The sequence below is a fragment of the Rutidosis leptorrhynchoides genome, chromosome 7, assembly GCF_046630445.1.
Source record: "Rutidosis leptorrhynchoides isolate AG116_Rl617_1_P2 chromosome 7, CSIRO_AGI_Rlap_v1, whole genome shotgun sequence".
NCBI classification, from domain to species: domain Eukaryota; kingdom Viridiplantae; phylum Streptophyta; class Magnoliopsida; order Asterales; family Asteraceae; genus Rutidosis; species Rutidosis leptorrhynchoides.
Genome location: NC_092339.1, coordinates 6,319,285 through 6,391,373, shown reverse-complemented (window position 1 = coordinate 6,391,373; position 72,089 = coordinate 6,319,285). Strand labels below are relative to the sequence as shown.

The 72,089-nt window shown below is 33.8% G+C and overlaps 3 protein-coding genes, 2 long non-coding RNA genes and 1 other non-coding gene across 7 annotated transcripts; 5 read left to right on the top strand and 1 right to left on the bottom strand.

Moving 5' to 3' along the window:
* Positions 1-40,382: 40,382 nt before the first annotated feature.
* On the top strand, positions 40,383-43,786 carry LOC139857085 (uncharacterized WD repeat-containing protein C2A9.03-like). The gene is made up of 9 exons (XM_071845805.1): positions 40,383-40,523; positions 40,618-40,785; positions 41,252-41,338; positions 41,693-41,827; positions 41,928-42,038; positions 42,133-42,224; positions 42,311-42,416; positions 42,501-42,587; positions 42,991-43,786. Exons 1-9 carry the CDS (start codon positions 40,386-40,388, stop codon positions 43,402-43,404), a joined length of 1,338 nt encoding a protein of 445 aa, XP_071701906.1. The 5' UTR covers positions 40,383-40,385; the 3' UTR covers positions 43,405-43,786.
* A 7,509-nt stretch (positions 43,787-51,295) lies between these two features.
* TRNAW-CCA (transfer RNA tryptophan (anticodon CCA)) lies at positions 51,296-51,367 on the bottom strand. Its single transcript has one exon. It is a non-coding gene; the product is annotated as a tRNA-Trp (tRNA).
* Positions 51,368-51,567: 200 nt separating this feature from the next.
* On the top strand, positions 51,568-52,214 carry LOC139857929 (photosystem I reaction center subunit V, chloroplastic-like). The gene has a single exon (XM_071846777.1). The coding sequence runs from the start codon at positions 51,642-51,644 to the stop codon at positions 52,080-52,082; it is 441 nt and encodes a 146-aa protein (XP_071702878.1). The 5' UTR covers positions 51,568-51,641; the 3' UTR covers positions 52,083-52,214.
* Positions 52,215-57,688: 5,474 nt separating this feature from the next.
* On the top strand, positions 57,689-59,310 carry LOC139858086 (uncharacterized). Its single transcript, XR_011762807.1, has 2 exons — positions 57,689-58,224; positions 58,970-59,310. It is a non-coding gene; the product is annotated as an uncharacterized lncRNA (long non-coding RNA).
* Positions 59,311-60,451: 1,141 nt separating this feature from the next.
* On the top strand, positions 60,452-64,224 carry LOC139858547 (putative F-box protein At1g32420). 2 transcript variants are annotated; one of them, XR_011762993.1, is made up of 3 exons: positions 60,452-61,905; positions 62,864-62,969; positions 64,055-64,224. XR_011762993.1 is itself a non-coding variant. In XM_071847382.1 (2 exons), exons 1-2 carry the CDS (start codon positions 60,495-60,497, stop codon positions 62,869-62,871), a joined length of 1,419 nt encoding a protein of 472 aa, XP_071703483.1. In that variant the 5' UTR covers positions 60,452-60,494; the 3' UTR covers positions 62,872-63,796. The 2 variants fall into 2 exon arrangements, 1 of the variants encoding a protein (XP_071703483.1); XM_071847382.1 differs by lacking the exon at positions 64,055-64,224 and having other exon boundaries at positions 62,864-63,796.
* A 2,207-nt stretch (positions 64,225-66,431) lies between these two features.
* Positions 66,432-67,497, top strand: LOC139856826 (uncharacterized). Its single transcript, XR_011762195.1, has 4 exons — positions 66,432-66,869; positions 67,108-67,184; positions 67,260-67,297; positions 67,400-67,497. It is a non-coding gene; the product is annotated as an uncharacterized lncRNA (long non-coding RNA).
* Positions 67,498-72,089: the final 4,592 nt, after the last annotated feature.

The following is a 72,089-nucleotide window of genomic DNA, read 5'->3' as shown; positions in this document are numbered from 1 at the left end:
TTCTTTGAGTAAATAAGTATGTCATCAATGAAAACAATGACAAACTTGTCAAGGTATGGTCCACACACTCGGTTCATAAGGTCCATGAACACAGCTGGTGCATTAGTTAAATCAAACGGCATGACCATAAACTCGTAATGACCGTAACGTGTTCTGAAAGCAGTCTTTGGAATATCATCTTCTTTCACCCGCATTTGATGATACCCGGAACGTAAGTCAATCTTTGAATAAATAGACGAGCCTTGTAGTTGATCAAATAAGTCGTCGATTCTCGGTAGTGGGAAGCGGTTCTTGATGGTAAGTTTGTTCAACTCTCGATAGTCAATACACAACCTGAATGTACCATCTTTCTTCTTGACAAACAAAACAGGAGCTCCCCACGGTGATGTGCTTGGTCGAATGAAACCACGCTCTAAAAGTTCTTGTAATTGGCTTTGTAGTTCTTTCATCTCGCTGGGTGCGAGTCTGTAAGGAGCACGAGCTATTGGTGCAGCTCCTGGTACAAGATCTATTTGAAATTCAACGGATCGATGTGGGGGTAATCCCGGTAATTCTTTCGGAAATACATCGGGAAATTCTTTTGCGACGGGAACATCATTGATGCTCTTTTCTTCAGTTTTTACTTTCTTGGCGTGTGCTAGAACAGCATAGCAACCTTTTCTTATTAGTTTTTGTGCCTTCAAATTACTAATAAGATGTAGCTTCGTATTGCCCTTTTCTCCGTACACCATTAAGGGTTTTCCTTTTTCTCGTATAATGCGAATTGCATTTTTGTAACAAACGATCTCTGCTTTCACTTCTTTCATCCAGTCCATACTGATTATCACATCAAAACTCCCAAACTCTACTGGTATCAAGTCAATCTTAAATATTTCGCTACCCAGTTTAATTTCTCGATTCCGGCATATATAATCTGCCGAAATTAATTTACCGTTTGCTAATTCGAGTAAAAATTTACTATCCAACGGCGTCAATGGACAACTTAATTTAACACAAAAATCTCTACTCATATAGCTTCTATCCGCACCCGAATCAAATAAAACGTAAGCAGATTTATTGTCAATAAGAAACGTACCCGTAACAAGCTCCGGGTCTTCCTGTGCCTCTGCCGCATTAATATTGAAAACTCTTCCACGGCCTTATCCATTCGTGTTCTCCTGGTTCGGGAAATTTCTAATAATGTGGCCCGGTTTTCCACATTTATAACAAACTACATTGGCATAACTTGCTCCGACACTACTTGCTCCGCCATTACTCGTTCCGACACCATTTGTTCCTTTCGTTCTGTTAACCCCTGGTCCGTAGACCTCACACTTCGCCGCTCTATGACCATTTCTTTTACACTTGTTGCAAAATTTGGTGCAAAACCCCGAGTGATACTTTTCACAGCTTTGGCATAGCTGCTTCTGATTATTGTTGTTGTTGCGGTTGTTATTGTTGTTGGGATGATTGTTGTAGTTGTTGTTGTTGTTGTTGTTGTTGTTGTTGTTGTTGTTGTTGTTGTTGTTGTTGTTGTTGTTGTTGTTGCTGTTGTTGCTGTTGTTGTTGTTGGGCCATTTGTTATAGTTGCGATTGATGTCGCGATTGTTGGGATAGTTGTTGCGATTATTGTTGTAATTGCTGTTGTTGTTGTATTGGTGATTCTTATCACCGTTTTCCTCCCACTTTCTTTTGACTTGCTTCACATTGGCCTCTTCAGCCGCATGTTCTTTAATTCTTTCCTCAATCTGGTTCACTAGTTTGTGAGCCATTCTACATGCCTGTTGTATGGGGGCGGGCTCGTGTGAACTTATATCTTCTTGGATTCTTTCCGGTAATCCTTTCACAAACGCGTCGATCTTCTCTTCCTCATCTTTGAACGCTCCCGGACACAATAGGCACAATTCTGTGAATCGTCTTTCATACGTGGTAATATCAAATCCTTGGGTTCGTAACCCTCTAAGTTCTGTCTTGAGCTTATTGACCTCAGTTCTGGGATGGTACTTCTCGTTCATCAAGTGCTTGAATGCTGACCACGGTAGTGCGTAAGCATCATCTTGTCCCACTTGCCCTAGATAGGTATTCCACCATGTTAACGCAGTACCTGTGAAGGTATGCGTAGCGTACTTCACTTTGTCCTCTTCAGTACACTTACTTATGGCAAACACCGATTCGACCTTCTCGGTCCACCGTTTCAATCCGATCGGTCCTTCGGTTCCATCAAATTCTAATGGTTTGCAGGCAGTGAATTCTTTGTAGGTGCATCCTACACGATTTCCTGTACTGCTAGATCCAAGGTTATTGTTGGTATGTAGCGCAGCCTGTACTGCGGCTATGTTTGAAGCAAGAAAGGCACGAAATTCCTCTTCGCTCATATTCAAGGTGTGTCGAGTAGTTGGTGCCATTTCCTTCAAAATAGTCAAATGAAACAAGTTAATCATACAGAATATTAAGAGTAGTCAATAGTATCTCGTAGTATAATATGAACTCATTTATAAAAGCTTTTTCTTCATATTAGCGTTTTATAAGTTTAAATTCGGGTAGTACCTACCCGTTAAGTTCATACTTAGTAGCTAATATACAATTCAACTACTACAATTCTATATGAAAAACTGATTATAATAATATTTCGCATTCAAACTTTTACACAATATTTTACAAACTTACCATACCGCTTATTTTACATATAGCATGAAATATAGCACACAATAAATTTGATACAAGATGGTTGTGAAGATTATTCTAGCTAGTACACAAGTCGTTCAGCAAAGGCAATAAGGACACGTAATTCATACGTCCAGAAACAAGTCATGCATTCTGGTTTTACTAGGACTATTTCCCATCCTTGGTCTTGTGGAACATAACCGTTATGGCCGTTGATAAGACAGCGTGTAGTAACGTCGTCAAAGGGACGAGGGTTACGTAATGTCCGACAATCCTGTAACAATCTAAAAACCTCATTTCTTATCCCAATTACCGACTCCGTCACTTGTGGGAACGTTTTGTTTAATAGTTGTAGCCCGATGTTCTTGTTCTCACTTTGGTGAGAAGCGAACATTACTAACCCGTAAGCATAACATGCTTCTTTATGTTGCATGTTAGCCACTTTTTCTAAATCACGAAGTCCTATATTCGGATATATTGAGTCAAAATAATTTCTTAACCCGTTGCGTAAAATAGCATTTGGGTTCCCCGCAATATATGTGTCAAAGTAAACACATCGTAACTAATGGATTTCCCAATGTGATATCCCCCATCTTTCGAACGAAAGCCTTTTATAAACCAAGGCATTCTTGGAACGTTCTTCGAATGTCTTACAAACTGATCTCGCCTTAAATAGTTGTGCCGAGGAATTCTGACCGACTCTAGACAAGATTTCATCAATCATGTCTCCGGGTAGGTCTCTTAAAATATTGGGTTGTCTATCCATTTTGTATTTTTATACTGTAAAATAGACAAGAGTTAGATTCATAAAAAAAATACTTATTAATACAAGCAATTTTTACATATATCATAAAGCATAAGCACACTATTTTACATATATTACACCACACTAATACAACTATCTTATTCCGACTCGATCGTTTCTTATTCTTCGGTTTTGGTTCGTTTTGCCAAGTTTCTAGGGATATATGATGTTCCCCTAATACGAGCCGTCGTTTTCCATATTGGTTTAGAAAAACCTGGTGGTTTAGAGGTTCCCGGGTTATTGTCACAACTTAAGAAATACGGGTGTTGACGATACATATAAAGTTCATCGGGTTTGGAATCAAATTTCTCTATTTTTATGCCCTTTCTCTTATTGTTCTCTTTTGCCTTATTAAATTGTGTTGGGGTAATTTCTATAACATCATCGGAATCCTTGTCGGGATCCGATTCATTGGAGAATTGGTAATCCTCCCAGTACTTTGCTTCCTTGGCGGAAACACCATTGACCATAATTAACTTTGGTCGGTTGGTTGAGGATTTTCTTCTACTTAACCGTATTATTATTTCCCCCACTGGTTCTATTTCTTCTTCCGGTTCCGATTCTTCTTCCAGTTCCGATTCTTCTTCCGGTTCCGACTCTTCTTCCGGTTCCTCTTCGGGAACTTGTGAATCAGTCCACGAATCATTCCAATTTACATTTGACTCTTCATTATTATTAGGTGAGTCAATGGGACTTGTTCTAGAGGTAGACATCTATCACATAATATCAAACACGTTAAGAGATTAATATATCACATAATATTCACATGTTAAAAATATATAGTTTCCAATAAAATTTGTTAAGCAATCATTTTTCAAGTAAACACGGTCGAAGTCCAGACTCACTAATGCATCCTAACAAACTCGATAAGACACACTAATGCAAAATTCTGGTTCTCTAAGACCAACGCTCGGATACTAACTGAAATGTCCCGTTCTTATTGATTAAAAACGTTCCATATTAATTGATTTCGTTGCGAGGTTTCGACCTCTATATGAGACGTTTTTCAAAGACTGCATTCATTTTAAAACAAACCATAACCTTTATTTCATCAATAAAGGTTTAAAAAGCTTTACGTAGATTATCAAATAATGATAATCTGAAATATCCTGTTTACACGCGACCATTACATAATGGTTTACAATACAAATATGTTACAACGAAATAAGTTTCTTGAATGCAGTTTTTACACAATATCATACAAGCATAGACTCCAAATCTCGTCCTTATTTAAGTATGTGATAGCGGAAGCTCTTAATAATCACCTGAGAATAAACATGATTAAAACGTCAACAAAAATGTTGGTAAGTTATAGGTTTAACCTATATATTATCAAATCATAATAATAGACCACAAGATTTCATATTTCAATACACATCCCATACATAGAGATAAAAATCATTCATATGGTGAACACCTGGTAACCGACATTAACAAGATGCATATTTAAGAATATCCCCATCATTCCGGGACACCCTTCGGATATGATATAAATTTCGAAGTACTAAAGCATCCGGTACTTTGGGTGGGGTTTGTTAGGCCCAATAGATCTATCTTTAGGATTCGCGTCAATTAGGGTGTCTGTTCCCTAATTCTTAGATTACCAGACTTAATAAAAAGGGGCATATCCGATTTCAATAATTCAACCATAGAATGTAGTTTCACGTACTTGTGTCTATTTTGTAAATCATTTATAAAACCTGCATGTATTCTCATCCCAAAAATATTAGATTTTAAAAGTGGGACTATAACTCACTTTCACAGATTTTTTTACTTCGTCGGGAAGTAAGATTTGACCACTGGTCGATTCACGAACCTATAACAAATATGTACATATATATCAAAGTATGTTCAAAATATATTTACAACACTTTTAATATATTTTGATGTTTTAAGTTCATTAAGTCAGCTGTCCTAGTTAGTAACCTACAACTAGTTGTCCAAAGTTAGATGTACAGAAAAAAATTGATATATATTATCTTGAATCAATCCACGACCTAGTGTATACACGTCTCAGGCTAGATCACAACTCAAAGTATATATATTTTTGGAATCAACCTCAACCCTGTATAGCTAACTCCCACATTACTGCATATAGAGTGTCTATGGTTGTTCCAAATAATATATACACATGGGTCGATATGATATGTCAAAACATTTGCATACGTGTCTATGGTATCCCAAGATTATATAATATATTAGAATACATGTATAATAAAATATAAGTTAGCTAGGATATGATTAATATAGATTTGTTACCAATTTTCACGTTGCTACAACAAGAAAAATTATCCAATCTTGTTTTACCCATAACTTCTTCATTTTAAATCCGTTTTGAGTGAATCAAATTGCTATGGTTTCATATTGAACTCTATTTTATGAATCTAAACAGAAAAAGTATAGGTTTATAGTCAGATATATAAGTTACAAGTCATTTTTGTAAAGGTAGTCATTTCAGTCGAAAGAACGACGTCTAAATGACCATTTTAGAAAACAAACTTCCACTTTGAGTTTAACCATGATTTTTGGATATAGTTTCATGTTCATAAGAAAAATCATTTTTCCAGAAGAGCAACTTTTAAATCAAAGTTTATCATAGTTTTTAATTAACTAACCCAAAACAGCCCGCGGTGTTACTACGACGGCGTATGTCCGGTTCTACAGTGTTCTTCGTGTTTCCAGATTTTAAATCATTAAGTTAGCATATCATATAGATATAGAACATGTGTTTAGTTGATTTTAAAAGTCAAGTTAGAAGGATTAACTTTTGTTTGCGAACAAGTTTAGAATTAACTAAACTATGTTCTAGTGATTACAAGTTTAAACCTTCGAATAAGATAGCTTTATATGTATGAATCGAATGATGTTATGAACATCATTACTACCTCAAGTTTTCTAGATAAAGCTACTGGAAATGAGAAAAATGAATCTAGCTTCAAAGGATCCTTGGATGGCTTGAAAGTTCTTGAAGCAGAATCATGACACGAAAAACATGTTCAAGTAAGATTTCCACTCGAAATAAGATTGTTATAGTTATAGAAATTGAATCAAAGTATGAATATGAGTATTACCTTGTATTAGAAAGATATCTTACTGTAAATAAGAAAGATTTCTTGAGGTTGGATGATCACTCTACAAGATTGGAAGTAAGCTAGCAAACTTGGAAGTATTCTTGATTTTATGAAACTAGAACTTGTAGAATTTATGAAGAACACTTAGAACTTGAAGATAGAACTTGAGAGAGATCAATTAGATGAAGAAAATTGAAGAATGAAAGTGTTTGTAGGTGTTTTTGGTCGTTGGTGTATGGATTAGATATAAAGGATATGTAATTTTATTTTCATGTAAATAAGTCATGAATGATTACTCATATTTTTGTAATTTTATGAGATATTTTATGCTAGTTGCCAAATGATGGCTCCCACATGTGTTAGGTGACTCACATGGGCTGCTAAGAGCTGATAATTGGAGTGTATATACCAATAGTACATACATCTAAAAGCTATGTATTGTACGAGTAGGAATACGGGTGCTTACGAGTAGAATTGTTGATGAAACTGAACGAGGATGTAATTGTAAGCATTTTTGTTAAGTAGAAGTATTTTGATAAGTGTCTTGAAGTCTTTCAAAAGTGTATGAATACATATTAAAACACTACATGTATAAACATTTTAACTGAGTCGTTAAGTCATCGTTAGTCGTTACATGTAAGTGTTGTTTTGGAACCTTTAGGTTAACGATCTTGTTAAATGTTGTTAACCCAATGTTTATAATATCAAATGAGATTTTAAATTATTATATTATCATGATAATATGATGTATGAATATCTCTTAATATGGTATATATACATTAAATGTCGTTACAACGATAATCGTTACATATATGTCTCGTTTCAAAATCATTAAGTTAGTAGTCTTGCTTTTACATATGTAGTTCATTGTTAATATACTTAATGATATGTTTACTTATCATAATATCATGTTAACTATATATATATATATATATATATATATATATATCCATATATATGTCATCATATAGTTTTTACAAGTTTTAACGTTCGTGAATCACCGGTCAACTTGGGTGGTCAATTGTCTATATGAAACCTATTTCAATTAATCAAGTCTTAACAAGTTTGATTGCTTAATATGTTGGAAACACTTAATCATGTAAATAACAATTTCATTTAATATATATAAACATGGAAAAGTTCGGGTCACTACACACGTCTTACTGCCTCTATTGCATAGACAATGTATAGATAAATTCATATCTTAGCGTATCTGCTACTGTAGACTTTGCCTGACAGCTTCCGTAGATTCCTCCGTAACTTATGGGATTTTAGTATTATATATTCATATGTAAATTATGTATTACAGGGTACTAATCTACATCCTATAATCTATTTCTTATCGAAAATCCTTCATCTGATCTTACGAGATGAATCCCTCAACCAGTTCGAATTCCTCGAATTCCGACAGCTATTCCGATATGGAGTTTCACCTAAGCTCCGAAGGCAGTGTCACCAGAATGAATCAACCAATCATCCATCCCCAATTCATCTGATGAGTTCGTAGTCGACTTAATCAATGAAGACGCGCAGAAGGCGATCCCTTCCACTAATCGAATTCACCTCTAAATGAAGAACCTGAAGCACTTACCGGCGAACCTGTTTGTAATACCATTTTCTCTCTCATTCCTCGAATATCTCGTCGTAATTATATACTATCTCAAATTCAAAACCTTATTCACTCGCTCGTTCTTACCAACAATCATCCCGGAGTAATCAAAGAAGACAACGAGCTTCGCGCCTGAGTAATGATTTTTGGAGAATATGGTGCAAAATTTACCAGCTTCAACAACATCATCGGTACCAACAGTACCATCAGTAACAGCACCAGTACTATCAACAATCCATGCCTCAACATCTCATTCTGTACCTCGAGCATAATCGTCGTTCTACATGACGTTCTACATCATTTATCTTCGTTCGACATGATGATTATGTAATCTCTAATGTTATAGAGATTATGTACTCTAATTCTAACCATAAATCATATGAGTTTAATATCATATTGACTCATTAAATCCATGATTACCTCTGAAGAAAATATATATGTAAGTATATTTTCATAAAGATTGTAATTAAAAATTCTTTTGTACAAACTGTTAATGGTGAAAATATTTTAACGGGTAGGTAATACCCGAGGAAAATTTAGATTTCACATTAATAAGTTACACTGTACATTCTTCTAATCTGATTCAACAGTCATTTACTATCCTACTTACATCTACCGATATACGAATCCGTTCACCACAGAATAACCATTTTCATTCAATTTCATATTTGGATTTTGACTTATCAGAATCCAACAAGTGGCATAATGAAGAAAACATTTGACAAAATAAAATTTGTTAGAAACAAACGAATTAACTATGAGAAAAATTTTGTTAAGAATCCACGCTAACTGTTTTCAGTTAACTGTTCCTAGCTAACTGATTACATTTTATTTATCGCAGTTTATTTATCACAATTAATTATCGCAATTTTATTTATCGTCATTTAATTTCTGTTATTTACTTTACGCACTTTATTTATCGTCATTTAATTTCTGCATTTTAAATATCGGGACATGTATACAAGGTTTTGACATATCATATCGATGCATCTATATATATTATTTGGAATAACCATAGACACTATATATGCAGTAATGCTGGAGTTAGCTATACAGAGTTGAGGTTGATTCTACAATAATATATATAGTTTGAGTTGTGATCGAGTCTGAGACATGTACACGGGTCACGATACATATTAATTAATTCGAATATTATATATTAAATTATATATGAATTATTGGACTGTTAACTGTAGATTATCGACTGTGGACTAATGACATTGGACAATTAAAATGAATTAAAATATTGATTATAATATATTAAACTAAATAATTCTTCAAGTTTGCCACTTGATTTCATCTTACACCTCATTTGTATCTTGACGATTACAATCTGCGTTCAAACCTTTCATGATTTTTTAAAACACCACAATCGAGAGGATGAACCAACCACATTTCATCTACAGAAGAAAAGATTGATGCATATAGTTATGCACCTGAAAAACTCCCGGAAACTGAGTAAACGTTTAACACGTATCTGTGCTAATTTCCTTTAGTGTTATCATTACCCAAAATAATTTTGTAATCCCTTTCAAGATAGCAAATTTTGTCACAGCTCCAGCAAGTCAACTTCGACTTTTCGTTCGAAACAACCTTATTATAATCTTGATATATACGCGTGCTCTTTTATTATTACTGGAGAACCTTTTATATTCCACCATATTACCATCAGCGTTTAATCATCTAAAAACACAATCCTCTTAAAACCCTCGAATTGATAATCGATGATTCAGATATCGTAGCATTAAATGCAGAGGAAACAGAAAAATGGTAGATGGTTTAAACGGTCAAAAGTTTGATGATAAAGAATGGAGTGTTAGTAATGCTCGATGGAAAATTTGGTACTGAAAAATGAATTGAGCTAACCATGAAGGAGACCAAGAATGAATACAAGGACCAAACTCTATATTCAAAGAATTCAGGTAATTCTGGATCCGATGAAATCTTTAGAGAATATCTTGCTCCGAAGTCATGTTAAAATCTTGCGGAAAATTTTTCTTCATCAACCTTCGAACTTAGAAATTCCAAAAATATCATCATAAATATCTTCGATATTTTTGAGGATATTTTCATAAATATTCTTGTCCGAAATTATCTAACTCTTCGTGTTTTCTGTATTCCATTATATTGGAAACTTTTGTAAAATCTAAGTATAAATTATGAATGAATTGTGGAGAAGTGTAGAGAATTGAAGCATGAGTTAGTATAATATAATGGCGCTTGGCCAATGTGATTATATTACAGTAAGTCATGCTGAGTTTCTAATGAAACATGATGATGGTTCACAGTAGATCATACCATCATCATGTGCCATGTTACGTAACTCTTTCATTTTAATTAACCTCTGAACATAATAAGAAAATATATTCTTGATAGTTCTATTTTCAATGATTCTGGTAATTTGACAAATCAAATCGTGTTATTACATTCTTTCTTGATTAGAACATTAAGTTCATTCGAAACTCCATACTTACAAATTCTGGACCATTATTCGCTTGACTTGAAGTCGGGAAGAGAACACAAAAGCATAGAGCTTCGAAATATAAGGGAGAATATAAAGCCGATAACAACACATAAATTACAAACCGTGTATCTCAATGTTTATCGCAACATAAAGACACGGGAGAATTAAAAACACTATAATCCCAAGGGCGAAGTAGAAGAAAGCAGATTCCTCTGGAGGAAGTTGGAAAATGAGAATGATTGTTGCGATAGTAAGGATGAGGACAAGGATCAGAACTGGAGTAAGCATTTTCACAATCGTTTGGATGTATGAACTAAGAAAGAAAGTATAGGAATGATGAGAATAATGGAACGGAAGAGTTTAATCTATAAAGGAAAAATCAGACGCAACAAGCGAGACAGATGACCACATTTAATTAAAGAGGATCATAATTTCCTTAAATCCCAAAGAATCATATTTTATTCAGATTTCGAAGATTTTCTTTAAATTCCTTAAATTCTGGAATTCAACCCTGACTACGTCAAAAATCAAATCTCTATCTCAATCTTTTGTGACAGCTTCACTTGTACTCTTCGATTAAATAAATTGTTTTATCTATATTACTCAATGATGCTAAAATTCTATTTTTCAACCAAAATTCGTCATAAAAATATTCTTATTGTTATCCATGACCATCCCAATCAAATTTCGGGACGAAATTTCTTTAACGGGTAGGTACTGTGACTACCCGAAAATTTCCGACCAAATTTAAACTTGATCTTTATATGTTTTCAATACGATAAACAAAGTCTGTAATATTGAAGTCTCAGAATTTTTGAACTGTTTTCATATATGCAATGACCTTTGATCGTTTCCGACGATTCACGAATAATTAATTACGAATAGATATATGTGTAAGTATATATAAATAATAATTCGAAATATGAATTTGATATATATAATTTAATAAAATATTATTATTACTAATATTACTATTAACATTAATAATATTAGAATTATTATAAATTATAATTAGTATTATATTATGATCAATAAATACTATTATTATTAATTTTATAGATATCATATTCATTACCAGTAATAATAATATAATTGTTAATACAATTAGGTTATTACAAATTTTTATACTAAGTGTATTATTATTATAGTTATAATTACTAATTAATAAGAGTAATTATATAATATAAATACAGATATATTAATACAGATGTAAATTCAGATATATAGATACGGATATATATAAATACATTTACAATATACGGTGATATATATGTATATACATATAAATACGGTTAGATACTGTTATAAATCCAGATAATCATAATTTCTGCTATAGATCACTATCTTCACTATGTAATTTGCCCTCTTAATTGAAACCATGTCGTTATCAAAATCACAAAAAGGATTAAGTCAGTATCCGTCTATTTCAGAGTTTTATTTTCTTTTATTATTTATGTCCTTGTGAATGAATTCTATCGATCACCTACATCAATCATTTTTTCAAATATAACACCAAAACCAACATCATTCATCATTCATACCCTCTATAATGGTTCTGTTTTCAGTCCACCATTACCACCACAAATGTCCACCATCATAATGTATCTGTTGTCATCGTGATTACTCAAACCACCGTCACCGAACCATCGACACTCTCTCTCTTATATTTTCTTGAACTCACCTTAATAAACACCACCACCTTTAACTCCAATTGTAACCCATTTTAAGCAACCCATAAACACCTTCAAGCTCAACTTACCTCCGATTTAATCACAACTTACACACCACCTTGCTCTCTTTTTAATATTTGTCGACCTACAATCACACACAACCACAACTTTCCTTCACCTTGATGACCACCATTTATTATTTCTATTTTCTATCTTGAACGAACAACCACCACATCGATTCCTATTACTCACCTCCAGTTTATATTTGAAAACGACTAAGATGAAACCCACTCAAAGACATCATGGGAACCGGCTGTTATTTATGTCATCACCGTAGCAAAAACCATCACCTTTCTTCATAAACAACCACCACAACCCACAAGAAGATCATGTACAACCATCTACTGCTATCGTGTGTTCCTGTTGCTGCTTGTCTGTTTTCTGTTTCAAACCAAACCATCACCATTTAATCCCTGCAAAAACCATCGGTATTTCTTACAACTAAAAATTTCTGTTGTAACTACCTTTCTCTTACAGTTTCTGTTCGAATAATACAAACAAAAGCTATCAATAATAGCTGTGTTACTCTACGCGAATATTGTTTCTAATTCTGTGTTCCAATTTATAATGCATGTTCTTTCCCACTTGCTTATTAACCGATAACTATTTGGAGACACTTTAATAACTTTAAAAAAAAATGAATGGTGCTGAAATGTTTTGGTCGACAATTCCTTTCTAGGTGGAGCCAATTTGAATTAAAATATATATTAGTGCTAGTGACTTGTGATGATTATGAATTAAGATAATGTTCATGAAGTGAGGATAATAATAAGAAAAAGGCACCAATGTTTGTTTAATCGAATACAGCAGTTTAGATTATTTGGTGGATCATTAATAAACAAATCCCCACTTGCAATAGATTAATTGGTAGTGGATTACACAAGAAAAAGGGGATAGATAAGTATCGATTATGTGTAGTCCTCGGAAGAACCATTTATTTTTAAATTGAGTATGTGGGCTTATGAGTGATATCGAGCAGAAGTCCATTTCCATTTTATGTTGGGCCATCAGTTTTACTTGGGACGAGTGATATATAGACTAAAACATAAGGTTGAATGATGTACGTGACTAAAATGATATGTACAGATTATTGATGAAGATATTATGATGCGAAGATGTGATGATGATAATAATGGATGATAAGGAGGGTGATGAAGTGAAGTCGATTATTATGATGATGACGTGATAAAATGATGATGATCATTATTGTTATTAGGATGATGAAGTGGTGTTGTGGTTTAACGAGAAGTCTCGGGTTCGAGCCCGGTCTCGGACATTATTTTTAGAAAAAGAAGGAGAAAATAGAAACAAGTTAATACGGGTTAAATAAATTTATGGTGGGAATTAAATCAGAAAAGCTGAGACAGAGTAATAGTTTAGGTTGTTATCGGGTTAGCGGGACGTCGCGGGTTCAAACCCGGACTTGGGCATATTTTTAAGGGCTACTCTTTTGAGGTAGTTTACTTATCACTTAAAATTATTATTATTATTTCTATTATCATTATTATTATTTTATCAATACTAATATTATTTTAATATTATTATAATTTTAATAAACAAACAAAATATATATATATATATATATATATATATATATATATATATATATATATATATATATATATATATATATATATATATATATATATACAAAGATATACTTAATACACATAACATAACAAAAGTAATATTTTTATTTATTTTAAATATATAAAAAGTATATATGAAACATATAGATTATTAATATAAAAATGACATAACTAGTAAATTTATATATATATAAATTTATACGATTATAATTATGTGTGTTAAAAAATATATATATAAATGATATAGGTTCGTGAATCCGAGGCCAACCCTGTATTGTTCAATATAGTCATATGTATTTTTACTACAAAATACATTAGGTGAGTTTCATTTGCTCCCTTTTACTCTTTACATTTTTGGGACTGAGAATACATGCATTGTTTTTACAACTGCTTTATTAAATGCTTTTGAAATATATTTTGAACTGCGAATACATGAAATGCTTTTATAAATGTTTGACGAGATAGACACAAGTAAAACATTCCTCGAATGAATTATTATGCAGACAGAAGTTCTGTGGATTATTATTGAATTATGTGGACTTGATAATTGCCACTAATTGTTGTGAATATTTTTTCCCTGATTATTATTGCTTGGTAACCTAAGAATTAGAATCGAGTATGCCCCTAATTCACGCGAATCCTAAAGGTAGATACCGGGTTTAACACCCTTACCCAGAATGTTCACTAGACGGAAGGGCTAGTGGGCGTGGTGTTTAGTACTTCGAAGTTTATATGATTATTATACAGACGAGATGTTCTGTTTTGGGGATATTACTTGCACATTATATGTTAAGGTCGGTTACCAAGCCAAGCTATGAAAGCAATGAAAAGTGAATGTTATGTATCGAGAGAATGATTTTATACACAGGTTATGTGTATGTTATTTTTGTGCACAAGATAGGTGTACGGTTACTAAGATTTATGAAAGATAATTTCGTACACGAGAAAGGTGTAATGTATTTAAAAGATATCGCATGTACATTACAAGTGGGTATAGGATTCGGGCCCATTTGTACCATGCAGCATTTAAATCTTGTGGTCTATCAAAATGATGAATTTTATTGATTTATGATAAACCTATGAACTCACCAACCTTTTGGTTGACACTTGAAAGCATGTTTATTCTCAGGTATGAAAGAAATCTTCCGCTGTTCATTTGTTCATTTTAAAGATATTACTTGGAGTCAATCATGGCATATTTCAAAAGACGTTGCATTCGAGTCGTTGAGTTTATCAAAATTATTATTAAATCGTTTATAGTTTGGATATATTATGAAATGGTATGCATGTCGTCAACTTTCGATGTAATGAAAGTTTGTCATTTAAAAACGAATGCAATGTTTGTAAAATGTATCATATAGAGGTCAAGTACCTCGCGATGTAACCAAATGTAATGTATTCGTCCAGATGGATTAGGACGGGTCTCTACACTGATTATGCTGCTAATGCTACTGATGCTCTTAGATTTTGCACCATATTCTCCAGAGCCACTATTCGACCTCGAAGCTCGTTGACTTCTTCTATTATTCCAGGATGATTGGCGGTTCGGACGAGTGGATGAATAAGATCTAGAATTCTAGATATTATATATTCGTGATGGGATATCCTGGATATGAGGGTGAAAATGGTGTTCCGGATTGGTTCGCCGGTAAGTGCTTCAGGTTCTTCGCTAAGAGGGCAATTTGGTGGGTGAAAAGGATCACCTTCTTCGCTTCTCCATTAATTGAGGCGGCTATAAACCCACCCCCAATTCATCCAAAATAGATGATGGCTAATTGGTTGGTTCATTCCGGTTACGCTGCTATTGGAGCTTGAGGAGTTCGAGGAATCAAGTGAGAAATCCATATTATGTGTTTGGAATAGGGTTTGATATCAAATGGGTGTTGGGTACTGAATGATATATTCGTCTCCTTGAATACGTATATATAGCAAAAAGATTTCCGTAATTTACGGAGGAAATTTAGGAAAAGTGTTAGACAAAGTCTATTTGGATAAATATGATAAGATATGATTTGTCTATACTCAATTTATACAATAATTGCATTATGACGTGTCGAGATAAAATGATAAGTATATAATCAGATAAACTTTCAATTAAAGACCTTCAATTCGTAATGGCCAATTCAGGTCTAGGGGCTTGAGCTATAGGACCCTTTAAATCGGTAATCCAAACCCTTCCATTCTAGAGTTTCGTAGATGCCACTCATCAAGAAAATTCAATGATCAAAAATAACGAGAAAGCAAAGATTTGAAAGTAATGAATATGAATAGTAGAGATTTCAAGAATCATGGATAACATTTCATATAATACATATGTAATACACAAAACCATGATAGATGACAAAGGAATGTCGAGAATTTTAGAAATCATGGTGTCGCATTTAAATATGGTGGCGGAATTGGATAGTAATTAGGAGAGTGAGCAGAGTTCTTAGGTTGGCTCGGCATTCTAAGAAAGATTAAAGAATTTAATAAGTAAAGTTTCTAAGGTATAGTGTAGTATTTAACAAGTAAAGGCAACAATTAAAGGCACTATGGTCAAGGAAAGTTGTAGTCCTACATTGCTAAGGTTCCTAATTGTATAAGGCACACATAAATTATAATCCTGATTCTCTACAACAAACTGCTCTGATACCATTTCTATCACACCCCCAAATAGGGCCTGGGGTATTTGTGACTAATTATATCAAATCACAGTTGTATAAACGAGAACGACTCTATATGAGACGTTTTATTGAGTTTTGCAGCGAAAGATAAATAGATTACATTGTATTTAGAACATTAAATGTCTTTAATTGATATGATATGTAATGAAGACTCCAAGCATAGCAAGCAATCATCATCAAATTAGCAAATGCAAGTCCTTCAAATTATCCATGAATGACTCGTTGAAATGTTGCTTTCAATTAGCAAATACACAGCGGAAGCATTATGTATGACCTGAGAATAAACATGTTTTAAAAAGTCAACACGGGGTTGAGTGATTTCATAGGTTTATCATAAATCATAGTTCAATATAGCATTAGACCACAAGATTTCAGTTTAAAGTTGATTAATACCAAATATATCAATCGAAAGAGTTGCTGTTTGTAATATCGCGACTAAACAAAGTTACCCAGTGACACTTGTTATTCATGTCGTTGAATCATTATTATGTAGTCAAAGACCAACGGTCAACTGACTAGAGACGTCACTCTCAGTAGCGCTACTCACAATAACTAAGCATGCATCTTATACCTCAACAATTAACGATATTACGGCAGAGATTTAGCATGACAAAGCACGTATATAGCATAAAAGTTTGAGTACTTGTGTCTAAATGTAAAACAGTTATAAAAGTTGCGCATGTATTCTCAGCCCAAAAAATATATATATAAAAAGGGAGCAAATGAACTCACGATACGATATGATAGTTTGTAGTAATTATGTGTATGATGGTACTGAACAAGTGCAGAGTTGTCCTCGGATTCACAAACCTATATCAAGTATATATATTAACACATATACTCGTAATTGAACAAGTTTATATATATTATTTCAATTTTTATATTTCCGTATACATATATATTCTATGTATAAGTATTTATTTGATAAAATGATTTTAATAATGATAATGTATAAAGAATTTTATTATTTTGTAATAACAATAATAATACTAGTAGTAAAAATGATAATAATCATAATAAGATTTTAATAATAATAATAATAATAATAATAATAATATAGTTTTGATGATAGCAAAAAAGTTAATTTTTGTAAAAATGATAATAACGATAATAATTTTAATAATAACAATACTAATAATAATAATTAGGCTTATGTTAAAAATGATAATAATAGTATTTATTAAAAATGATACTAATACTAATAACAATGATAATCATAATAGTTTGTATTGTTTTCAAAATAATAATAATAATAATAATTCTAATCATAATAATGATTTACTAATAATTATAATAATAATGGTAATAATAGTAATTTTAATACAAATGATAGTTTTACTAATAATTAAAAAAGTAAAAATGATAGTTTTAGCAAAAATTATATTTTTAATAATAATGGTAAGTTTAATAATAATTATATATTTAATAGATATTTTAATGATCATGTTAATATTAATAATAATAGTAATACTGATAGTGCTCCAAATGAACATATATTTAGTAGCAATATCCTTCCAATATGTAAAGTTTCAGTTGCAATTGTTCTATTTTCAAGTAATATTCGTTTAAATAAATAAGTGCGAAGACAAAAGGCGAAAACGAAGATTTGAAGACAAAAACGTCCAAAAAGCTCAAATGTACAAGATACAATCCAAGTGGTTCAATTTAGTTTGGGTTAATGTAAAGGTTATTTTACGGGTTTTAAAGTTGGAGCTCTGTCCGTGTAACACTACGCGATAAATAATCAATGTAAGCTATGTTCTCCTTTTTAAATTAATGTCTCGTACTTAAATTATTATTATGCTTATTTAAGACGAAGTGTGACGATCGCTCCTAATCCATATGGACGAACACGTCATTCATTGATTTCATTGCGAGGTATTTGACCTCTATGTGATACATTTTGTAACATTGTATTCGTTTGAAAAGGTATTTCATAAATGAATATATAAATTCCAGGTTTTTAACATCTGATGATTTCTACGTATAGACAATCACCATTTAATGGTTTACAATAATACATCTGTTGACAATACAGTCAAAATAAGATACATGGTAATGGTTTGTTGAATGCAAGTTTCTTGTATATAGCATGTATGACTCCAAGCACATATCTTGTATCACGTATAAGCAAACAGCGGAAGACTTCTAGAATCCTGAGAATAAACATGCTTCAAGTGTCAACACAAAGGTTGGTGAGTTCATAGTTTTAATATTACACATAATCCGTATATCAATGTGGATTACAAAAGTTCAGTTGTTTTATTTAAAACGTTTATCAATAGGTTTTACATAAAAGGTGGATCACAAGATTTCAGTTGTTTCATTCGAAACGTTTATCAATCGGTTCTACAAAATTGAGCACCCTGGTAACTAAACTTTAATGTTTATATAATTTGTACCCTTTGTATAATCATCTTAATAATACACGCAAACCAACGTGTACGCTTCTCAAATAGCATACGTCCGTTAAAAGGCTAGCGCTCTAGCTCGGACGGGGATATCAAGCCCTATGGATCCATATACTACTACTCGCGCCCACCAGTTCTTATAACTGGCAGTTAACAGTTACCAAAGCTAAGGGATTTTCGGTTCAAACTCAGTGTAGAATTTAGTATGTACTTGTATCCATTGTGTTTTAAATAAAGTGCATGTATTCTCAGCCCAAAAATATATATTGCAAAAGCAATTAAAAAGGAATCAATGAAACTCACGCATATAGATATTGTAAAACAGTTATTAAAAACAGCGCATGTATTCTCAGCCCAAAATATTTAAAGTTTAAAAGGGGCTATATACTCACGCATATAAATATTGTATATCGGTTAACTCATATTTTCCTTAGCTCTTTCCCGCTCGAAAACATATTTTGAAAATTACTTGGACAGCACTCCGTCGTAATATTTTTTGTACATTATTATTTTTGTATCGCAAAAATAATAACACTAATAATAATAAAAAAATAATAAGATTAATAATAATCTTATTAATAATAATAATAATAATAATAATAATAAATAATAAATAATATTACGGAGTATATATATATATGTGTATGTGTGTGATTTAAATCGAGCGAAAACACTGAAATTTATAGATGTGGCCTGAAATCTGGAGTCATGCGACTCGCATGGAAATGGCCTTCTGGCCATGCGACTCGCATGAGGACCAGGGACAGCTCACATTGTTTTGTAATTTAGCTCGTCGACATAATTAAATATTAATATAATATATATAATTTAAATAATTAATTATATATTATATTAAATTCACGTGCATAGTTGACTTGTAATTTTTATTCCGATAAGTCGTACGTCATCACTCGACTTATGTCCCGGTTCTGGTTTTTCGAATGTCCTTTCGTACGCTGAGAAAACTTGCATTTTACGTTTCGTGACACGTACCTTTGTCAAGATATAGCCTTAAGTTATCCATAAACTATACCACTCATAGTATATCTTAAACTTTCGAGTATTTTGGTCATTTACTTCTATAAATCATCGTCTCGTTATTTGTTAAAAATACATTTTAAAATAGCAAAGTCAATTTCACTGTAGCAAATAGTGATTTTCGAAAACACTGTAGCATTTTGAGTAATGTGGCAATTTGAAAACACTGTAGCAAATTAGTGTTTAACTGGTTCATCTTAAACGCTTTAGTTAACTTATCTAAATATCAATTGAATCAATAAACGAATGTTACTATCGTTTATTATATATATGTATATATCTTTTTAATATACATAAATCAGTTTTTAAATACACATTGGACGTTATTTATAAATAAATTTTAATAATAAATATTTCAACTTATCATATACATTCAAATAGATATTTAAACCAATAAGTTTAATGTACGGTATCAAACAATTAATACATTGTTACCTTTTCATGTTATAGTATATATGTATCTTTTTACATATAATTGTTCGCGAATCGTCGAAAACAACCGAAGGTATTTAAATATATAAAAGTAATTCAAAAATTTTGAGATTCAGTTTTACAGACTTTGCTTATCGTGTCGGAAATGTTAATCATACAAAGATTAAGTTTAAATTTAGTCGAAATTTCTGGGTCATCACAGTACCTACCCGTTAAAGAAATTTCGTCCCGAAATTTGAGTGAGGTCGTCATGGCTAACAATAAAAATGTTTTCATGATGAATATGAGTTGATAAATAGAATTTTATTACCGTTGAGTAATATGGATAAAACAATCCAATTACTCGAAGCGTATAAGAGAAGTTATCGTAATAGAGTGAAATGGAGAATAGAGATTCGTCTTAACTCTTGACGTATTAACGATTGATTTCCATAATTTAAGGAATAGAAAATCTTCATAATCTAAATAAGATTTGATTCTTCGGAATTTAAGGAAATTAAGATTTCTTTTGATTAAATGCGTAATTTGCTTCGATTGCTATGTTTGATATTTCGCTATAAATTGACCTCTTCCGTTTCATTATTTTCATCACTCTTACATCTTCTTCCTCATTTCCTATTTTCAAAAGATTGTAAAAAAAATGCTTCATCCAGTTCTGATTCTTGATATACTCCTAACTTTCATATCTGTCATTCTTCTTTTTCATCTACCACCGGAGGAAGTTATTTTCTTCTACCATTACCTTGGGGTTATAGTATTTTTCATTCTCCCATGTCTTTATATTGCTATACGCATTGATATACACGGTTTGTAATTTCTGGGTAGTTGTTGGGTTTTATATCTTCCCTTATATTTCGATGTCTCTGCTTCTGTCTTTCCATAATTATTGACATCCACAGTTAATACTCTCTCCAATTTACTTATATATACTCTCATTGATATTTTGAAGCTTCATGCTTTTGTTTTATCTTTCCGACTTTAAATCAAGCGAATAATGGTCCAGAATTCGTAGGTATGAATTTCGGAATGAACATAATTAATGTTTTAAAAAAAACGGTAATAGCACAATCTGACTTGTCAAATTACCAGAATACCTCGAAAAAGACCGAATCATTAAGAAAATATTTTCTTGATAGTTTAGAGGTTAAATAGAACGAAAGAGTTATGTAATATGGTTTATAATGAGGGTATGATCTGTGAACCTTTATCACGTTCCATTAGAAACTCAGCATGACTTACTGTAATATAATCACGTTGATCAAGTGTCATTATATTATACTAATTCATGCTTCAGTTCCCAACACTACTTCAAAACATTCAAATTTTAAACTTGAAGGTTTCAGAATTTAGAAACTAAAATAGTTTCTTTTATGATGTAATACAGATAGCGCGAAGAGATGAATGATTTCAGATAAGAATGCTTATGAAAATATCTTCAGAAATATCGAGGATATTTAAAAGATACGATGATATCTTAGAATTTCTAATATCGAAGAATGATGAAGAAGATTTGTTCGTAACGGATTTTGAGTTAGTAGCAAGGTATTCGTTAATGACTTCAGCAGATACTGAATCATTTGTATTCTTTGAAGGCAGGTTTAGTCTTTGTGATTTATCCACAGCCCTCCTTCATACTTTGCTCAATCCGTTTTCCAGTTTCAAACCTTCTTTTTTTTTCTCAGCTTTACCATCATATTATTCTTTATCATCAAACTTTTGACTGTTAAGGTCGTTTACAGTTTTTGCTGCTTCATCAGCATTGTTCTAATTTCAGAGAACTAGTTTCATAGTTTGGGGTGTTTTTCAAAAACTTCACATTCGAAGTATGTAATTCGAGGAGGTAGACGTTATATGTACACATATAACTGTTGGCGTAGACGTGCTGCAAGATTTCAAAATACTGATTGCAAATTCCCGATAGTTGGAATGGCAACTATTGTTACAAGATGTGGATGAGTACATGATAGGGTTTCAATGTATATATAGTGATTTCCGGAGAGTTTCAAATAGCAGAGTGACGGAGTCGCTGGTACATTTACTGCTAATATGGTGGAACATAAAAGGTTCCCCAGTAACAAAAACGTATATGCCAATGTTATAAGTCTGAAAGGTCGTCGTTGACTAGTTGAATGGGTGATAATACTGGATACTTTTAAAAAGGAATTGCAAGGTTATTTTCAGTAATGATAATGCCGAAGGATTTATCACAGATACGTGTTAAAGTTTTACTTAGGTTTCGAGAGCTTTCCAGATATATGATTATAATTACAAATCTTTCTTCTCGTAGATATCGTGTAGTTGGTTTGTCTTCTCGTTTGTTCATTAGTTGAAGTGTTTCCAAGAATTTCGATGGGTTTGAACGCAAAATGTAATCATATGATGTTCTAGTACTGTTCTGAATTCAAAGCATGGTTTTCGAAGCATGGTTTTGAAAGATGTAGGAATCTAAGAGTGATGTTTTTCGTTTAATCTTGACTTGGATTCTGATCTATCGAAATCAGAATATGAAATTGAATGAAAATGGTTATTCTGCGATGAACAGATACGTATATCTATAGGTTTGAGCAGTATAGTTAATGATTGTTGAATCAAAATTGAAGAATGTATAGTGTAACATATTAATGTGGAATTTATATATTTCTAGGGTATTACCTACCCGTTAAAATATTCTCATCATTAACAGTTTGTACAAAAGGATTTTCAATTACAATCTTTATGAAAATATATGTATGTATATTTCCTTCAGATGTAATATAAATTTAATGAGTTATTAAACTCATTTGATTTTCGGTTGGAACTAGAAACGAATAATCTCTTCTATATTAAAGATTACATAATCGTCGCAGGATATTTCTCCAATGAAGTTATGAATCAATACTTCATCGTTTATGGTTATTAGTATTCTTCGGTGCCTACGGTGCATATGAGGTTGATACTCGTGGAACAGATTGTGAGGTTGAGGTTTCCGGTGCGGATGTTGTTGTTGGTGGTAATGGTACTGTTGTTGGTTGTGCTGCTGGTACTGGTGGTGCTACCGGTGCTGCCTGTGATGCCTGCAAATTGTGCATCATATTCTCCAAAGCCACAACTCGAGCGCGAAGCTCGTTAACTTCTTCTATTATTCCGGGATGATTGGCGGTTGGTACGAGAGGATGAATAAAGTTTAAAATTCTAGTTATCATATAATCGTTGTGAAATATCCTGGAAATTAGGGTAAAGATAGTGTTTCGAACGGGTTCGCCGGTAAGTGTGGGGATATTTGATAGTGCTCCAAATGAACATATATTTAGTAGCAATATCCTTCCAATATGTAAAGTTTCAGTTGCTATTGTTCTATTTTCAAGTAATATTCGTTTAAATAAATAAGTGCGAAGACAAAAGGCGAAAACGAAGATTTGAAGACAAAAACATCTAAAAAGCTCAAATGTACAAGATACAATCCAAGTGGTTCAATTTATTGATGAGAAACGTCTCAAAATGACAAGAGTACAAGTTACAAAACACAAAGTACATGATATTAAATTGTACGCAAGGACGTTCAAAAATCCGGAACCGGGACATGAGTCAACTATCAACGCCCGACGCAATGGACCAAAAATTACAAGTCAACTATGCACATAAATAAAATATAATATATAAATAATTCTTAAAAATTATATATATATTATATTATTATTTAATAACGTCGACAAGCAAGGTTCCAAAATTGTGTGAGCTGGATTTTCAAACTCCACGACTCGCGGAGTTTGCAGGCTTAAAACTCCACGACTCGCGGAGCTGCAAAAATCAGAAATGCCTATAAAAGGCCATGCATTCTGCCGAGTTTAAAAATATAAATAATAATAATAATACTCTGTAATAAATAATAAATAAATATATATAGTATATATATATATATATATATATATATATATATATATATATATATATATATATATATATATATATATATATATATATATATATATATATAGTATAGGTTAGTTTTATATTAGATTAGTTTGGGTTAATGTAAAGGTTATTTTACGGGTTTTAAAGTTGGAGCTCTGTCCGTGTAACACTACGCGATAAATAATCAATGTAAGCTATGTTCTCCTTTTTAAATTAATGTCTCGTACTTAAGTTATTATTTTGCTTGTTTAAGATGAAGTAATCATGATGTTGGGCTAAAAATATTAAAATTGGGTAATTGAAATTTGTACCATAATTGGGGTTTGGACAAAAGAACGACACTTGTGGAAATTAGACTATGGGCTATTAATGGGCTTTATATTTGTTTAACTAAATGATAGTTTGTTAATTTTAATATAAAGATTTACAATTGAACGTACCTATAAATAACCATATACACTCGATCGGACACGATGGGCGGGATATTTATATGTACGAATAATCGTTTATTTAACCGGACACGGGAATGGATTAATAGTCTATGGAATTATTAAAACAGGGGTGAAATTATGTACAAGGACACTTGGCATAGTTGATAACAAAGTATTAAAACCTTGGGTTACACGCAGTCGATATCCTGGTGTAATTATTAAACAAAGTATTAAAACCTTGTTACAGTTTAAGTCCCCAATTAGTTGGAATATTTGACTTCGGGTATAAGGATAATTTGACGAGGACACTCGCACTTTAAATTTATGACCGATGGACTGTTATGGACAAAAACCAGACGGACATATTAAATAATCCAGGACAAAGGACAATTAACCCATGGGCATAAAACTAAAATCAACACGTCAAACATCATGGTTACGGAAGTTTAAATAAGCATAATATATTTTATTTCATTTTTCCTCGTACTTTTATTTATTGTCATTTTAATTATTGTTATTTATTTTATATTGTTATTTAAATATCGTCATTTACTATACGCTTCGCTTAAAATATAAATCGACAAACCGGTCATTAAACGGTAAACCCCCTTTTATATATTATTATATATAATTATATATATTTAGTACAAATATAGTTGTTTAAAAATATAGTGTGCAATAAGCCCGCTCCCTGTGGAACGAACCGGACTTACTAAAAACTATACTACTCTACGATTAGGTACACTGCCTATAGTGTTGTAGCAAGGTTTAGGTATATCCCATTTGTAAATAAATAATTAAAACTTGTGTAATTTGTAACGTATTTCGTAGTAAAATATAGTACTATCACGTACCCCGACGCTACTACACCAAATACTTATTATTAATAATAATAACTATAATAATAACAATAATAACCTTAAATAATAATACTAGTAATAATAGCAATAATAATAATAATAATAATAATAATAATAATAATAATAATAATAATAATAATAATAATAATAATAAAAATAATAATAATAATAATAATAATAATAATAATAATAATAATAATACTACTAATAATAATAAGAATATTAATAATAAATGAGAACTACCTTTATAAGCCTTTTCTAAAAAAAAAATGCCCAAGACGGGACTCGAACCCGCGACCTCACGCTAACCCGATAACACATAAACCACTCCTCTGCTCCTTGCTTTTTCTGATTTTTACCTCATAAAAATATATATAACCCTTATCTATCTATCATCTTCTTTAAAAAAAAATCGGCTAAAATCATCTACACTAATTACCAATTTGATTTAGATTGTCTAATAGAAACAGAAACGTTTGGGTTATGGGTTATTTGGATTAACAACAACAACAACAATGACATTTGCTCCGTAAGTCATTCAACTAACCATTATCATACACAATTTCCGAGGTTAATTTAACAATCAAGATCCCAACCTTGTCACTGTAACACTCGGTTCCATCAAATATACTAGAATGTTATCAGGTTTAACTCTTTATACAGTTAAATTCCCTCAAATTTCCAAGCAATGGCAACTTAAGTTCATTTATTTCAATAAATTCTATACTTAATGTTCATAAAATACTTCTTTGGTTTATCAAAACCGTCCAAGTTAATCATTTCATGCTCAACAATTCATTGTCCAACAGTCAGTCCACATTCCATGCACAATTCAAGTCATCTAAATTTCCTTCAGCTTCCCAGAATTCCTGTATGATTTACCCCAATATACTTCTGTTGGCCAGACACAAGTATATTATTTTAAATCATACCTTCATTCAGAGTCACTTGATAAGAAAAATCCTAAATAATTTACACATTGTTCAAGGCACATAATTTCCTGTTAAGCATCGGTAATAGGGAAATTTATTATATCACTAGTCAACAAATCTCATCAGTCATATGTCATCAACCATCAAAAGATTCATATATGGTTATATAACTAAACCTGATCAAGTCATCATTTACAACCTATCACAGTAGTCCAAATTCAGTTTACGAAAATCACACCATTGGTAAACCACTAACAATCTAGGTATTCTCAGTTCAATTCCCGCAAGTTATAATCATTAAACGAAGACATCATACAACTATCCAAGCATAGGAATTTATCAAGTCATGCCATTCTATCTTAATGATTCACTGGTCACAATTCCCAAACATTGTCTAACACTCGGCTTTGTCTTCCAGTCATAACACATACCCGGTATCAATCCTTACTCAGGTCAAGGGTTTCCCTATCTTCTAAAAGACAACACAGGGAACACTACCCACACTTACTTTCTAAGGGTCACTACAGACTCAGACGAGTTCAAGGAAGGAAAATAATTCCTTAAGGCTTCACTACAGATTTCACGCAATTAATCCAATCAAGTATAATAATACAGTAGGGATAGCATCGTATGTATCATGCAATTCACATACGCATAGCAACCGCATACAGAGTTCGATTCCATTATCACAAAATAATTGAAATACTACTATATTCCAATTCTTATGATGCCACTATATGTGTCCCATCAGTTCAAGGAAAGGAAACACAATTCACATAAGCCCTATGTAGTCTTATCAAATCACTCATATCACTATAACAAGTCAAATACAATTGACAAGTTTCATACGATAACTATCCAGTCACAAAAAGCATGTCAAATCTATATCATGCATCACATTTGACAATTCTCAGAGAGCATGACAGTCTACGGTCCAGAGAGGTCATGACAACTAATCAAATGGATCAAGGATTTTCTAAGTTACTACCCAATTCCGATCCCTACAGACCACTACGTGTATCTAGTCCATCAAAGGAAAGAGAATAAATTTCATATAAATCATGAACACTTTCGTTAAATCATGCATACCAATATATATATCAAAACAAGCTATATGCATAACAATTAAGTCACACGTATCATACATGACAAGTATAAATGAAAGCAAGGCAGTCACAAGAGACATGGCAAACAATCAAAGGGAATAAGATCCAATAGTATCTTTAACAACTCTAAACACAGTTGCTATAACTGGAACTGTTACATTACCAGCTACTTCTTCCTCATTAGGAAGACGTAATTATATCTCAACAACCACAGTCAGTCAGAGCAGACCATAGACACATCATGTGTTTGCCAACAATCAACAATTCTATAATAAATATAATATTAATTAAGAACATACCTTTTAGATTCAAGAGGATTTCCTCCTCTTCTGCCCTGTCACTGAACCTGGTGATCCCCTTGTCGAACCCCTGATTGATCCTGACCTTGCCCCAGACTCTAATCTAGAATATGACTTTCTCGCGGATGGACACTGATCAGATCGATGACCTTCACTCTGACAATTCCAACACACATTATCTTTATACGAACAAGACTAAACATCGTGTCCTATCAAACCACAATGGTAGCATCGACAGGTTCTTTCAGAACAGTGTCCACCATGAGTTGCTCTATAATGAACACACCGTGTTTCCGATTTTGACTTAGATACACCCTGAGTCTGTTTTCTTTTCATCTTATTCTAAAAAGTTTTCTTTGACTTGGAACTAAATTGACTTATTGTTTGACTTTGCGGCTGAACACTTACATTTTTCTTTCTACGATTAATTGCAGCCTTGATATCGTCCTCAGCCATTTTTGCCATAACAAAACTTGAGACAAAGTGGTGGCAATTCTTGCCATAGTTCTGTACTTCGGCAACAACATCTCCACAAAATGATCAATTTTGGATTGTTCATCAGGAACTCATTGATGCGCAAAACTTAGTTTATCAGTAAAGTGTTCAATTGCATCGTCTACAGACATCTGATCGGTCATCTTTAACTCCAAAAACTCTCTCCTTAACTTTCCAATCTCATACGGGGTACAATACTGTTCGCACACCTTTTCATAAAACTTCTCCCAAGTGATTTGACCAAATTGTTCTCTTGTTACGTGGGAAATGACAGAATCCCACCACACCATAGATTTATCTTTCAGTAACTGACAAACAAAAGTGACTCTGAGTTCTGGCTCACATTGACATGCCTCAAATGCCCGACCCACTTCTCTCAACCAATTTAAAGTGACATTCGGATTAGAACTGCCCGAATACGTAGGAGGATTACAATTTAAGAACTGTTTATAGGTACACTTCTTTTTGGTTTCAATTATGGGTTGCTAAAATATTTGATATGGATACATCATTTGGTCGGAATGTGAATAATTGAACTAAGGTGAAATTTGGAATTGTGGTTGTGGTTGCTGTTGTGCGTCTCTAACGGGCAAAGACGCATATTGTGGGATCATAAAACCCGACGGTGTTGATGAATTAGTTATGGTTGGAGCAATAGTGGTATCAACTGGTTGTGACAGTTGGTGCTCTAGTTCCTGTATTCTATCCCTCATTTCTTTCAACTGACTATGTAACTGAAAATTATACTTTTGCAAGTCATCTTCTGCACTATGCTCCTCTGGGGATGCTCTCATTATTCTGGGGATCAAGGGGGTATCGACATCTCGAGTTTGATCATCCATACCTGTCGTATCACAACATCTCACAAAAGCTTAGTGGATAATTGGTTAGTACCTAGCAACTAACACGTATTCCACCTACATTCACTTTCCCTTTCCCCCACTAGGATGTTTGACACAAATCCAATCAAGATTTGGGAACACGAAATTCATCACAATGTACATGCTGCCAAACCTATGCTCTGATACCAAGTTGTAACACCGTACTTTTTTTTTAAAATCACAGCAGAAGTATTTAAATCATATAACATTTACATATTACAATACAATTGGTGTTACTTTTAAAAACAGTTATACATAGTTATATTAAACATCAGAGTTCTTCAGTGTGTTAAACATAACCCAAGCATGACTATATTCTCCCGTCCCTAGCATGTAAAACAATATAACCTGCAGGGGAGAAAATATGGGAGATTAGCACAACGCTAAGTGAATGAGATATCCCAACAGATATTACTATCAAGTACCAAGCCTAGCTTTTAGGGATCATGTATCTGGTCATGGGCATGTGGACATAGCATTACACATCTATCATATAATATAACATTACACATCTGTATCATACAGAGCTAGGCAGTAATTCAACCAACAAAGCAGCAATAGCATTAACAAGCTATTCACTAAAGACACCAAAGGCACTACACTAACATAGCCTTACATAGCTATACAATAAGGGTATCAATAGCTCTACACAGCTATTCACTAAGTATCAATAGCTCTACACAACTATTCACTCTCATAGCACTAACGGCTATACATAGCACTAACGGCTATAAATACAAGAGGATCGTTGACCCTGCCAGGTCTACAACTACTAGATGATCAAGCTAGAGCTGTACCGATAGCCCTCGTTATTGTCACACAATATACCTCTCCTGACGTTTACATACGTCAATTGCAATATACTGTCATTACAATAACCAATAAGCCCAACCCTTCTATACACGGTTGACCTCTTCTGTCCCTTCTATACACGGACAGTTCTCCCATGTACACATAAACCACCTACAACCTCATGGTAGGTAACATCACTAATAAACACAGGGTACCCTAATCAGGTATGCTATAGATTCAATCTAATCAGGCAACCTGATAACAGTAGTATCACCTACTACTTATAATTAAAACAGTAATCAACATGCATATATAGATTATAATAATCTTTAATAGCATAACAATGGGTAGTAACTACACTTGTTACTAAATACCAATATCCATAAGGATAGTCCCACTCACCGATTACTAGCAAGAACTCAGTGGTCTAATGTTACTGAGTCTTCTCCGTTCCTTTATCACCTGAGAACATCATTTACTGAGTTAGTATACTTCTTCAATCAATGATAATCATCAATTCATACTATAAACTACATTATATAACACTACATTCATTATTTGACAAGGCTACATAAGTGTCCATGCGAAAACATCCCTTATACGCGTGTAAAACAAAGCATACAAGATATCGTGTCTTTTTGACCCAAAATAAAGCCTGATTACTTTAAAACCTTACCATTAGAAAGTACACTTCATTACATTTCCAATGATATTTGATGTAACGACCCTGGATTTTCCACCGTTTAATTATTAATAATTTATTATTAATGCTTGCGTTTTAATAAACGTGTTCCTATACGTGTTACTTGTTACCGTATTTAACTTTTCATGGCCCGAATTGTCTTTGTGACACACGTACTTTTCACGAATAATATTTTCGAATATTATTTACATTCATGATTAATTATTATTAGTCATTTTAATTAACTAAGGTTACTAGTTAATTACTTGGGCTTTATTTGATTAATTGCATACTTACTTGGACTTGGGCTTTTATTATTGAAAATGGACTTGAAAGTCCACCCTACTCTCTTAGTGGACTTGTAAGCCCATGTTTTATGCTAGTATTACATTAAGATGAAATTTAAATTAATTAGTGAATGGGGAATCTAGTTACTTGTATACTTACACCATTTTCCAACACCATTTAACTTTAATACCAATTTGAGCTCTCACCACCTTCCCATGTTTGAAAGTTAGCTTTTGACATTTCCCCTTTGAGCCATGAAAACCGTCCACCTTGTGTGCAAGTGTAGGAGTTCCATTTTCAAATTTTTTTGTTCACTTATTTACTTGTATTCTATCTCATTTCTTCACACACACATACTTACACTTTCTCTCAACTTTCTCTCATCTTTTTCTCTCAAAACATAGTAAGTAATAAACTTTTTCTTCTTCTTTTCTTGTTCCAAAACCGAATGCTAGTCATCATCATTCTTCTTGATTTAGTTACTTCTTGTTTGTTGTTGTTAAAGATCAAGTTCTCTAGCTTGCATCTTCATGTAATCTTGTTCTTCCATCTTTGTTTGGTGAAGAACCAAAAACAAGAACCTAAACTTGTTAGTTTATAGTTCTATACTTAAATGTTTTCAAGATCTAAAGTTCATAAACTTGATGACCTTCTTTGTGTTCATGTTTTGTAGACTTAAATCCTAAGATCCAAACTTTGATTTGAATCTTCCTAAGTATGAAACAAACATGAACATAATACTTGTACTTTAGTTAAATTCTTTCTTTTGTAAGTACTTTAAAGTTGTGATGTTGTTAATTTGGTAAAGTATTACTAGTTAATCTTGATCTCATATTTCTTGAAACTAAAAGTTAACTTTATAAGTTCAAGAACATGGAAGTATAACTTTCTAGTTATAACTTCATATACTTATATTGGATCTAAGTTTCTATAGCTTATGGTCTTCTAATTTTGTTGTAAATAAGAGCTTACAAGCTTACATACATTTTTCAAGTTGAAAATCTAAGTTTCATAACTTATGGTTTCATTAAAGTGAAGATCCAAGTCTTATAACTTAGGATCTAACTTAAGAACAATAGATCTAGACTTTCTAGTCTAGGATCTTTAAGATCTAGCTAATATCTAAGTTCTACAACTTATGATCTTGATTATTTAGTTTACTTTCAAGTTTATAGCTTAATATTACTTTTGTAACTCATGTATGTGTCAGATCTAAGATCTTGATGTAACTTTGGTTCATCAAACTACTTACAACTCTTAAGTGAGTTGTGCTACTTATCGTAGACTTACACTAGTGTTATGATGGTCACACCTTGGTTAAGATGATGCAAACCCATCAATGAGTTGTACACTTGAAGGTATACGCATCAAGGATGAGAACCGTGATGAGCATCAAGCACCAAGAACCCACCGGAACACCTTTCTTACTGTTTCTGGAACTGATCAGACTACCTGGGCTACTGGAAAGTTGATTATCAGTTATTTAGGTTCGATTAGATGATTTTCCATTTAGACCTCGTCTTAATCCGAGTTACGGTTTAGGATCTATGGCCTCCCGAAAGTCACTACACCCTATTAACGTTGTGCTGAAATTTCTGACCTACTCGCACTTAAACCGTCACCACGGTCAAACAAAGACGAGTTTGGTTCTGGAAATTGGTCAGTACCTAGGGGACTCATATACGGAGCCATGGCCACTGGTCTCACCTCATTTAAGTTTGTATAGAAGTCGTGGAGACTGAGAGAAGTCAGCCTTTATTTCAAATCCTAGTCTTGACTTAAAACTTACTTTACACTTTTTGTTAAATGATGAATGATGATGATACTTAAGACTTGAATTACATACATTTAAACCTTTGGGAACGATTTACTGACTTAGTAACCTTTGACTTAGGTTGAGGACATTTCGGACCAACCACTTGCTTACTATTCCCACGTATCGACTTTTACTACTTTCCACTGTGAGTTATAGCATCACTTTTTACTTTAACTATTTTGGGAACTGAGAATACATGTGCATTTTACGTTTTACATACTAGGCATGAGTACTTAAACTTATTATATGTGTGGGTTATACAACGGCATAAACTTTCCCCTTAGCTCGGTAACGTTTAGTCATTGGTCTTTGAACCGGTGAACGCGAATCTTAGATATGGATCCATAGAGTTTGACATCCCCACTCGGGCTAGTAGTGCTAGCATTTAACGGGTGTTTAATACTTCGTAAATATACGCACTCGCCAAGTGTACTTTTAGGGGGTGATAAACGTTAAGTTAGTTACCAAGTGCCCATGGTTATACAAATACTTTTCATACTGTTTTGAAACGCTGTTGAAGCAATGAAATCTCGTGGCCTACCTTACATTACTGTTATACTTAAACTATAGCTCACCAACCTTTGTATTGACGTTTTTAAGCATGTTTTTCTCAGGTGCTTAAGGTTTGCTTGCTTCCGCTGTAATAGTCATGCTTTGTAGACACCCGCTGCGCTTATTAGAGATGTCACCGCATGAAATGTTTAATTTGCATTCAAACTATATTACTTTTGAAACGATGTAATTGTAACGACCTACGGGTCACGTACTATTATTTTTGCTTGCTATTCGTTGAAGCATACTTTCGGATGTTAAACATTTGACGTTGGTTAAAACGTCACCTTTTATCATGAATGCAAACTCTTTTTGAAACATCATATAGTATTTGACCTTGTAATGATCCTGTTGTTGATGATTCATACACGATGGTTTTGTACGGGGCATCACATTTGATTCATCAAAAACGGAATTACGGTTTGAAAGTTACGGCCAAAACAAGTTTTCCAAAAAACTGCCAGACTGCAACCGCATGGTTGCACCTGCAACCGCCCGGTTGCACCCTGCAACTGTACGGATGCACCCAAAATGGCCCGAATACACCCCGTAACCGTACAGATGCATCCTGAAACTGTACGGGAGCTGTTCATCAGTACAAGGTCGCTGTTTTCGTCATTTTGAGCCTCAAATTTCGTTTTTGCACTATTTTGATCCTACAAATCACTTAGAAAACATATATAACTCATATACAAATATTTACTAACATCAATTTGACACCAACAACACTTTTAGATCAAAATTTGATCAAAAACCCATTTGATACAAAACTTTACAAAACAAGAGATTAAACACAGATTTATACATGAAATCGACATGTTAATACCTTGTAATGATCACGAAATCACTGTTAACAAATACCCCAAATCGATTTAACACAAAAACGAGAATCAAGAACTAGGGTTTGTGAGGATTTGAGAGCTTTTATGTATGTGTTTTGAGTTTCCAAAAGGGAACAAGGAAAGAGCAGGGGTTTTTAACCCAACAAGGCTTTCTTCATAGTGAAGAATCCTACTCCGTGATACACACGGGTATTTACCAGTTATCTAAAATACGAAACACCACATTGAGTGGTCCAAACGAGGTCCAAATTAAATAAACAAACCTGTTCTGTGACCCTTGTCACAAACTGGTTTCAACTATATAATTAAATAATTATAAACACGTAATTATTAAAATAACATATAATTATTAAAATCAATAATATTAACACACACAGGGTAAAATGGTCATTCCTGCTAGGCCCAGTCTGAGGGTGTTACAAAATTGTTCGAATTTCAATTTTTTTGTTCGAATTTCACGTGTTATACAAATTTTTGTTCGAATTTGAAAAATATAGAACACAAAATTGTTCGAATTTCACCATCTTTGTTCGAATTTCATTTTTTTGTTCGCCCACCATTTTATCTTTGTTCGACTTTCACCATTTTTGTTCGAATTTTACCTTTTTTGTTCGCTCTCCCCCTTTTTTGTTCGAATTTCAGTGTATTTTGGGATTTTTTGGAGTTCTAAGGGTTCTCACAAAAAAGTTCTCCTTTTATCCATTTACTATATATATATATATATATATATATATATATATATATATATATATATATATATATATATATATATATAGGTTAATTTCTGTAACGTGCCACGTGCCAGTCTATTATTTATTTCCATATATTAATTAAATTATTAGATTTCTTAATTTAAGTTAATATACATATTTCATTATCTAAAATATTATAGTATCATATAATAATATATTAATATTAACTATAGATGTTATAATAATTATATTAATAATATTATTATATATTATATTATTATTATTATGAAATTGTTTTAAATGGTCATAAATTATATTATTTAAACGATACATTGATTTAATATAAATATTGATAATATTCATATATAAAAATATATAAATGCTCATGAATCGGGAGCTCAATGTTCAATATCGTAGTGTAGTGAGTTTGTATTAAAAACATGTATACAATTAAAAATGTACATAAAATATTATTCTTAACGATCGATTTTAAACAACTTTTAGGGGCTCATGTTTGGTGTTTTATCGATTACTTGTCAATTAAGTTATAATGATTCTAACGGACGAGCTCATAATCCATGTGTTATTATTCAATAATAATGTTTTCGATATATATGTTATCAGTAATAAAGGAATTTTTTAATTGTAATTGTATTATTATTATTATTATTATTATTATTATTATTATTATTATTATTATTATTATTTTAAAAGCAAGGTAAATGTATATAAATATCAAAAAGTAACAATTGAAATGCTACGACCGTACAAAGGAGTAGACGAGCCAAAATGTTCACGAGTTACAACTTAGGGTGCAAAGGTTGCATCCCACACGAAATTACATATCTAAATACAACGATGGATTTCAGAGTCAATTAATCCAATCAATACTTTTTCCCTTGAGCCTACCAGAAATCCATTCATACGACTTCACTTGTATTCCGTTTATTAACACCGGAGCACTCCAAGATTTAGTATCAATACAATTTCATAATAACCTAAGTGTAATTGTATTATACATTTGACAAGTATCAATACTAACGTTATCAACTAATAATTTGTACAAATGATGTGGAACGCACGAGCTCATAAAACTAGTATATATATATATATATATATATATATATATATATATATATATATATATATATATATATATATATATATATATATATATGTATATATATATATATATATATATATGTATATATATATATATATATATATATATATATATATATATATATATATATATATATATATATATAATTATATATTATAATCATAATTGACATATGTTCTAAACATACTTTACAATGTACAAATAAGTACAATAAACAATATGTACGCGTATATATTTATGCAGAGATGTATATAAAATTATACAAATACATTTTTCGTTGTCAAAAGATACTTTCTTCTTTGAAAGAGTAAACATACTCGTAATATCTAATGGGAATTTGTCATACCGTGAAAATGATTAGTTGGATATTGTCAACCCTTAGAAAATGAAGTTTTTTAACAAGTCCAACTTAGCTATACAAAGAAAATGTGTGTTTGACATGTATATCTCAGCATACATCCAGGCTCTATAGACCATATAATTTGAAGATCAATTGATTAAGAGGTTTTTTTCTTTCTGAAATTCGTTAATGTTAAAATTGTTATGCAGCCTGTTTAAGGGCCAATCGTATATATGTATGTGTATCATGCATTCATGCCCCCTAAAATTTTAGTAGTAGTAAATAATGAAATTTGTAATTTTTTGAATAACAAGTGTTTTTAAATTTAAAATTAATTAAATCATAGTCTGTATGAATAAGATACAATCAAAATGATGAAGATTCACAATATTTGCATTACCAACAATTTCTATCATTTTTTGACTTGATATTGTTATTATAAATGTACAACATAAATTAACACGTAAATTGGTTCAATTTTGTACTTTAATAAAATATATATTCAAAAACTTATTACCAGTTTAATCGTGATATGAAAATTTAAACGCTACTTAATCAACAAGTAGACCACTGTAACTAATATTTGTAGTAATAACCTTTAAGAACAAACATAAATTTGTAAACATAAATATTGTGGAGTTAGCATTATAATTATTTAGCGTAATCAACTGCATATTATTATTTTTAATTTTGTTAAAATTCATTTGACAGATTAAATAATTTTGGCACCCTCCAAATTTTACGTTCGAACTCCACCAGTGCTCATAAATATGTCGTCCAGTATGATAACCAAATATGTACTAAGAACACAAGATAAATACTTAAAGTGAAAAAGAAGAAAACATAAGTAAGGAAAAACATGAAGAAGAAAAAAAAGTGCAACATATAAAAGGTAAATTTAGGGGTGTCAAATGTAGTTTATCTATTTAATAGAGTAAAAAATTTCACCAAATAAAATTCACCAAAATTTTTGAAGGGATTTATCCTTCTCTTCGCGGCAAGTTCGATTTAACCGTCATCAACGTTTAACTAGAAATAATTTTACGAGCTAGACGCAACATATTATATTTGAAACGGAGCTTCGACGCACTACGAAAAATTATTTGCTTTTTAGCAATAAATATTAAAGTGATTTGAATTTGCAATTTAAGTCCCTAATTATTGATGAATATACAAATATAATTATTATAATATTACTTATATATTAACACTCATTCGAGCATTTTTAAATTGCTGAAATGACCAATAACTTTTGTAAAGTTAAATTCGCGAGTTACACTATAATTGAAAAAATAATTGTACAATCCATTTAATTTATTTACTGAGAAGGGAACGATTTTGTGTAAGATGGTAAAAAATTTTAAAAATACTAATACTTTTAAGTTGTGTATAGATATATAATGGTTGTGTAGAGATCACTCCTCATTATTAATGGTTACAATGATTAAGAGAAACATGAAGTGGGCATACCAATTTATACTTTTTCATATAAAACAAAGTTGAACCATTAAGTATACTTGTTTTCCTTGGGTAGAGTTAAAGAAAAAACTACAATACATCATAATTTCAGTATTTGGTTTTGATAAAAATAAAGAAGAGGAAGAATCAGAAAAAAACATTACTTTTAGAAATTGAAAATATACAACATTATGTATGTATTTAATAAGTAGTCGACAATAAACTATACAAGTCCAGTGGCGGAAACAATTTTTTTTCACCTGGGACAAAAGAAATTTAAAAGCGTAGCAATTTTTTTAAGGCAAAATATGGATTTTTTTTAGTAAAATATAAAAAGTTTTTGGGTAAAATATGAAGGTTTTGGGTAAATATGAGACTTTTGGACCAAATATGGAGGTTTTGGGTGCAAAATAGGAAGACTTTTGAAACAAAAATTTTTTTTTCACCGGAGAGCAAAATTAAAAAATTCAAAATTTTTGCACTAAAAATTTCGAATCCCCTGGAGGTGGGTGCCCTGAATTGCCCCTTACTACTTCTGCCCCTATATATAATATAAGTTATGTCTGTACGCATAACTATTTTGCGGATTTATTCTAATAATATTAGATACGTAAATATACGTAAGCATTTTATACATTAATATCGTCTGTTACTAAATTTTTTTTTTTAAAAAAGAAAGAAGATGCATGCATTACTAAAAAGAATATACACGAGAGAGCGGGCATAAGCCCCTCGAAGAACATGAAACAACATACATACAACTCGAGACTTACACTTTGATGCTAACCTTGCATCTACATGAGAATAATCTATCTATACAAAATAAGTGTTTGGTGCAATAAGCCAAGTATGCCAATCCAATCGACGGTTTCTCGATCTTGCATTAATCCATTCGTCTGTTACTAAAAAAAATACCAAACAACGTTACAAATGTATATTCAAATGTGACTGCCGCAACGCTTAGACCGAAATCTATTTAGTTAAATTCTGGATTTAATAGTCATATATAATAATTATGTTAACGACAACTCTAAGAACGGTAGTTACCGATATTCTTAAAGAGAATTGTGCTAATTTAGTAATAATATATATTGCACAGGGTGACATCCGTCAAGTAATGAGAGAACGGTTGTTGGTAAGGTCACATCGAGGGGTTGGTGAGCTAATAAACAAATGGAGGATAATTGCCGTTTTTATACATGAAAGTTTATATAAATATAAAATAAATAAATATGAATAATAATAATAAGTAAATAAATTCAATTTATATTTATATTAAATATTTTTTAAAGTTATAAACAGGTCCCTTCCCCCTTCCTCAATTCCGAATTGACTATAAATGTCGCTTTGCCCAACCAGTTAATACAAACATATATTGACTCATACCCTGAATAGTTACTCAATTCCACATTAAACAGACTTTAATCAACGTTTAATCCCCTTCTAATTACCCAAGGTTAGTTAATTTTCCTTTTATTTCTAATTTTCTCTCATAATATGTTGATCATCATCGTAATCAGTCATCAGTCATTTGTTAATAAAATTGTTTCATTTTATCGTTTATCACATGTATTGTGCATTTCTTAGTTTTAAAATTCGGAAACATTTTATTATTGTTTTTCTGCAGTCAGAAAATCATCCAAAAACTTAGTTTGAATGTGTCATTTATCAATATCAATATTGTGTTTATTTCATCATTCCAACAAATGAAAGTTGTTAATTTCATCTTTTCCCTGTTGGCCTGTTATATTTTATTATTGTTTTTCCTATTAATCAATCTGCGTGAAATATAGAGTTCCAGATTGACGTTTTCTTCCCGTCCGCTGCCCCTCGGGATGGTTTAAGGATCGGGTTCCTGCGATGGGATACAGGTTTCCTTCCGAAAGTGCCGATTATTGCCTTTCAAATGAGAGTATTCGATGCCGATTATTGCCTTTCAAAAAGTTTTTTATCTAATAATCAGTGACTTTAGTGAAAGAATGCATGATCTATACTGGTCAAAATTTTCATCAATAAATATACTTATGTGATTCTTTGCTTAATTTTGCATATTAAGCTTAATTCTTAGTTTTTATTATTTTATTATTTGGCACCCTGTTTTGAAATTGTAGTCAGAAAATATCCATAAATTTGAGTTGAAGGTGTCATTGTTCAATATTGTGTTAATTTCATTATCCAAACAAATAAAAGTTGGTGAGACTTGTGACTAATACTTTATTGAAAATATATCACTATTATCTTTCCCATGTTGACCTGTTCAATTTTTACTCACACCTTTATATTAATCATTTAATCTAATCTAATTATTAATAATTATATTTTTAATCAAAACAGTAAAGGAATGTTTGATCTAAATTGGTGAAATCTTGGATAAATAACTATAGTTTTGTATGCTTGATTTTTAACTTATTTGTTGGAATTAATTGTTATGTAGAAAGCTAGAAATCATGTCTCGTCACAATGAAGACTACGAATTTGTGACCGATGAATATGAAATGGAAGATGTGGATGATGATTATATGGATGATGAGTATCATGTTACAGATATTGGGTCAGACTCTGATGTCGATGAATACGATTACATGGTTTGTTCTATAGTCTTGTAGAACATATATACAAACAAATATCGTTACAATGTCATTATTTAATATACTTATAATAACTAAAAATTTCATGTAGAATTATAAGATGCAAGATACGTCTGCAGCTCAAGCAAAAAGAGGCAAAGACATTCAAGGTATACCTTGGGATAGGTTGAGTATTACCCGAGATAAAAACAGGCAAACAAGATTAGAACAATACAAGAATCACGAAAATATTGCTCATTCCGGGAAGAATTCAGAAAAGGTTCGTTTATTTTAATATGTTGTAGTTATGTACTTACACATGTTTTTTTTTTAAAAGCAAAAAGTATTATTATTATTAAACTGAATATGTAGAATTATGTACTTACACATGTTATGTATGATCGTTATAATAATAGACAGGGGCGAAAGTGTTAAGGGGCAAGGGGTGGCCGCTCCCGGTGGATTTTTTTTTTCGGTGTAAAAATTTTGGGTTTTTCGACTTTGTCCCCGGTGGATTTTATTTTTTGCCCCAAAACCTTCAAATTTTGCCCCAAAATTTTCAAATTTTGCCCCAAAATATCCAACTTTTATCCCAAAATCTTCAAATTTTGTCCAAAAAAATTGCTACGGTTAAAAAAAATTTTTTGCTCCCGGTGAAAGAAATCCTAGTTTCGCCACTGATAATAGATGACAGTGAATGGGATTTTGTTATATGTTCTTATATGGGTTTACTTTGTGGTGAACAGGACTGCAAAGTTACTAACAAAACAGGCGTATATTATGACTTTAGACGGAATTCAAGATCTGTTAAATCGACGATTCCTAATTTTCAGGTATGTTTGTAGTCGTCTATTTTTTGGTCAAGGGAGAATGGAACAAAAAAGCAATAAATTTTGGTCTCATTACTGTTTCGTGTAGCCATTTTTAATCTGATCCGGTAACTAGTCAAAATGGTGATCTGACCATGTTGACTTTTGTTCATGCTAGTGCCTGAAAATGAGTTATTTAATGAAATTACCTTAAATCATAATTGATAATTTTTCCGATCTATAATAATTTGGCTACCCAACAGAGAAATTCAAACCAAAGTTTGCTACTTTTTAACTTTTATGTTATCAGCCTATTTCATTTATGAGATATAGTGAAGTTTTGTTACTGATAGTTGTATAATTTTTGTGGTGATTTAGTTAAGAAACCTAGTATGGGCGACATCAAATCACAATGTGTACTATATGTCACATTTGTGTATCAACCATTGGTCTTCTTTAACCAATAACAAGAAAGACGTTCTTAACGTATCAGGCCACGTGGCACCATGTGAGGTGAGTTCTTAAATATTTTTTTTTTTTTTAATTTATTTAACCTTATTATTCATTTCATTCGAATTTCAATCGATTGTCTTTAACAAATTATGATATACAGAAACACCCCGGAAGTGTACTAGAAGGATTTACTCAGACTCAAGTTAGCACAATGGCGGTTAAAGATAATCTACTAGTTGCAGGTGGATTTCACGGAGAACTTATTTGCAAGGTAGAATTTATTTTATTTTATTTATTATTTATTATTTTTGTTTTCTTTTTTGAGTGAGAATTTGAACATGAGATTATGTTGCTACTGAATGCAGTATTTAGATAGACCTGGTGTGTCATTCTGCACAAGGACAACATTTGACAACAATGGTGTAACTAATGCTCTAGACATTTATACTACTCCAAGGTTTGTGGTTCTGTCTACTTGTGGCGAAAACAACTTTACGACTTTGAATCTTTTTCTGATTTCTTTTTTCTTCTTCTATCATGCAGTGGTGCATTGCATTTCAACGCTTCAAATAATGATTGTGGGGTCAGAGAATTCGATACGGAAAATTTTCGGATGACCAAACACTTTCGGTTTCCTTGGGCAGTTAACGTACTGTCTCTCTTTGTCTCTTTCATGCACACATTCATATTGATAAATTTTTCTTGTTACTAAATTTATTATTTATAATTGCAGCATACGTCTATTAGCCCTGATGGCAGGCTACTTGTAGTTGTGGGTGATGACCCAAAAGGTTTGCTGGTTGACTCTGCATCCGGAAAGGTTAATCCTATGACTAAATAGCAATATGGTAATTTTTTAAGGGTTAATTGCATAAAAAAAATAACAACTTTGACCCAAAATGTACTTTAAAAGATTATTATTTGGTTACCCGAAACTGTGTTTGGACTAAAGCTGGTTACTTTATGTTCAATTCACACATTTTGTATAACTTTTGAAATTTGTGGAATGTGTGCATAAAAAAGTAACCAAATTTCTAACATGGTAATTTTTGTAAGGGCTAATTGCATCAAAAAGTACGGAGTAACAACTTTTGACCCAAAATTTACATTAAAAGATTATTCATTGGTTACCCGAAACTGAGTTTCGACTAAAGTTTGTTACTTTGTATTCAATTTGCACATTTTCTAATATATAAGGTGTGAAATTTATGTAATGTGTGCAGACAGTTGCAACATTAAATGGGCACTTGGATTACTCATTTGCATCAGCATGGCATCCGAATGGCCAAACGTTCGCTACGGGTAATCAAGACAAAACCTGCAGAATTTGGGATGTGAGAAACATGTCGGAATCAGTTACGGCTTTAAAAGGAAACTTAGGAGGCATTAGATCGATTCGTTACTCATCTGACGGACAGTTCATGTCAATGGCTGAACCTGCCGACTTTGTTCATGTGTTTGATGTTAAAAGCGGGTACGAAAAGGAACAAGAAATTGATTTCTTTGGTGAGATATCAGGAACATGTTTTAGTCCTGACACTGAGTCACTTTTCATTGGTGTTTGGGATCGAACGTATGGCAGTTTGTTGGAGTTTGGACGAAAACGTAACTACTCATACTTGGATTGCCTATTTTGATGGTTTTTCATCTTTTAAAAGTGATGTAAAATGTAAATGTTATTTTAATCTATAGAACATTTGTAAAACTGAGAAAATGTACAGTAGCTAGAAAAATATTATGTCATTGAACAAAAATTAGAGTAGGGAATTTTGTGATCTCTTGGTGGTAAATTTATTAATGATACCGCAACCCGCATGCGCACCTCATATGCATGCGGGCGCTTAATAGTGTGCGTATGCGTGTGCTTGTGTGCGCTATACGGTATGCGGATTGTATCTGATTCCTTTGTTCTCGGTACAGCGGTTGCTTAGCTGTCAAGTAAATATCTTTTCCATAATTATATCCGTGATTCGGGGGAGTCAGTTATGGATGAGGTTATTATGATCTGGGACGGTTCTAGAATTAGGGTTTGCCTATAAATACAAACCCTAATCATCACCTACGGGACACAGCATATTACGTAACCATCACCTACGATACAAAAGCATCATTCGGCATCTTTTCAAGGTTAACAGGTTAGTCTTTCGTAAGCTAGTACCTACGACCTTATTTGGGGCCTCTTGATCGACGACCGTTATCGGAGGTGGACTTAATCACTTGGCCACCCCGCCGACATCATCATGTCGGCCAGGGTTATTCACGGTAGCCGGACCGGAGAGCCACGTTCTAAGATCCTTAAACCCCTCTACGTATTGAGCAGGCATATTTAACCCTATGGTAAAAATATGCATGATCAAGTGGTGCTTTCATTGAGAGTCGAATTAATTCAAGACTGTTTAATTGCTTTTTCTTTTAAGGTTTTGAATTGTATGACTCGTTATTTACAAAATTTTTGAATTTTTTTCTTTAACAGTGTCATGACTTCCGAGGAATCATCGGAACATACCCAAACAGATATTCAAAACGCACCGTCTGGTAGTCAACAGATACCGGTTATGACTACGGAGGCGGCTATTCAGGCGGGGTACACGATGTACCCTCCACCTATATCCTGCGAACCCTTTCAGAGGTACAAGCCGATATATTCAGACGGGATTACACCGCCAAGAGCAAACTCACCAGTCACAACCACGCGGCTGGACTTTTCGTCAGTGGATCCAAGGGTCATCTTGGCAAGCACTAGCGGTGGAACAACGGGGCCGCATGTGGTTTGCTGCGGCCAGGTACCTATTTACAGTATCACTGTTTCAATACCTCTGCATACGCAGAGCATTCAGCAGAATTCGTCATTTACACCGTTGCAACCTTGGCAACCACCCCGCCCAGTTTCACAATTTTTAACTCCTGCGGATGCGCAGGCATTACTTAATAGTTGGGGGTTTGGTGTCATCCCAGATGCAAACTCTCATTGGGCGCCGATAACAGCACATCAGCAAAGCACAGCGCATACAGTTGGGCTTTTAAGTGTGTATCCTCAGGTTTCGCAGATATCCGCACCACAGGTTTCGCTTCCTTTACAACCACCTGTGTACTCTGCGTCTTCAAGTTATCCCTCTTTTCCAACGCAGCAGCCTTGGTTTTATCCGCAGACGCATGGTCAACCTTGGCAAAATGTTCAAGGGCAGGCAAATCTTGCAAGTCAATTCATGCAGGCCGCACCTCCTGATATGGTTCACTTATTTTCACAACCTGACTTTGTTCAGGACATGATGAAGCGTTTCTTTGCAAACTTGAAAGGGGATCCTGTTAAACCACCCTTCGAGCTACCGACTACCTTTGACAAGTTTCCTCCGCATATATCCGCATACCCGTTTCCATCAGCACCAAGGATACCTAGCACGTTGGGTACTTACAATGGCCTAACCGATCCAGATGATTTTTTACAGCGTTTCGAAGGCGCAATGCGCACTCAAGGCTGGGTGGATCCGGTTGCGTGTCAGATATTTCCTATGACACTACAGGGTATTGCTCGTGAGTGGTTTAATAAGTTGCCGGCGGGTAGTATTGCCGGGTTTATGGATCTGCGGACAAAGTTTTTACTGCAATATCAGAATCAGAGACCACCCAAGCGCACTCACATTGAATGCCATGACATCGTGCAGAAGTCCAGGGAATCTTTGGGTGAATTTCTCACAAGATATACTAACGAGTGTCTGCGCATACCAGATCTCAAACCAGAGCAACAGATTTCCGGACTCATACATGGTATAAACTCAGAACGTCATCCAACACTGGTAAGGCGTCTGCGCCATACAGTCCCAACAACTTATGCTGAGGCGCTTAATGAATGCCACGACTATATGCGGAGTGGCGAAGATAATGACATCCCAACAGCTAGCTCACGCAACGAGATGAAGGACGACGATGATCGTTCGCGCGATCAAAATCGCGGTAACAACTCTCGCGGAAGGTATCCTAGCGGTGGTCCTATCAGGAATGATAAAGGGAAATCAAATGGCAATTATCGAAACAATAATCAGCGCGGCATCAATAATCAGAACTATGCGCTACTCAAAAGTTTGTCTAAAACGCCAAAAGAAATTTTGGCAACCGAACTGGTATGCGTAACCTTTGCGGTTCCAACTCCGCTTACAAAATTTGGTAAGCGGGATAAAACAAAGTATTGTGAATTTCATGACGATTATGGTCACGACACCAATCAGTGTAAAAACTTGATGGAACGGGTTCTGGAAGCGCTTCGCGCGGGCAAATTGGATCATCTAAAATCACCTAAAAAGGACAAGGGAAAGGCCGCAGAAGAGGCTTCGAATTCTAAGACTTTCGCGTGGCAGAAAGTTGACAAAGCAAGAAATGCTGACTTAACCATTAACATGGTTGACGCAGAGAAAATCAGCCAGCGGAGAAAGTACAATGATCACCAGGATTGGGAGCTTCTCCCAATCACTTTCCCTCTTGTAATGTCAATTGATTCTATTAATGAGCCCAAGCGAAATTTTGTATGGGAAGACATCGTCTGTCGATTTGGTATACCAAACGAAATTGTTAGTGATAACGGTACGCAGTTCGCGGGTGACCCTTTTCGCAGCTGGTGCGCGGAGCTTAATATTAAGCAAACTTTTACATCTGTTGCGCATCCGCAGGCGAATGGCCAGTGCGAAGTCACCAACCGGGATATAGTAGCTGGAATCAAAGCTAGGTTGGGTCATGGTCGCGTTGGTTGGGTGGATGAACTACCGAAGGTTTTATGGACGCATAGAACAACACCCAAAGCAAGCACTGGTGAGACCCCGTTCAGTTTGGTCTATGGATCAGAAGCTGTTGTACCCGCAGAAATTGGGGTACCAACGTTCCGCATACAAAATTTTGATGAGCAAAATAACTCTGAAGCTTTGCGGGAAAATCTTAATTTGCTGGAAGAGCGCAGACTCTCTGCGGCTGTCAACGAAGCAAATAACAAGCAAAAAATTGCAAAGTACTATAATCAGCGTGTGCGTTCGCGCTCTTACAAGTGCGGTGACTTGGTTTGGTGTCAGAACGACGCAAGTCATGCGGAGGATACTGGGAAACTGGGCCCCCGTTGGGAAGGTCCATACAGGGTAGTGAAGGCAAACAATACCGGGGCGTACCATCTCGAGACATTAGATGAAAAACCTGTGAAACGCACTTGGCATGCGACATATTTGAAAAAATGTTATATGTAGCTAGGTGGACCTGATCACTCCAGTTTATTGTAGCACATTATTTTTTCTATGTAATTTCCGTCCGTTTGGATGTGTCGCGGTTGTAATTGTGATTAATGCCAATTAAATATTTACTCGCGCATACTTTTGTTGTTTAAATCTTTTTTGTATGCGGTTCCTGCCTACTTAAGGGGTGTCCTCTAGCCCCCGTGCGGCAGAAGCCTGTTTGGTTACAAGGCTAGACACTAACGGCAGGCAAAGGGAATTGGTTTTCCCCTAGCCAAGCGCCACGCAGACTAGATGGCTGCAAAGTCGACTTAAAAAATTACAAGCATTGGTTTGCTTATGTGTAATTACTCTCGCATTGGTTTGCTTGAGGAACTCTTAAGCATAAAGACATTGGCTTGTTTTTAGTTGCGTTGCTTACCATACAGCTACCGTGCACCTCTAGTACATGACAAAGCAAAAACGCAGTAGCTTCTGAGTCTAAATTGTTAAAGGTAAATTGTTAAAGTATTGGTTTATTTTACGCAGTACCATCCGCATACGCATGAGTTTTGGTTAACTATGCGCATGGGCATGCGGTTCACCTTTTGTTTTGATTCGCGATATATAAACAAATAAACACACTACGCATGCATAACAGAAATATATATACATCAAATTAAGTTGTTATACAAATGGTAATTGTTTTAAACGCCTGCCCATCACGGGACCTATGGCTCAAAAATTGTATTTACAATTGCCTGCCTAAGCATAGGACTTACGGCGCAAACTATTACAACAAACTAAAACTCCTCCTTGAGGAACCCATCAATCGACATATTAGGGTCCGTGGCAAACGCATTAATTAGGGGGATCGGGATGGCAGTGATGGCTTCTTCCGCTTCCATGAGCACCGCAGCCGTACCCTCCTTCAATTTTTTCTGCACGACGTCGGGGTACGGCGGTGTGAGCCCGCAGGCTTGGATCACCTCTAGCACTGCCTTGTTGATTTCGTGGTCTTTAACCGCGTCAACATAGGCGTTGAACTTGTCGGACACAGGCTCGGAATCCATTACCTTCTGCGCAATGGTAGGAAGAGCGGTGCGGAGTTTTGTCAAGTCCGCCTCCGCTAGCTCGCGACCTGTAACCGCGTCATCCTTTTCCCTCGTCACCCTTTCCAGCTCCACCCGCAGGCGCTCCGCCTCCCCCTTGGACTGGTCAACCGCCCCAACCAGCTCGCGGTTTTTCTTTCTCTCTTCAATCAGTGCAGTTTTGGTTTCCGCCGCGGTTAACTCCACCGCCTTGCGAGCTTCTTCTGCGGCGTCCCTGTCTTTCTTCACCTGATCAACCCCCGCTTGCAGCAGCCCTAGCTCTGTTTCTTTCCGCACGGCCACTTGATACAAGTTAGTGGAACGGCGGGCTTGATCCGCAACCATGCCAAAAAAGACGAGGCCGTTTTGGACGAAGGCGTTGAGCGCCTGATTAAAAGGCAGTGCGGCTAGTTGGTTGCGGAACTCAGCAGGGAAGATTTGTTGGAGGAAGGCGGATTGCTCTGCGGCGTTTTCCGCAGATGACTGGGTGAGCTGCGCCAGGTTCGCCAATCGAAAGCTACCGTGTGGCGGGGTTGGTGTAGACTCAGAGTCCAGGTGTATCGTCTTGTCCTTTGACTCGGCGGTAGCTTCAAGGTCCGGATTGACCCACGGTGGGGTGTGATGAGTCTCTTCAGCATGCCCTGCGTATTCATAAATGGTTAAATAAATGCAAACTTAAATGTGCGGTATGCGCGCAAGCAGAACTCTTACCAGAAGATGGGGGAGGTAGATCCGCAGAACGGGGTTCGATGGGAACGAAGTTGTCGTTCCGCTTGTCCTCCCTCTGTTTGGGAGTGAGTTTCTTCTTCTTCTGTTGGGATTGGGAGGCTTCGGCGGCCTTGCGCTTATTGCCGGAGGTGGCAGGTGCATTCTCGCCAGTCTTCTCCTGCTCTAACGGCTGGTTCACATTCTGTTTGCGGAAGGCGATGCCCGCAATCTCCTCCGCAGTCAGTACTCTCTTCATCTTCATCTCTGCAAACATGCACGCATGCGTTAGAACACATAAATAGCACTGTTGTTAGTACGTGATTATACTATTCCTACCCTTTCCATCCGGTCCGACTATGGCTGGACGCACATCCTCCCATGGCCAGTGTGCGGATAACTTCCCTAGCCGCAACATCACGTTCCCGTATGACCGGTGCACCAGCTGTGCGTTAGCGCACTCCGCTAACAGCTTTGTTTCCTCGTCATCAAGGACCGGGGTTTTGTTCACATCCTTTTCCACCTTCTCGCACCATATAAGCGTTTGCGAAAAAGCGGTACCAACTACAGTTTGGTCAATGAAAAAGAAAGTTTCTTTCCAGTTACCTGCATTCGACTTTGGGGTTTTGGTGAAATTTTGACGGGCAAAGAAGGTGAACCAGGATTTATGGTGATTGGCTAAGCGGTATAGATGACATAAAACTTTAACCAACGGAACCCTATCGAGTGCGGCGCACCACATTTCAAACAGAACTATTTTGCCTATGGCATAAGGGTGTAGTTGTCCTAATCCCACTCTGAAGTGATCTAGTATGCCTAGGAAGAAGTCGGATGGGGGAACCCTAAAGTTACCATGCTTGAACGCATGTTCGTAGATGGCCACCTTTTTCTCCGGTGGCTCGTGAGCACGCTGATTGGGCAAGGGTGGCACCGGATTGTATTTTGCTAACGGCGGGTATTGTTTAACTAAGTGGTTAATATGTATCTGCTCTATAATCGATCTGACACTATCTACATAGGTTTCGTTAGCCTTAGTCATTTTCTATAGAATGGTTGGAGAATCACTAACCTTTAGACGGTGGCCGGAGTATTTAGGATTTGATCGGAATTGAATGTAGCAGCGTATTGAGGAAGCTTGGAGCAGAAAAATGGAAATGTGTGATTTGGGGCTATTTATAGAGACGATTTGGAGCCATGGGTTGGAATGGGTTTATCGTGGCTGTACACGTGTTCAGCGATCAACGGTTAGCATTTTGAGTGCGCGTGAGGATGTCAGATGGGTATGGTTACCTATGAGCGCGTGGCTGACACGCGCCTGCCAACTGCCACTTTATGTCTTGTCAGCCGAATGGTCTTCTGCGACAGTGACAGGCATTAAATGACCTCGAAATGCACGCGGAACATTGAATGCTAGCCGTTTTCTTGTTTTTTCCGCTTAATAGTTTGATGTCATGTGTCTTGCGTCATATAACATCAAACTGGGGGGACATAATGATACCGCAACCCGCATGCGCACCTCATATGCATGCGGGCGCTTAATAGTGTGCGTATGCGTGTGCTTGTGTGCGCTATGCGGTATGCGGATTGTATCTGATTCCTTTGTTCTCGGTACAGCGGTTGCTTAGCTGTCAAGTAAATATCTTTTCCATAATTATATCCGTGATTCGGGGGAGTCAGTTATGGATGAGGTTATTATGATCTGGGACGGTTCTAGAATTAGGGTTTGCCTATAAATACAAACCCTAATCATCACCTACGGGACACAGCATATTACGTAACCATCACCTACGATACAAAAGCATCATTCGGCATCTTTTCAAGGTTAACAGGTTAGTCTTTCGTAAGCTAATACCTACGACCTTATTTGGGGCCTCTTGATCGACGACCGTTATCGGAGGTGGACTTAATCACTTGGCCACCCCGCCGACATCATCATGTCGGCCATGGTTATTCACGGTAGCCGGACCGGAGAGCCACGTTCTAAGATCCTTAAACCCCTCTACGTATTGAGCATGCATATTTAACCCTATGGTAAAAATATGCATGATCATTTATATATATTATAAGAACTTTGATATATCCTATATCTAGTAACTACTAATTATTTTTACTTTTTTATTATTATTATTTTTTGGTAGTCCATCTTGTTGAACTGCAGATACAATAGTTGGTTTTTTTTTTTTTTTTTTTTTTTTTCTTTCACTCAAAACTTGCTTTACATATTACAGATGCTACATGAATATATCAATTTTACAAGTATATACTATATAGATAGATCATATGTAGCAGAGTAGCACTCACTTTACATGATGATTTAGTAAGGTGTTTATATCTCCTTGTGAACTTTGATATCATTTTTTTTAAAAAAAGCATAAGAGTGTTAAAAAGATGATTGGTTTCTAAACTTATTTTATATAAAATCACAACCATATAAACCAAAGAGAAATATGCAATTTTTAATGGGTAGTGTTATGTTATTCTTCAAAGACAGAAAAACACCGTATAAACAATAAAGTGATATTTTAAAAATTAAAAATTGTGGGATTTGAACCCTACGTGAATCGAACACGCAACCTTCTGATCTGGAGTCAGACGCGCTACCATTGCGCCAAGGATCCTTAGATGTTATTCGTACTATTTTCAACTATATATGCTAACTACTAAAAATATGTATTAAATAACACATCATCCAAAAATGATGATTGGCATGCATCTCTGATCCAAAACAAACCAATACGACAATGCCACATAATCACCTCAAAATCTTTCTTTCACCATTTCCCTCCTCACAATAACATATTTGTCACAAATATATCTCATATCTTTCCGTCTTTACTCATCTTTAATTTTCAATCCATTATTCAACACAACAGAACTTAACAACCACTAAAAATGGCTGCAACCTTCTTATCTGCACCATCTTTTCAAGGTCTCAGACCACTCAACAAACCAACTGACACACCCACAATCTTTTCAACCAAACAAAGTCTCACCATCATCCCAAAGAAGAAACTAAACACCGCTATCAAAGCCGAACTTAACCCATCTCTAGTGATTAGTTTAAGCACCGGGCTATCGCTCTTTTTGGGCCGATTCGTTTTCTTTAGCTTCCAAAGAGAAAATGTGGCAAAACAAGGTCTACCAGAACAAAATGGTGTGACACATTTTGAAGCAGGGGATAAAAGGGCTAAAGAGTATGTTAGTCTTTTGAAGTCTAATGATCCAGTTGGATTTAATATTGTTGATGTTCTTGCATGGGGTTCTATTGGACATATTGTGGCTTATTATATATTGGCTACTTCTAGCAATGGTTATGATCCCAACTTTTTTTAAACATTTTCTATCATTATATGTATCATGTTATCAAAGATTGTTTACTTTGGCTACTTTATGTTTGATGAATGTTACATCTACTATTGTATATTGTTTCCTTATTCAAAAACTTCTCTTTTGGAGTCTTCTCTGTACTTTGTGTTTGAGTAATTAGGATTTTGGTTAGTTGGCGATTAATTTATGCGAGTGAAACACACGAATTCAGCATAAGAGATTATAATGGTTGCTACAAACTTCTTGTAATTTTAAACAAGAAATGCATATACAAATATATCTTTGCCACAAACTAATTGTTGATTTTGTATACCTTGAATACTCTATTTTCACAGTAGGTAACAAATTTATGTACAACTAGGTAACAAATTTATGTACAACTAGAGCAAAACTATATTGCAACAAAACTAGTTGTCAAACTACCAAATTTGCCTTGATTGACTATACCAATCATTCCTATATCAATTATTTTCTTCCGAAAAAGCAAACATTATAAATAAACAAGACACTCTTATCAAACAAAAAAAGACAAAAAAAACCCAATGCAATAGCTTCAAATGTTGTCGAATTACCTTAGTTGCAGCCCAACAATCTTTAACATACTCCGTAACCTCCTCGAAAAAATGAGCGAACTTGCTTGATGAAAAACCACATTTGCTTACACTTGAAGAACCGAAAGGAAATCAGTTTCGACGTTGAGATCAAAGGAACTACAAGCCTCCACCTCGCGCGGAACACATGAACATTAATCCTCTTAATTCCGAGACCATTTCCAATACATGAACTCGAACCCAAACCTAAAATAGCCTTGCCCTTTTTGGAATTCAAACTAGAAACACCAATTGCAATTTTCTCGATACAGCCTTGAACATATTGCAAAGAAGGGACAGCAACAGCAGGGCCATAATGGGCCAGCCCACCATCCATTGAAGGAGCAGGCCCATTAACATTAACAATTAACATTAACTTAACAAAAGATTCTATAAGTGTAGCAGATTAGGATTCGGAAACGACATTAGCGCCAATCCCAGGAACCATCTCATGATTCTCAAACACCATCTCCAATTTTCAAACACTTCGGAGACGACGTTAGGGCAAATCACAAGGATTTTCAACAAAGTTATCGTATCCGTTCAAATCAACCCCAACTAAAGCATTTTGAATCCTTACAACTCATTTCGATCTTCCCGTTCAACAAATTAAAGCCGTAATTTTCGAAACCCTAATTCCCAAAATGTCCACACACTCAAACTCGAAATTAAAAATTCCTGATAACATACCGTTCGAGATTCAAGCTGAAATCATATTACATCTCCCGATTAAATCATTGGTTCAGTGCACATTGATTTAAAAACAATTCAATGCCATCATCAAAAGCCCGGCGTTCATCACTAGACACAGCGTCCGCAACAATCAGCATCATCATCTATTTGCATGGTACAAAATAATTATGAATGGCAGATTCAAACACAATTTCGTTTCGATTAATGATAATGATAATATTCCCCAAAATAAGGTACCTATTACTGTTCCTGAGACTGTTCACGAAATTGCTGAGTATTCGATGGTACTTAGTTACTCTCACGGATGATTGTGTTTATTTGATAATATAGAAAGAAATTGTTGTATATGGAATCCTTTAATTCAGAGATGCATTGTTATACCGATTCCTAATGCGTTACACTCACATTATTGGGTTGTTGGTTTTGGAGTTTGTCCTCACAGTTGTGACCCTAGGCTTGTCAAAATTTCCATCAATTGGGACATTGAGGTATATAGTGTAAGCTCAGGGGTTTGGAGAACTATACCTTGTGATAAGCCTTGTAAATCAAAATCCTTGACTGACGATCAGGTAGTTATAAATGGGATTATTTATTTTATATCTATAACAAGAAATGAAAGAAATATGATCATAACTACTTCTGTGGGATTGGGTATTGTTGTTGTTGTTGTTGTATTTGATCTGACAAGTGAAAAAATTGGAGAAGTATACCTACCAGATATTTTAGCAAACTCAGAAACGTTGTTCATCTTTAAGCGAACGGAGTCTCTTGCTTTGCTTGATATTCACCAAGAGGGCAATCGGCGTGTTCATGATGTATGGATAATGAAGGATGGTGTTCCAAACTCTTTTGAAAAACTTTTTGGTTTTAAGTCACCCGTTTGTGTACTAGATTTTAGAAAGAATGGAGAACCTATATTGAAAAGGTTAACAACATCCAATGAAGAAAGATTTGTAGTTTACAGACCATGCTCTAAACAGTTCACTGATCTTGAGGTTTTTGAAAACGGTATGAGGGTGGTTACCGCGAATTCCCTCACGAAAACGTTACTTGTGATTGATCAGCCGAATACAATCCTCATTAATGACGGTGATGACGATGATGATGATGATGACGACGACGATGACGATGAGGATGAGGATGAGGATGATGATGACAATGACAATAATGATGCTCACGATGACGAATGAGGTGATGAAGATGTCGATGATGTTGCACGGCCGTTGATTGACATGCTCCAAGGTACTTTAATTTTTCTGCTGCAAATTTAGGTTTTATACTAATGATAATAAAATTCCAGATTTTGCAAATATTATACACAATTATCTCTTTTACAAGATAAGATGTTCCAATATTTGGTCAGCGGGGAGTCAATTCCTTATAAATGTGTGACGAAGTAATATTTTAACCACAAGATCACTTTTTTGCTTTGTCCTGAAATACTAGTCAAAGTATCCGGTATGTGAAATTATAATGGATATCTTCTGCATCACTTTTTCCTTGTCATATAAATGATAACAGATCAGGCAGTTAGCAGTCCATATTCCAAAGTTGCAAAAATGTTGCATAAATGATTCCCTTGTATTAGTTCTGCATGCTATATGCTATTCTGATCTTTATTATAGTACTTTAGTTGAATAAGTAGTCACATTAATGTGATATGCAAATGGTGCGAAGTCAAAGCACTCAATTTTCGTTATCATTTTACAACCCTTATCAGAAGCATGTTTTAGGGATCAAGTTTGTAGGAGTGCATCTTGTTACCGAAGAAAACTGTTAGGCATTGTGAAAGTGGGAAACTCAACACCATACCCGTTTGGTTCAAAATGGTCGAAGAAAGAAGAAGCCCCTTAAAAAGTAGGTTGTTTATGAAATAATATGATTTTGAACTATATTTGACGCTTGTACGGATTAATTTTGAAATAATCTTAGGCTGTAAAGAGTGATCTTCCTGTTGCATTATCCGGGTTATTCCTCCATGTTCAGTTTATTCAATGATACACAATGTCTGATTATTGCGTGTTACGGAGTTTCGTCTTGTTATGTATTTGAATTGCAATTATTGACTCTGTAATTCTAACTTGAAACTAAATTAAAACTCTGCAGCCCAACCATCTCATTGGTTAACCAAATCATTTGTAGTACCTGGTAGTTACTAATATTAAGGTGTTTGTTTTGCTATAACATGCTGCCTAACCAATTGAGCAACTTGAATATGGAATATATCCTCAGTTAATTAATTAGAATATCAGTACAAATATTAATATAAACAAAGATATACATATTATATTTTTCATGTAATTGAAATTCCAGAAGGTATACCTCTCAAAATTATTTACTTTTCAAATCAGACATAATAATCAGACTATGGGTTACATATGCATAACAAAGACCCATATTCAACACGTAAATTACATAGTCACATGGTAGAATATTACTTGAACCAAAAATAACATTAATAATCAAATCTTACAAGCATTTAAAATCTGATAAGATGATTCTCTTTTATCTCCTAGTGATCCAAATCAATATTAACATGTTATGATTGAGATTCTCAGACTTCCAACGCGTTTAACATTTCAGTTCATGTTTGGGTAAGCAGGTCAATCCACCGACCCGAGTAGGGGTGTCAACTTCCGACACAACCTAAAACCCAATACAAAACTGACAAGGTGGTTAGGGAATAGGGATTACTTATTTCATGGCTAATATGATGATTTGGTGTTCTGGTTTGTCTTTTGTTTGGTTATGGTGGTTTTTGATGTTTGATCTCTATTGCTGATATAATGGAATAAAAGTTGAAAAAGTAGATGGATTACCTATTTGATGGTTCTACATAATGTTAATGATGGTTTTGACTTTTATAGTCAACGTATGTTTAGTGTTAAGTTCGTTTATGGAAAATGGCTGGAAATAAGTCGATCTGTGGGAGTTTTTTTTATTGTATCAAGTATATTAGAGATAGGTGGATATATTTTGGTTTCAACATGTGGATCATTCTGCGGGTTTGGTGAAGTTTGACTTTCTAAGTCATGGTTATAAATAAGCTTTTTATATGGATCTGCTGTCTGGTGATGTTAAAAGATGGTATGGAACTGTCCTGAATGTTGGTGAAAAAACTGGTTTAAGTTTGATGAATTTTGAAAGGGTGATTGTGGAAAAGAAGTTAGACAGTGTGGATATTTTTACTTTTTTTAGTCAAACTAGCAATGCTTTGGTCCAGAATATTATTAGATGAGTAAATGGTTTTGATGATATGATATGGATGATAATTCAGGGTTATTTGGCCTATGTTGAAGTGGTGAAGAATTGGATGAATTTTGAAGACTTTTGGAGCATTTTTTAAGTATCCAGTTGGATAAAATATTGTTTTTTTGTTGTTGCTAAAATAACGAGATGATCTAAACCAATACAAAGAATCCATATGGCTCGAAACAAAAAAACGCCACAAACCGACATTGTTGATGTGGATACAATATTGTTGATGTTCTTGCATGTGGTTCTATTTTAACCCTTATATACTAATACTAATTGTGATGGGAACATTCGTAGTTTTAGTTAAAATAACTCTTATATACTAATTGTGATGGGAACATTCGTAGTTTTAGTTAAAACCGATTGTAGTTTTGAGTTTGCGTTTACATTACAACCGGTCCCTTAACTTCGGCTACATTTACACAACGGTCCCTCAAGTTTACACTTTCTCAGAGGTAAAAAGTGTAAATATATAATTTTATTAAAATAAAAAAAAATTATTCCACCCAAATTTATAACGGGCCCTATCTTCTCGCTCGGTGCGAGTTAAATTTTTCCGAGACCACCGTTCAACTCGAAAAAATCTTACGAACCCAACGGGACTAACTATACGCGAAACGGACACTTCTCAAAAAACGCTAAACAAAACGACAACCCGTATATTTCCGCTCGCCGCGAGTTAAATTTTTTCGACATGAGCGTCATACTCGAAATAATTTTATGAACAAAACGATAAAAAGTATGTTTGAAACAGACACTTTTTAAAAAAGGTTAAAAACAACGACAACCCGTATTTTCCTGCTCGCCGCGAGTTATATTTTTTGCCAGCACCGTCAGAATCGAAATAATCTATATACTTATATAAAAAAGAGAATTGTTTATCCTAATTGTCAACAAAACCATATTTATAGGGTTGAATGACAAGTGAATTTTACACTTGTCAAATTGTGAATGATTATGATTATAATCTATTAAATAAAAATGATAAATAAAAACGTTTTGTAGGAGATAAATACATAATCAATAGAAATTAAATAATAAAGCAATTAATATAAAAAATATATACAAAACAGAGCCGAGTTCTTTTTTCACTAACAATATCTCTTCCCTTTTTAAAATATATATCGCTATTCCTTATCTCTAAGATATCTCTAACTAACCTCAAACAAACCCTACAAACCCAAAATTCACGACCAATATTCACGATGTATTATCAGTGATCAACGAATAAGGAAAATCAAAGGCTGTAATCAAACGGTTTCATATCTAGCATTGTCGTCCGAATTGAAAAACTATTATCAAATTGTTTTTTATAATTTGTATACTCATCAGTTGTTATTAACTATTTGAGTTAAAGTGAATGTCAAACACGTCTATTATCTACTATATGAATTGCTTTGTTTCTGATATAGATTGTTCGATGGCAGACGGATATATAACGATTACAACTGTCACTTAGAATTAGAAGTGTTGAGAAGACCGGAAGATACGTAGTTTTGCTGATATTGAAGAACAATAACAAATGCCAGCACTGATCATGGTGGTGATTGTGTGGGTATTGGAAATGTTTTGCTATAAGGAGATGACATCAAGAAGGGAATGGTATATTGGTATGTGATGCTTAATTTTCCTTTTTCCTTATTATAGTTTGACTTGTGTAAGTCAAAATTTTGTTTTTGGTATTTTTATGGTTATGGTTTAGCTTTGATAATAGAGTTAGTCTTCGTATGCTATGAAAATTAGTGAGTATGGTGATATGAATCATGGCCCAGGTCATGCTGATATTGGTTTCATACAGTTAATTATAATTAGTGAGGGTAATTTGAGGTTTAAAAGTCAAATAATTTTTTTAGGTCAATTGATCGAGTTTGAATATGTTATTTTGATGATTATAATATGATGGGCTTTGGTATTTTATGGCTGTGAAGCTGATATTTAAAGATGATTTTGAAGACAATGTTATTGAAAGTCAAAATTTGGTTACTTTTTGCATTTTAAGTCCCTTTGTTAGTTTTGGTTTGGTGTTACTTATTTTGAAGGTTGTCATTGCACATATTTAATATGGAACGTTACCGTCTAAAAATGTCTCCTCGGGCATCCAGTTGTAGTTGCAGTTCTTTATTTTGTTGTGATTGGTATGAAACTGAGCACATATTATTACATGCGGTTATTGTTTATTGTTGCATACGCCTTAAAGTCCATCTCCGATCTTAATTTATATATGACAAGGAAGCATTGAAAACTTAATTTGGACGGCAATTACAATTTCAAAGGTTTTTGAGTAGCCGTGCAACGCACGGGCTCAAAACCTAGTTTTATCAACAAAACGAAACTAACTACGTTCGAACCGGACAGATTTTAAAAAACTGTAAAGACGACAACACCAACAACGCCGCTTAACACATGGAGCATTTTCCTTCTGTAAATACATAAAGCTACGTTAAATATGAATACGCAGGCCAAAAGCCTCTGCCGCATCGCGCGAGCCGGACCCGGACTAGTTGGACATATCGTGGCTTTATCATATTTTGGCTACTTCTAGCAATGGTTATGATCCCAACTTTTTTTTTTTTTTTTTTTTCATTACTTGTATCATGTTATCATAGATTAATTACTTTGGCTACATTATGTTTGATGAATGTTACATCTACTAGTGTATATTGTTTCCTTATTCAAAAACTTATGCTTTTTGAGTCTTCTGCGGTGTACTTTGTGTTTGAGGAATTAGGATTTGGCTAGTTGGCGAGTAATTATGCGAGTAAAACACACGAATTTAAACAAGAAATGCATATACAAGGTCTGGAATCGGCTAATTAACTGTTCGGTTTATATTTGTGTTAAATTGTCTGTGTATTGTTTTCATTTAAATCTGATTTTGACACAGTTTAAGTACTTTTGGTGTAACGCTTGGACTGTTCATGTTGTAAATATTGTGCATATATATAGAATCACATACTTGCTTTTCAATAAGTGACTACTGTAATGTTTGCTACAAACGTATTGTAATTTTGAATAAGAAATCCATATACAAAACTTATTTTCACATGAGGTAACAAATTTATGTACAACTGACTAAAGCAAAATTATATTGCAACAAAACAAGTTGTCAAACCTGAGCGAACGCAGCCTAAGACCTACTCAAACAAACACCCATTAACATAAAAAAATGAACTAAATCCCTCAAGCTGTCTAACAAACCAAAAAAGATTTAAAAAAAAAAAAACCCGATGTGATAGCTTCAAATGTCGTCGACGTTAAAGTTTCTCAACTCCCCCTGTGGATTTTCCAAGGTTTAGTCTTTTTGGGTTTAGGTTTAGGAACCGGCCGTCTTTGAATTAATAACCTTAGCTTCAACCCAATAATTTTTAAAATCCTTCGCGGCCTCGTCGAAAAAACTAGCGAAATTTGCTTGATGAAGAACCACATTTGCCTACACTTTGAAGAATAGAAGGGAAATCACTTTCGATGTTGAGATCAAAGGAATTACAAACCTCCACCTTGCCCGGACCATGAACATTAATCTTCTTAATGTCGACATTATTTCTAATACACGAAACTGAACCCGAAACTAAAGTAGCCATGCCTTTATTGGAATTCAAACTAGAAACACCAATTGCCACTTTCTCGATACTGCATTGAACATATTTTGCAAAGAAGGGACCCCAATAGCAGGGCCTGAGTGGGCCAGCCTACTGTGGGCTACGAAGAACCAGGCCCATTAACACAAGAATCTAAAAGTTGAGTAAATTGGGCTTCGGAGACCTCGTTACTCGTTAGGGCCAATCCCACAAACCAGTTCCTCATTCTCAAACACTGTACACTTCGATCAATCACTTTTCAACAAATTAAAGCCCTAAAATTCGAAACCCTAAAATCCAAAATGTCCAGAGACTTAAACTCAGAATTAAGAGTACCTGATAACATACCGTTCGAGATTCAAGTTGAAATCATAAAACATCTCCCGATTAGGTTATTGATTCAGTGCACATTGCTTTCAAAACAATTCAATGCCATCCTCAAAAGCCCGGCGTTCATCACTAGACACAGTGTCCGCTACAATCAGCATCATCATCTATTTGCATGGTACACAATTATGAATTGCGGATATAAACACAATTTCGTTTCGATTAGTGATAATGATAATGATAATTTTCCCCAAAACAAGGTACCTATTGCTGTTCCTGAGACTGTTCACCTGAATGTTGAGGATTTGAGGGTACTTAGTTACTCTCACGGATTATTGTGTTTATTTGATAATATGATTAGGAAATGTTATATATGGAATCCTTTAATTCAGAGATGCATTGTTATACCGATTCCTAATACGTTACACTCATATTGGGTTGTTGGTTTCGGAGTTTGCCCTGACAGTTGTGATCCTAGGCTTGTCAAAATTTCCATCGATTGGGATATTGAGGTTTATACTGTAAGCTCAGGGGTTTGGAGAACTATACCTTGCAATAAGCCTCGTAAATCAATTACCTTGACTGGCGATCAAGTAGTTATAAATGGGATTATCTATTTTCTAGCTATTGATGATTGTAACAGAACCAGAAATGAAAGAAATATGGTCATAACATTTGATCTCACTAGTGAAAAAATTGGAGAAGTATACCTACCAGATAATTTAGCACATTCATACACGTTGTTCTTCCGCAACCGAATGGATTCTCTTGCTTTGCTTGATATTCAACAAGAGGGCAATCGACGTGTTCATGATGTATGGATAATGAAACATGGTGTTCCAAACACTTTTGAAAAACTTTTTAGCTTTAAGGAACCTGTTTGTGTACTAGATTTTAGAAAGAATGGAGAACCTATATTGTTAAAGTTTGCAGCATCCAAAGGAGAAAGATTTGTAGTTTACAGACCAAACTCTAAACGGTTCACTGATCTTGAGTTTTTTAAAAACGGTATGAGGGTGGTCACAGCTAAATACCTCACGGAAACGTTACTTCTGATTGATCAGCCTAATACTATTTTCATTAACTTCGACGATGACAACGACAATGACGACGATGATGATGACGAGGTTTATGACGAAGACGAAGACGAAGACGACGATGACGATGACGATGACGATGACGATGACGATGACGATGACGATGACGATGAAGAAGATGAAGATGATGATGAGGATGATGATGGCGCTGATAACGATGACGAAGATGACGATGACAATGACAATAATGATGTTCACAACGACGAAGAGATGATTATAATGACGAATGATGATACTGGTGATGAAGATGTCGATGATGTTGCACTGCCGTTGATTGACATGCTCCGAGGTACTTCGATTTTACTGCTGCAAATTTAGGTTTTATACTAATAAATGATGATCAAATTTCAGATTTTCCAAATATTACGCACATATATCTCGTTTAAAATCAAGTATATAGTTTTAGCTATCTAATTTACTTTGCTGTATATTTTCAAGAAAAGATGTTCCAATATTTGGTCAGTGAGGAGTTAATTTGTTATTAATGTTGATTAATGTTATAATGTAAAGAAGTAATATTATAACCACAATATCACTTTTTCGCCTTGTCATGAAATACTAGTCAAAGTATCCAGTATGTTAAACTATAATGTATACTATCATCATCATGTACCAACACAAATGAGCACTTCTTTCTTGTCATATAAATGATACTCCGTAAATGATAGCAGATCATGTATTTAGCAGTCCATACTTAAAAGTTTCCAAAATGTTGCATAAATGATCCCCCTATATTAGTTCTGCATGCTATATGCTATTCTGATCTTGATTATAGTCCTTTAGTTGAATAAGTAGTCACATTGTGAGCTGTGACTATATGGTTTTGTGATATGCAAATGGTGAAAAGTCAAAGCAGTCAATTCTCATGATCATTTTACAACCCTTATAAAAAGCATTCTTTAGGGATTAAGTGTGTAGGAGTGGAGTTTGTTATCGAATAAAACTGTTAAGAATTATGGAAGTGGGAATCTCAACACCATAAAAACTTGGTTGTTTATGATATAATATAATTTTGAACTATATTTGACATATGTATGAATGACCCATGGAAGAATCTTAGGCTGTAAAGACTGCTTTTTCCGTCGCATTCTGCCGGTTGTCCCTCCATGTTCGATTTGTTCAATGATATGGAAAGTCTTAAGTCTGGTCGTTATGTGTTAAGGATTTTTGTGTTGTTATGTATTTGAATTGCAATTATTGACTCTGTCTAACACAATATTTGGCATTCACTCTTTTTTTTTTTTCAGTTAACTGAAAAAGATCATTGGGTTCCTGGACTAAGTTGCGCGATGTGATGTTGTAGCAGTCGAGATGGAAGGTTATTTTGTTTGGTTAATTTTCTTTCACTTACTTGTAAGTAGTAGGCCAAGCGTTACTTTTTTCATGTCCTAAAACTAAATTTACACTCTGCAGCCCAACCTTCTCATTGGTTAACCGACTCATTTGTAGTACTTGGTAGTCACGAGTTACTATTGGCTTCAGAATAATATGAGTAGTTACTAACGTTTAGGTGTTAACATGTTGCCTGCTAACCAATTGAGCAACCTAAATACCAGATATATCCTAACTTAAATGATTTATATAACAAAATTACTGATTATTATAATTATCATGTGTTGAAATTCCAGATGGTATACCTCTCAAAATTATTTACTTTTCAAATCAAACATAATAACAGATAACAGATATGGGTTACATAAGCATAACGGAGACCCAAATCCAACACGTAAAGTTATATAGTCACATGGTAGAATATTAATTCAACCAATAATAACATTAATAATCATATTTTACAAGCATTCAAAATCTGGATATATCATATGACGTTGAAAGATGGTATGGAGCTTTCCTGAATGTTGATGAAAAAATGATATAATTTTGATGAATTTTAGAAGGGTGATTGTGGAAAGGAAATTAGACACTGTGGATATTTTGACTTTTTTTTCAATCAAACTAGCAATGCTTTGGTCTGGATTATCATCAGATATGTGAATGTAAATGGTTTTGATTAAGCCTGGAAAACGGGTCGGGTTGGGTCGAGATCCAAATGAGTTTGGGTCAAAACGGGTCATGGGTCGAACGGGTCTCAAAATTCAAACGGGTTGAATAGGTCGGGTCGAAACGGGCTGTGTGCCCACATTTACTTACAAAATTTCTTCTTAAAATTTTTTTCAACTGTTTTTATTTTTTTATTTTTTAAAACAAGTATCTTTTTTTCAAGTTAATTTTTTATTGTTTTTTAAAAAATTTTGTATAATGGTTGGAAATGAGTTTCAACGGGTCTAAACAGACCTAATATATTAATGTACTAAAGTCATTCCCTTTGTTTTCTCGAGACCAAATAGGCCAAAATGATTGACCAAATGGACTCAAATTTTTGGGTATGGGTCTTGATTGCCGGGTATAGTTTTGATGATATGATATGGATCATAATTCAGGGTTATTTGGCCTATGTTAAATCGGTGAAGAATTGGATGAGTTTTGAAGACTTTTGGAGCATTTTTGAGCATAGTTTGACTTTATGAGTCAAACAAAACTTTTTAGTCATTAGGGTATTGGAATTGGTATGTTTTATGTTGTTGATAATTTTTGGTCATTTTAGAGGATTTAATTGTATATGTTTGAAACATTCAATAAAAACGTTCCATCGGGCATCTGCATTTCATTTTTATTTTATGATATTTTTTCTTTGGGTTCTGTCCCTTTTTATAGAAAAAAGGTGGTTAGGGATTTTGACCCATGAACCTAATACAGTGTGATAATGATATTTCGTAAATATTGTATTTCTTGTCTAAAGACTATTAATGTGAGACGGAGGACATATGTATTTCATCAGAACCGTGTAAACACCGGTTAATAAACTAGTTAGACATAAAGCTCAGACATTGTTACAAGTAAACTTACAGAGCAACAGATTTTTTGACAAAACTAATCAGCAACAAGAATAAGTCCTTGTATTTAACTCCCACTCGCAATCTTTGCTAGATTTTGCTTGATACAGGTGTGGATTTTGTAAATCCAAGTAAATCCAAAAACTGATGTTTACAATTTAAACATACTACACGTAAATATATATTTTCTTTCTATAACTCAAATGTATTTAAATACTTTACATGCTTAAACTCCCCTCCCTTCACAACTGCAATGATTTGAAATCACCTCTGTACGGTACGGTACAGAAGATCATATCCAAGTGAAGACATTCAACGGCCAACCTACCTCTGTACGATACAGAAGATCATATATAAGTGAAGACATCCAACATCAGTGGTGGATTCAGAAATTTTTTTCACCGGGGGCGAATTTTTTTTTAAAACGTGAGAATTTTTTTTGGGACAAAATATAGAGGTTTTGGGGCAAAATATAGAGTTTTTTGAGCAAACTTTAGAGGTTTTTGAGCAAAATACGAAGGTTTTGGGGCAAAATATGGAGATTTTGGGACAAAATATGAAAGGTTTGGGGCACAAAAAAAATTCAACTGGGGGCAAAATCGAAAAACCGAAAAAATTTGCACTAAAATTTCGAAATCCACCGGGGGCGGGCGTCCCCCCCCCCCCCCCCCCCCCCCCCCCCCTCTAATACACTAAATCCGCCTCTGATCAACATCCATTAGTTGAAGTTGTTTGCCGTGCTGGAGGTTGTACAAGTGTTACCCGCCATTAAGGGCCATAAAAATGCAGAGTTTTGGAATTTAGTTGTATAAATTTTAAATTTCCTTGTGGGATTGGATTTTGTTGTTGTTGTTGTTGTTGTTGTTGTGAATTATTACATTTTCATGACAGCGCTCTTGAGTTTTGAAGATGGAAGTGTAATTTATAGAATACGTACGTAGGTGTTATATTATACGTCTAATATACTATGGGACAACTAACTTCTACGAAGTTGTAATATTTGTTTGCTTCAACGGTATCAAGCTTCAGTGTGGAAGGGCCTGCGATTAGTTGCCAAGCAACCCAGGTTCAATTTCTGGGGGTGGAAGGTTTTCTCTCCAATTTTCTGGGATTAGTTGCCAAGTAACCCAGAGTCGTTGAAAGAAATGATCCGTTAATGCAAATTCGCCGTTATATATATATATATGTGTGTGTGTGTGTGTGTGTGCGCGCGCGCGCGCGTGCGCTCTTTCTTTAAAAGCAAAAAAGATTTACATTTGAGGTCTGAGCCACATCCTATTCATAATCCATTGGTTTGTCCATGTTGATCATGTATGTAGATCAAGTTTATACATTATCTATCTTCTAAATGTAGACCTATATTGGCTTATTCTATTGGTTCATTTTTTACTATTAGTGCTGATCTATATTGGCTTATCCTATTGGTTCATTTTTTACTATTAGTGCTTTTTGTCCCTCTGAATTTTTTTTTAATGATTTATAATAGGTTTTACATTTTCTTTTTAATTTTTTTAGCCTATGTGAGCTGCTTTCCACAAAAAAGCTCTTTAAAAGGGCTATTTTACTCAAATGCCCTTATGCTTGGACTCCGGTATGTGCTATTTGATTGTTATTGTGTGGCGTGTCCATTTTATGCATATATATGTATGTAGTATATTCTCACTCACTAAGCATTAGCTTACCCTCTCGTTGACTTTATTTTTATAGGTTCGCATGATGGCGGCAAGGGTAAGTAGTTCGATCTTTTGTCGGAAAACTTATTAGTGTCTTTTGGTTATGTAATCGGATTTGATAAAAATGGTTTTAAATTTTGTAGAGTGTGTTGTTTAAGTCATTTGTACTAGCAGGTGTTTTAAAGATAATTGGAAAACATCATCATGGCTTCGTTTTAAATAGTATAGTATTAATTGTTATAAAAGAAGAAGAAGAAAAATTATGAGACGGTTTAACGAAGGTTGGGTCTTTTCATAACCTTGCTTCCATCATCTTATTCTCTGTTTTCCCCATTTTGTGTATAAGGATATTATCGGTTTTTTCTCCCAATCGGTGAACTCGACAGGTAACAATCGATATTTTTGATTTAGGGTTTCTCCTGCTTTAGTATCTTTTGCCTGATTCTTGGGTGGTGTTCGGTCGTTTGCTTCGATCATTAAAAATAAAGGGTATGTTTTGGATCCGGTGGCGACGCAAGCAACAAGGCAGCAAGCCATTTTAGGTCATCAATCTATACCATTTAGTTTCTTTAATCTTGCAATTAAACAATCAAATTACAAATCAAAGTAACTCCAAACCTCATTCTCTCACAAATCCAAATTACGGCGATCCAACCGTTTCTGTGTAAAAGACCGCTGAACCATCTCAGGTTAATATTTTTTTAACAAGAAATTTCGATAGAATATAAACTGTGCGTCTTTCTGAAATTTGATATGGAATCTTGATGTGAATTTTGAAATTGTTTACTCTCGCAATTCAGTGTATTATATATTTGATGATAGAATCTGTAGGTTATTTAAAACTGTATTCATTTGTTAATTTTAATTTTACAGCATATTATCCCTAATATTTGTGAGTAACAATTAATTTTTGTTTTTTTGGTGCAGGATAACTAAAAAACTAGGGTTTGTTAGTTGTTACATGGGGATAGTGCTTCCGATGATGGTTGAAGAAATGTTTAATGGTACTTGTAATAAATAATTAGTAAGAACTATATATGTACTGTAGATTTTAGCTTAATTGTTTTCATTTTTTGTAGGTAATGAAGTTGGACAAACGCCACAGATCAACATCAAAGTATGACTGACTTACGTCACTCGAAAGTTTCATTTTCTTAACTTGCACAACATGATTAATGGTTTTATACTTAAATTGTTCTTTTTATTTTTTATTATTTAGGGGTATATGCTTGGTAATCCGCTAACAGAAGCGGTGACTTCAATTCAAGAATCCAATATGCTCATAATATGGCACTCATATCAGATGGAATTTATGAGGTAAATAATTATTTTTATTACTACTAATTTTATTGCTTGGAATTAGTATTTCAATGGGGTTGTTCAACACGACTCAAGGGTATCATTCTATTGGATATGTAGTCAATTTAAAAGAGTTGAGTTAGGATGGTCTTATTTGTGACGACCCGGGAATTTCCGACCAAATTTAAACTTAATCTTTACTTTATATGGTTTCGACACGATAAGCAAAGTCTGTAATGTTGAGTCTCGAAAACTTTGAAACTATGTTCATATGTTCAATTGACCTTTTGATTATTTTCGACGATTCACGAACACTTGTTTGTAAATATATATATATATATATATATATATATATATATATATATATATATATATAAAATTATAAATATATATATATATTTATATAATATTTTGAATTAATAAAGTATACTTTAATTTAAAATGTAAAATGATATTTAGTATAATTAAGTTATTGTTAAAATAAATATATATATATGTTACTATTAATCTATATATTATTTTTATAGAATATACATATAATATATAAATATTAACTATTCAATAAATGTCATTTTATAATATAATAATACATAAATAATAATATAGTATTATATTAAATTGCAAATTTGAATATAAATGATAAATTAATATTATTAGCATTACTTTCATTATTATTATTTATAAAATCAGTATTATTATTAATCTTACTATTAATATTATTATTATTAATCTACTTAATTATTTAATTACACCGATTATATAATCAGATAAATAATAGGATCGGTTTAACATAGCAATCAAACTGTGGATAATTTTTGTTCTGTCCCTAGTTTGTTAAAGGTCAAGCTCAGATTAAAATGCAAACAAAAGGATCGAGTTACATCAAATTTCAGCTTTTATTTTTTTATGAATTTATAGTACTGATCGAATATCTTTGTGTCGATAGCACTGGGCTATCAAACAAAGAATTACACTGTGTTTTCAACGAACTCATTCAGCCTTATATTCTCAATATCAATTACAATCACGTCTAACAGCTATTAAGTAATTAATTAAACAGAGGAATGTACGATTGTTGTTACAGGTCAATATCTGATTTAATTCTTTTCTTGTTTCTTCTTCTTGTTTGAAGAACCCTGTCAGCTTTCTGTTATATGTCGACTTCACAAATTGTCCTTCAAATCTCGTACTGCATAATTCTGTCGACAACACACATCACATAATGTGATTCATATTCTCCTGCTCTCTATCTAAATAACTACATATGCATGTCTACATAATAGGACTTACACTAAAACATTTACATAGAAATACCTGGGAGTCATAATCGAACATGATCATCACCACCTCAACACCCATATCTGTTGCTAAGTTCGGGTTCTGTTTGAGCCTAACCCGAGGACCATTAACTACCACATCACCATCGACTTGTAACTTACAAAACAAAATATATATACATATATATTAACGATCTCATCTACCTCCCAAAACCAACCGTCACCTTTTATATTTTCGTTTTCTCTCTTCTTCGTGAAACAACCATCACCACTTTGTAAACCACCCTATGACCATCGCTAAAGAATTATCGATCACCATCTTCTTCAATATTTTTCTCTTCCTTTGTGAACTCACATCCGACATGTTTTCTGTTTTCTTATCAAATCGCCATTTCTTTTAAACCCACTCCAGTTTAAAACACCACCACCCATTGAGGCTACTTAAATGCATTTGTTGCTGCTTCGTTACCGAGACAAAAGCTAGCTCGAAACAATCCTCAGAGTAACGATTAAATACAAAATCTCCCATGAGGTATTGCATACAATTAAAGTTGCTACTTATATAATATCTTGATTTTTGGCAGATAGCCTTTTAAGCATAGCAATACCACACCTATCATTATTCTTTAGTGGGTTAAGGTTGCTTTACAAAAGTAATATTAAATATGAGACTAGTTGTGCATGTGGGACAACATGGGTCGATAACATGGATGCTGTATACCGAATTCTCCTTCCACGTTTTGGCCTCACGAAAATACCAACCCAACAACTAGTGGTATGGTGGGGATACATTTAAGTGCTCTTCCCTTTTCCTGTGGTGGGTCGACAACAACTAACAATCAACTCATTTATACATGATGTGTAAACAAATCCCACTTGCAGTTAAACAAAAAGAGGTCGACTAGTATTAGTTATAAATTGGTACCTTTGCTATCATGGTAGGGTATATTAGGTTGATGAGCTGGTTCTATCTTTCTATATTTCTTTTTACGAAATCTCAACTAGATTATATTAAAAAAAAAATTGGTAACGGGTTCCTAGTGGGCTGTGGAATCAGTTTAATATGGGCCGTTTTTTTTTTAGATAGGTGGTTGGGCCGTAGGATTTTAATAAAGGCGAGCTACCAATAAATATATATATATATATATATATATATATATATATATATATATATATATATATATATATATATATATTTACGCAGAATGGATAGAGAGCTGTTAGTGATAAGTGTGATTATTATCATCACATTTATACGATGGTGTTAATGATGACCATAGTGAGGATGACTCGATAAGTTAAGGTGATGATATACATGATGATAAGAGGTATCGAGGATGATGATGATTATGTTTAAATAACGATAATCGGATGATGTTGATAATAATAAGACATGATGAATCGATAAAGATGGGAATACGATAATGATTTTGATGTTAATAAAGATGATAATCTGGGTTTTAAGTTCAAGAAGATAAACAAACAGTTCAATACATGTTATATCATTTAAACCGTGAGATATTTCAAGAAAGTATCAAGTGGTTCAGCGGTTTGGAGTGTTTGTGATAGTCTAGAGGTCCTAAGTTCGAAACCTGGTCACGGCGTTTTATTTTTTAACAAAAGAAACTGTTGGGCCAGAATATTTGCAGTTGGGTCGTTACCCAATTGTCTTCCTTGTTGGGCCGACCCATTCCCTGGTTCCTGCAGGGCTGGTACGACATAAATGATTGTGTGGTTAGAACATGAAGTTGAATACGGAGATTTAGATAAAAAGAATTAGAATTATGAAAAGCAGTTATGGAGGAGTGGTTAGGAGTGTTGCGGTTAAACAAGAGGTCGTGGGTTCAATCCTAGTTCAAGCCATTTTTTAGGAAAAGCTTTGAAGGTAATTATATCATTATTATTATTAATATTATCATCAATATTATAACTTAACTATTATTATCATTAATACTATTTTTATTATTAACATTAACTACTATCAAATATTATTAGTATTAAAAGTTATTATTAAAAATTATAATTTTTATGGTAAAAATAATACAACTTTTTATTTTATTATCATTATTGTTAAAATTATCAGTTTTACTAAAACTATATTTTTAATAAAAAAAATAACATTATTAATAAAATTATCATTCTTATTATTATTTGAATTGACATTATTAATATCATTATTATTATTATTATTATCATTTTAAAAGAGATTACACATTTTTAATTATTAGTATTAGTATTATTTTACCAAATAACAATTAGTACATAACACTATATTTAATACATATAACATAACAAAATTAATATTTTTATTTATTTTAAATATATAAAATGAATATATGAACCATATAGGTTATTAATATAAAAATGGTATAACTAATAAATTTATATATAAATTTGCTCGATTACTATTATGTGTGTTAATATATATAAATGATATAGGTTCGTGAAATCGAGGTCAACCCTACACTTGTTAAATGATCATATGTATTTTTACTACAAAATACAGTATGGTGAGTTTCATTAATCCCTTTTTAAATGTTTTTACAATATATTTTTTTTTTTTGGACTGAGAATACATGCGCAATTTTTATAAATGTTTTACGAAATAGACACAAGTAATCGAAACTACATTATATGGTTGAATGATAGAAGCCGAATATGCCCCTTTTTGCTTGGTAACCTAAGAATTAGTAAACCGATCTACTAATTGACGCGAATCCTAAAGATAGATCTATTGGGCCTAACGAACCCCATCCAAAGTACCAGATGCTTTAGTACTTCGATGTTGTTTTTATCATGTCCGAAGGATTTCCCGGAATGATAGGGGATATTCTTATATGCATCTTGTTAATGTCGGTTACCAGGTGTTCAGTCCATATGAATGATATTTTTGTCTCTATGCATGGGACGTATATTTATGAGAACTGAAAATGAAAATCTTGTGGTCTATTAAAATAATGGAAATGATTATTTATGTTAAACTAATGAACTCACCAACCTTTTGGTTGACACTTTAAAGCATGTTTATTCTCACATATGAAAGAAGTCTTCCGCTGTGCAATTGCTCATTTTAAAGATATTACTTGGAGTCATTCATGACATATTTCAAAAGACGTTGCATTCGAGTCGTTGAGTTCATCAAGATTATTATTAAGTCAATTATAGTTAGATATAGTATAAAATGGTATGCATGCCGACAACTTTCGATGTAATGAAAGATTGTCTTTTCAAAAACGAATGCAATGTTTGTAAAATGTATCATATAGAGGTCAAGTACCTCGCGATGTAATCAACTGTTGTGAATCGTTTATAATCGATATGGACTTCGTCCGG

Bases quoted from the DNA above. Each gene is read 5' to 3' on its own strand.
- LOC139858547 (XM_071847382.1), top strand. From the start codon at position 60,495: ATGTCCAGAGACTTAAACTCAGAATTAAGAGTACCTGATAACATACCG.
- LOC139857085 (XM_071845805.1), top strand. From the start codon at position 40,386: ATGTCTCGTCACAATGAAGACTACGAATTTGTGACCGATGAATATGAA. The intron at 41,828-41,927 runs GTGAGTTCTTAA...TATGATATACAG, and splicing joins GCCACGTGGCACCATGTGAG to AAACACCCCGGAAGTGTACT. The intron at 42,417-42,500 runs GTACTGTCTCTC...TTATAATTGCAG, and splicing joins GGTTTCCTTGGGCAGTTAAC to CATACGTCTATTAGCCCTGA.
- LOC139857929 (XM_071846777.1), top strand. From the start codon at position 51,642: ATGGCTGCAACCTTCTTATCTGCACCATCTTTTCAAGGTCTCAGACCA.